The sequence below is a fragment of the Candoia aspera genome, chromosome 1, assembly GCF_035149785.1.
Source record: "Candoia aspera isolate rCanAsp1 chromosome 1, rCanAsp1.hap2, whole genome shotgun sequence".
In the NCBI taxonomy this organism is placed as follows: Eukaryota; Metazoa; Chordata; class Lepidosauria; order Squamata; family Boidae; genus Candoia; species Candoia aspera.
In genome coordinates this window covers 219860116-219931950 of record NC_086153.1, presented here as the reverse complement: position 1 = coordinate 219931950, position 71835 = coordinate 219860116, and the positions used below count along the sequence as shown (strand labels likewise).

Below are 71835 nucleotides of genomic sequence, written 5' to 3'. Positions count from 1 at the left end.
AGGTTCTGGCTTTGTCCACATATGTGACATTACCCCTCTCACTTTACATCATTGTGTTGTCTTCTGGGTGCCAGAAAGTCCAGCCCTAGCAGACATTATGAGGAGCCAACATGGTCTGTTGCAAAAACCACTCCTAGCCATAAGCAGTCAGTTGAATGTCCATCTTAAGGTGACAGGCATTCCTCTGCACTTCAATCACAGGGTTAGCCAATCATCATTACTGCAATCTTATTTGGTTGAAATGTCATTTGGCTAACCTATATCCAATGTCCAGGTGCAGGAAAATACTGAAAATACCAATCTAGTTGAAAATGAGAGACAGAGCTGTATGTCATCAGTTCATGGATGACACTGACTGTTTTGTCTTCTCACCTATGTTCTCATATCTGCATTATACTGGAGGGAAAACAAAATGGCAATCTGCAAAATATCCACCCCTCTGTCTAGAATTTTCACACTTGAAACTGAGCAGAACTATTCAAGATCAGCTCTCCAGATTCTCACATCTTCACACAGCTATTTCACTAAACCTTCTTGATCAGCCATACTAAAAAGCTGCAGAGCAATCTCATACAGAGCATAGTTTATTTATCACTACCTTCTTTTCTTCCTCTTAGTTTAGAGCTAAATAAATGGTTATTTATAATAACATTATAACGAAGAAGAGTTGAGGGCCTTACTCATGCAGAACTGAAAGCCCAACTAGAAAGTTGATATTTAATTAGTTGATTAACCATTGCCCAAAAGGTTTAGGGGTAGAAAGCCATTATATATTCCTGCAAGTATTTTGTCTGAGATGCAAAGATCTTCAATAAGTTTATACACCACTATGTGCTCACTGGTTCAAGTTTTCCAAGCAAAGCTCCCTGTAAAGGTAAAGGTAAAGGTAAAGGTTTCCCTTGACATTAAGTCCAGTCGTGTCCGACTCTAGGGGGCGGTGCTCATCTCCGTTTCAAAGCTGAAGAGCCGGTGTTTGTCCGTAGATACTTCCATGGTCATGTGGCCAGCATGACTACACGGAACGCCGTTACCTGCCCGCCGAAGGGGTACCTATTCATCTACTCACATTGGCGTGTTTTCGAACTGCTAGGCTGGCAGGAGCTGGGACTAGCAACGGGAGCTCACCCCATCACGCGGATTCGAACCGCCAACCTTCCGATCGGCAAGCTCAGCAGCTCAGCGGTTTAATCTGCAGTGCCATGGCATCCCTTAAAGCTCCTTGTACTATGCTTTTTTTTTTAATTGTATGGCATAGCAATTCAGTGTTCATGCTGCTTTTTCTTGCTGGGAAATCCTTGTGAGGTCCAACAGCCAGATGTGTAGACTATTTAGCCGTGACAAGTCACATTGCCTGGGGTGCACCAGGAGGAGGCTAGTCTACATTGCACTGAGCTGGGCTGAGAGAGAGTGACTGGCCCAAGGCCACCCAGTCAACTGTCATGCCTAAGGCAGGACTAGAACTCACAGACTCCTGGTTTCTAGCCCAGCACCTTAACCAGTAGACCAAACTGGAGGCTATACTTAAAACTCTCAAGTGTTAAGACTGGAAAGTCAGGTGATTTGGGGCACAGCCATCTGAAGTAAATGGATTCTTCCCTCCTCCCCCAAGGTCACTCTGTACCTATGCAGTTTGGGGTCCTCAGGTTATATCTGAAATTCTGATCTTACATTTTCTTTGTCTTCTGTAATGAAAATAATACTTTAAAACAAATTACGTTATCTTTCCAAGCTAACATTGGCCAGCTTCAAACATTCCTCTGCTACTACTAAGAAGATATTTTTATTTAGGTGTGTGTCCCACTCATAGCAGGCAGGATATATTTGAATCTAAAAACATTATGCATAAAACTTGAAACCAGTGAAACAATATATGTTAAAATGGTAGCAATATGCAAAACAGTGGAAAAACAGATCACAACGCCTAATTTATTTCCATATCATTTCATATTTATAAATACTGCTGCCCCAAATGCCTTGTGTTGTTTTGTATGTCATTCCAGGCCTTTTAGAATTGATTGCCTTATTCATGCTAATAGCTGTAACCACTCATTTCGCAGCCACTTAAATCCCAAAATCATCCGGCATAACCTGAATGTAGCCTGATCCAAGGAATCCTCCATTAGACATGATCATTAGAGTGGTTAGATCAACTGAAATCACAATCCTTTTTTACCTTAGCATTCTTTATGATCTATCCTTCATTTCATCATCTCATCTTTTTCTATAATCAGAATCTTCTTTCACTTCAAAGGATCTTCATTTGCATTTATCATAAGCCAACTACTCTTTAGCTGTCCTTGTCATAAAACAATGAACTTATTTTATAACATTTGAATTGTATGAGTTAATACATATTCATGTCGTGAAGATCATGAAAGACCCCCACAAGGGAACAGCACTGCCCAACTACTGGCCAATGACCTGCCTCAAAGTCCTATCAGACATCATAGCCATGAAGCTACAGGACCATATGGGCCAGTACATGAGCACAAAACACCAGTTGTTCATAGATAGATCAGTCAGCCAAGATTCAAGGTCTAGACAGACCAATCCGAGCACAGCCTGGATTGACTACAGGAAAGCCTATGACTCAATGCCACACACATGGATCTCTGAATGCCTGATGCTATACAAAGTCAACAGGACACTAAGGACCTTCCTCAAGAACTCAATGGGACTGTGGAAAACAACACTGGAAGTCAACTGAAGACAGCTTGCACAAGTGGCCATCAAGTGCAGCATATATCAAGGTGATGCACTGTCCCCGCTGCTGTTCTGCATATGTTTGAACCCCCTCAACCAGATAATCACAAAGACTGGATATGGATACAAGTTCAAGAGTGGAACTACCATCAGCCACCTCCTCTACATGGATGACATCAAGCTGTATGCTAAGAGAGAACAAGGCATCAACTCACTAATTCACTGACACAGATCTACAGTGAAAACATTGGGATGTCATTTGGATTAGAGAAGTGTGGCTGGATGGTAGTAAAGAGAGGGAAGGTAGTCAAGACTGATGGGTTGGAAGTACCAGTAGACCACATAGCAGACATACAGACCAGCTACAAGTATTTTGGTATCCTACAGTCACATGGAAACCATAATGAGGAGCTAAGCAAGACAGCACCATCCAAGTACCACTAAAGGATAAGACAGGTCCTGAAGAGCCAGCTCAGTGGGAAGAACAAGATCCATGCCATTAACATGTATACCCTGCTAGTCATCGGATACCCGGCCGGTATAGTAAGCTGGCCAAAGGAGAACATGGAGGCTGCGGATGTGAAGACCTGGAAGCTCCTCACAATGTATGGAGGTTTCCAACACACAGAGGTCCAACACCCAGAGACTGTACATCAGCCAGAAAGAGGGTGGGTGCGGTCTGGTGAGTGTCAAAGCCACTGTCCTGGATGAAATCCAGAGCATCCAGGAATACATCAGGAAGATGGCACCCAAAGATGAGCTGCTGAGAAAATGCCTGAGGCGGCAGCAGCAGACATGGAAGGAAGATCAAGTAGAAGAAGTGCTATGGCAAGACAAGACCCTGCATGGGATGTACCATTGACAGATAGCTGAGGTGGCTGACCTTGGGAAATCCTACCAGTGGCTGGAAAGGGCTGGACTAAAAGAGAGCACTGAGGCACTGATCACAGCAGCACAAGAACAAGCACTAAGCACCAGATCCATAGAAACGGGTCTACCACCCGACAGGCCCTGAGGTTGAGAAAGACACATACCACTCATAGGTTGAGAAGGATTTTTTTTTTCATCTCATGAAATATATCTCCATCTCATGTGAAGAGATCAAATATACCTAATCCTGTTTGTTTCCTGGGGGAAAAAAATACTCATTCTAAGCTTTGTTCTAATTAATACAACAGCCAAAGAAGGAAGTTTGGGACCTGAAACATGTCAGCTTTATGAACCTATTGAGATATGTTAAAATAATTGCAACCTTAGTTTTTCTTAGTCCTTTAGCCTCCTGAATAAGAGGCTAAACAAACATGCAGTTATTTAAATTATGGGTCTCCATTGTAGGAACCAGTGATACAAGGGACCCTTTTCCTTCTCATACTTGATGAGATTAATGTTCCAGATGTGTTCTGTGACTATTTGTTGCTTGAAGCACTGTGTGCAGACTGCTGCTTATTATTCCTTTTTTTTAAACATAATTTTATTAATTTTTTTAAAATACAAAGATAAAAAACTAATACAAAGAAATATAGAAAGAAAAGAAAGAAAAAAGTGAAGAGATAGAAAAAAGAAAGAGAAAAAAAGGCAGATATATAAAAGATGACTCCCCTCCCTCCAGCCAAGTATAAACAATTTCAGTAACTTAACACCATCTCTAGTATTTTGATAATTTTTTTTTAAAAACCTGTTCTTCCCATATCTCATCCCTTATCAATAATCAAATTATAAAAGCTCATATTTGAGTCCTTATCAGCAAAAGTCTACTAAGAGCTACCAGAAATAGTAATACAGTATATGTATTTTAACCTTAATCAAAAAGATCCATTTTATAATTCAACTTATCACTTTCTCTAAAACGTAAAACAAAAGAAGTCTCTCCCCAATAAACAAATCTTTAAACCCTCATCATTCAGTCCTGGTCAAAAAAGAAATCCCATTAATAGCACCACCGCTTATTATTCCTAATTTGTGTCCTTCAGGAGCTCACCACTTTGACTGCAACAAAAATAACTTAGCAGTGCTTCCAGTGGTGTGGAAAGTGTGAGGGTGTACATGGGTGACAAATTGTATCAGTTGATAAAACAGTGAAAGCCTGCAGTTTCTCTAAAATGACCCCACAGGCCAGTTTAGGTAAAGTGAGACTATCTTCTCTTGTTACAAAAATATTGGCTAGTTTGAAGTGTGTGCTTCTGGCATGCAACAGAAATGGTGAAGCTGAAATTTCTTGGTCTTTGATCTTAGGAAAATTGCGTATCAGTGCTTTAGTGAGATTCTTGTGTGATTGGTTCAATAGCTCAGATTGAAAATAAGGCATTTGCACTGGTGGAGCACTTGAAGTAAAAATAATATGGGATCTCAACAGGCTGAATTGCACACCATTTGCCTATGGATTCCTAAAAAAGCACCTATCAAAATGATAGCTGGGAAGGGGCAGTGACAGTTTACAGAGCAGTATTTTGAATGTATCTCTTCTAACATCAGTCTCCTACATGCTCATAATAGCAGAGTCTGATGATTGGGTGGAGGAACTGCCAATCAAAGTATGGTAACACTCGGCATCCCCTCCCAGTTTATATTCCAGAGAGTGAGGAACTGTGAAGTGAGGGATTTGGGAGGTTTAGGTGAAAGGAGAGGTTTGAGGAAGGCTCACAGTCCCAGCCTAGGAAACCCGCCATCTGTCAAAGAGACAGTAACAAGAATGAAGTTACTACTAGGGATGGCAAGTATTGACATACCATAGAAGCATCGTAATATTAGACCCACTATAAGGTAACAGCATTCTGTGACTGTCATGCTGCCCACATGACCGCGGAAGTAAGTGTCTTTGGACAATGCTGGCTCTCTGACCATGAAACGGAGATGAGCACTGCCCCCTAGTGTTGGACATGACTAAACAGGAACCTTTACCTTTACTTTTTATAACCTATTTAAGCCACCTACCAGAAGTTGCTAACAAAGTGACATGCTGTCCTATATCTTCCCCAACTTCCACCTAATCACCTTACCTCTGAGATATACAGAGACACAAAAGAATCTCTAAGCCAGAAAAGGGTTTGGTGGCAGCAGCAAGACAAATAGATCTTTTAGAGATCTCCCAAGTTAATGGGAAGAACAAAAAGACCATGAGAACACACAAAAGAGAAGGTATGCAATACAAGGCCAGTTCAGACACAGTTGGCCTTAGTATGCTGGGAAATGGAGTAAGAGCATCAATCTACATTGTCCCGTATGCAAGTGGCACATATCCCTATTTAGCTATATGCATTTTGGGATAAGGCTAGGCAAGAAAAGTGTGAAGGCTGAAGTTTTCCTTAATTGTGAAATGCTTCCTAATGGCTTACAAACCGCTGTGGCTAATGCACTCTATAGCTCACCCATCCCTGAAATAGCATCCTTAGAAACTTTGACATTATACCTTTCAGAATTTCCATTCAGCAGAAGCTGGTTATAATTTAAGAACACTGGGAGGAGGCAGATTGCCAAAGTCTGCCATAGTTCTTTAAAGATAAAATAATCTTGTCATCACTCTCCCAACTTTGCAATCATGATATCTCGAAAACAATACAAGTATATGCATTCCAGCAAGAATGGAATTTGCTGGAAATCTCTGCTGAAAATTTACATGTTTGAATGTTTCTCCACAGAGAACAAGTACATGCAGGAAATACACATGTAAAGGACAAGAACTTTCAGGATCAAACAATAGTAAGAAGAAATGTTATTTTTGTGACACACTGTGTTTGAATGTGCAGATTTTAAGACAAGTGTGTTGGAGAAAGCAAAGTATTCAAATAATGCAGGGGTCCCTAAACTCTCCAGCTCATCAACCCCTTCATGACGTTTCAGATTGCTTTGTTGTTGTTTATTCGTTTAGTCGCTTCTGACTCTTCGTGACTTCATGGACCAGCCCACGCCAGAGCTTCCTGTCGGTCGTCAACACCCCCAGCTCCCCCAGGGACGAGTCCGTCACCTCTAGAATATCATCCATCCATCCACCTTGCCCTTGGTCGGCCCCTCTTCCTTTTGCCCTCCACTCTCCCGAGCATCAGCATCTTCTCCAGGGTGTCCTGTCTTCTCATTATGTGGCCAAAGTATTTCAGTTTTGCCTTTAATATCATGCCCTCAAGTGAGCAGTCTGGCTTTATTTCCTGGAGGATGGACTGGTTTGATCTTCTTGCAGTCCAAGGCACTCTCAGAATTTTCCTCCAACACCACAGTTCAAAAGCATCGATCTTCCTTCTCTCAGCCTTCCTCATGGTCCAGCTCTCGCAGCCATATGTTACTACGGGGAACACCATTGCTTTAACTATGCAGACCTTTGTTGTCAGTGTGATGTCTCTGCTCTTAACTATTTTATCACAATTTGTCATTGCTCTTCTCCCAAGGATTAAGCGTCTTCTGATTTCCTGACTGCAGTCAGCATCTGCAGTAATCTTCGCACCTAGAAATACAAAGTCTTTCACTGCTTCTACATTTTCTCCCTCTATTTGCCAGTTATCAATCAAGCGGGTTGCCATAATCTTGGTTTTTTTGAGGTTTAGCTGCAAGCCAGCTTTTGCACTTTCTTCTTTCACCTTCATCATAAGGCTCCTCAGTTCCTCTTCGCTTTCAGCCATCGAAGTGGTATCATCTGCATATCTGAGATTGTTAATGTTTCTTCCAGCAATTTTAACTCCAGCTTTGGATTCCTCAAGCCCAGCATGTCGCATGATGTGTTCTGAGTACAAGTTGAATAGGTAGGGTGAGAGTATACAACCCCGCCGTACTCCTTTCTCAATCTTAAACCAGTCCGTTGTTCCATGGTCTGTTCTTACTGTTGCTACTTGGTCATTATACAGATTCTTCAGGAGGCAGACAAGATGACTTGGTATCCCCATAGCACTAAGAACTTGCCACAATTTGTTATGGTCCACACAGTCAAAGGCTTTAGAATAGTCAATAAAACAGAAATAGATGTTTTTCTGAAACTCCCTGGCTTTTTCCATTATCCAGAGGATATTGGCAATTTGGTCCCGAGTTCCTCTGCCTTTTCTAAACTCAGCTTGTATATCTGGCAATTCTCGCTCCATGAATTGCTGAAGTCTACCTTGCAGGATCTTGAGCATTACCTTACTGGCATGTGAAATGAGTGCCACTGTTTGATAGTTTGAACATTCTTTAGTGTTTCCCTTTTTTGGTATGGGGATATAAGTTGAGTTTTTGCAATCTGATGGCCATTCCTGTGTTTTCCAAATTTGCTGGCATATAGCACGCATTACCTTGACAGCATCATCTTGCAAGATTCAGATTGCTTATTGACCCCCAAACATTATTATATGACAATAATGATAATAATAACAATAATGGATAGTCCCACTGACCCCTGGGGGTTGATATTGACCACTTTGGGAGAACTCTGAAATAATGTGTCTCCTTCCTCAAGCCAAAAATAGCATAAAGGTAAAGTCTTTTTCAAATCAAGTTTGACTCTTGCTGACTACATGGATACATTTGTGCATTGTTCTTGGAAACAGCATGGAATTGTTTGCTTTTGCCTTGGGTAATGTTGGGTGGGTCAAAAAAGTCATGTGGGCAGGTATGACAATCTAATCAAAGCCCTGCCCCGTTTTAATAGGCATGCAATGTGTGTGACATATTAAAAGGAAGCGGGGCTTGATTGCACAGTCATGCCTGCCATCTTGACTTCTTTGATTTCCTCACCCCCAGGGATGCCCCAATTCCCTTTTTGCAGGATGTTTATTCCAGTCTTGCCTAGAGCCCTAATATTTCCTATGGTCTTCCATTCAAATACTGAGTAGGTCTAACCCTGATTAGCTTTGATGAGCTAAGATGAACCAGGTTTGAAGGATTCAGAAGAGAAGATGGCCTTGTATCTACATGTCTACATGCCAATTTTTTAGACAATGCTACTTCCTATTGATGGAAAATTCAGCGCTGTCCAGACTGGTATCTGCCATGTGTGTTAACGTCTTACCTAAGCTCCAGCATGTCTTGTGGAATGTGCCATAGGAGGTGTTTAATGCACACGATTAAGTGCCCTGATGAAAATACCAATATATCCGTAGTTGCTCAGATAGCCATAACTGAGGCTTCATAGAATCTATGGAGGAGTATTTCACTTCTATCACCGAAATGTCTGTGTGTGTCTTCATCATTTTGTTAATAGCAGTTCCAGATCAGAGCTACTACTGTGCCATTTGCTGAGGAAATGTTACAGTGCCTAAACAAACTGTGGAAGAGCTTAATGCTTGACCATGTAGGGCAAGCCTTTTTATTTGTCCCTGGAGGGAGACCTCCAGTCAGGTAATCAGAATTAAATTGAAATTCTGTTGAAAAGAAAATTGGTCTGAGAATCAGAAGCCATAGGAAAAAAATCTGGTTGGATCCAATAAAGTGGAGACTGGGTGAATGTGATTCACAGTGCAAAAGAGATTTGGATATAATAGCTTCTCGCACACACTCTAGTCTTCCTAACCTGCCCAAGGTCCAATAATGGAAACTATCTAACGTAGGATGCAGCCCTGTTTTCCCATGCCTTTTAAAATTCATCTCTTGTACTTTAAATTCTATACTTCTTTTATTACTTGCATTTTTAGCATTAGAAACATCGTTTTCTGCCTAATGTTCCAAGAAAAGCTAATGAACCTAAGAACCTCACTGAATTAAAGACAAATGCATTGCTAAAGATTATTGCATTATTTCTTTCTGATTTCATGATTGCACAGTTATGGCCCATTAAAAATCAGGAGCATTTTTTAAAATTTATTTTAGTCATTGCATCTCCTGAATTATGGTTTTGCTTTCCCTGAAGCACCAGCACGAAATTGAGTACTTGGTATTTTGAAGGTGCACCTCAATAAATTTCCTTCGGGTTTTGAACATACTCAGGATTCTAACTGACTTGTTAGCGATTGAGAATTTTTCTTAGACGAAGCTCCCAGTAGACTATATTTATTGAACCACTTTATGAAAAGAAGGAGAAGAAATTGTTTGGGCAGAATCTGAAGCTGCTAATTATTCAATGAATGCACAGCGCTGATTTTTTCTTCTGTTCTACAAGAGCTCTTCCTGCAGCATCAAATGTTGCTCTGTGGGATTTGCATCCTGTAATAAGTTGCAGCAGAAAGAGTTTATACCACCTTGCTCAAGTATTCAGTAGAATAAAACAGTGAAATACAAATCAAAGCAATCAATAATTTGTTGATGTTGCATCAATATTCTTTTAAAAAGAACTACAAGTGGAGAAAGATTAGTTTCCTGATTGGTTAGCAAACTGACATCAAACGAAGAGCAAGAAGTTTGGTCTTGAAAGGAAAAGGGTTCTGGCTGAAACTGGCCTGCCTCAGGGGATGATGGGCTGACAGTGCTTTACAGAAACATGAAGTAGTTACTCAGTTGTTTTGTGATAGATGATGGGATGTATAGGAGCACCTTAACAATTATTTTGCCAAATAACAAATAAAACCTGGATTTCATGTGTACAAAGCTTGCTTATAATGGGGTTACCTACAACACAGCAAATTCAAAATGCAAGGGAAATGCAGTTAATATTTCAATAGCTCATGTTTGTATTAAGAACCATTGTCTCAATTTGCATTGGGTTGGCTGGATAGAACATAATTTATTGTGTAATGCAAATAGGATTATATGGATCATATGGTGGCTGACAACAGAAAATTATATATTATGGAATGTGGCTATCCACAGATAAGTAGAGGCCTTTCCAGCACTGGAGAATAGCAAATCAGGTTTATGATGATGAAAAACAGGTCCTGTAAGGAGAACTCTACTGACACTTTGGTACCTTTAATCAAGTACTGAAAGGGGGCTTAAAAATGGAATTTCCATTATCCAGCTACTGTGCATTGCCAAAAAGGAGTTCATAATCTAGTTCAATGGTAATAATTGACAGAGGCCATTAGCATGACAATAACTGGCCTTTTGGTAAGACAGCTCTATAATTCACCAGCTATTTAGCACAGAGGCTCATTTCTTTTGAAGGAAATGCATTACGTAGGACACCTTAGAGAAGATCTTATGATGAAAGAATGCTATAACGAGGACAAGTTTGAAGATTAGAATACATAACACTGAACCTCAGTAAAGATATATAAAACAAGGGGGACTGTATGTGGAGTATCAAAAGAAAAAAAGCAGTCAGGTTTACAGCACAGCACCGGAGAGCTCAAAAAGCAGAGTGAAGTGTTAATCTGCTATACACCTTTCTCCAGTCAACTCTCAAAAAGTTTTTACATGTCCTAAAATATAATTAAAGTTGCTCTACTGTTTTAATTCATCTCAGCGATTTGCTCTGCTCCTGGAATAGAAAACTGTGCTTTATTATATTGATTTATGCAGCTACCCATCTTGCAGTTGTGACCCTGGGTGGCAAACATTGGATTAAAACCAGCAGAACGTAAGTGATGTATATTACATAAAAGAAACACTGGAAATAAGCTTGATACAATTTCAGTTAAGGGTGGTAACTATGCTGTGGTTTTCTGGATTTAAAACCTACTCCCTCTCTCTTGATGGGTGCCATTAGAAAAAATGAAGTATTTATATTCAGCAGGATACTGCAATCTTTTGGTTTTGGCCTGTTTGAGAATCTGTTATGGTGAAACCAAAGGCCAGAATCTATGTCTATAATTAAAAGTCTCGTTATTTCCAAGATCCTACCAAATTCCAATCCAGAAATGAAGTATTGAATTCTACCATCTTTAATGAAGCTAATCCACTCTTACGCTGGAAAAGTAGTTTTACAAGGGCTGTTTCTGCTTTTCTCTTTCAGACAGCATTAACGCTTGTGGTACCTTGACTGAGCGTTGGTCCTTGACAAGTGATGGTTGTGTAGTAGAGATCATGGCTCCACTACATCTTCAGGCCACTATGGGGTACTCATCCTCTATCACATGAACTCACCTCAGGGGTGGAATAGCATCTATATTGAATTTAGGGAAGTCTTGATTGCAAGATTTTTTTTGGGCCCATAGCTTTTAGGTATAACTTAGTTTACTTGGGTTTTCACTATCTCTGTTGGTATGTCCCACTTCTACACATTTGAAGTATTTGGAGGTTGGTCTGTCAGAAAGCTTGCCCTCTGGTGGTGGCAGATCACATAGTGCTTTGATGTGATATGCTGGTGGTGGATGTGGTATAGCCCTTGGTTTAACCCTGACTGGCCAGGTTCCCTCCCACCTCACAAATACCTTAGGGTGGTTGCATTGGCATGTTTCCACAATACGCAGAGGCCTGGAAACTGTTAGCTACTGAACCATCCCTCCCATTGCCTCTATTATCTTAAGTCCCTTTAGAATGAGATCACAAAAGGGGTCAGGTAGTTGGGTCATGAACTGTTTAAATCATGTGAGCCATTTAATGACCGTAATATATTGGCTCCCACATGCTTTCATCAGGTATCATAACCTTTTCACTTTGTGAGCAAGTATCTGATCTTTCACTGCAATGTCCAGAAGTTTGTTTGCTACTTTCTGGTGCCAGTCCTATCGAGGACTTCACCATGGTCTTGAAGAGTGCAAAGTTCTCCACAGCAGCCAGCTACTTCATAGGCCACTGTCAGCAGGGAACCCATTAAACCTGGTCTCAAAAACTGCATATACTAAGCTTTCCCCCACTTTGTAGGTATGAGTCTTCAAAATAGTATAGAATTAGTCTGCATCCCTACTGTCCCTGTGTTCTGGAAATTTGTACTTTTCTAACACGTCTTGGGAGTGTTGGACTGGTTGCAAAAGATACTCTACTCTTCAACCTGTTTCTAGCTAACAGGCATGTTTCTTTTATTCTTCCCCAGCTTATCTTTTAATTTTTCTCATAGCTCCATTCTTTTAAGTTTCTCCTCTTTCTTCTATTCCTTTCTATTCAAATTCCATCTTAGCTTGGACTTCTCACATCCTGAGCTCAAGCAGGTAGACAGATCCCACTGGTGTGCTTGAGATGGCTTCCTTAGCCTTTGGCACGTCTTGAAATCTGCCATCCCGCAAAACATCTTCTACTAGCTGCACAGGAAAAGGTGTGTCCCCATTTCTCAGTAGCATACAGGAGTTTTTCTGCCTCTTAACACTAACCTAACTATCCCATCAAACCTGGAAGTTACTGCTGCCACCACCTATTTTCCAGGCAGTGCCTTTTCTGGTGTCCTCCCCCTAAACTCAGTCTATGAGAAAGATAGAGGCTCTACAACTTACACTGTACTGCCTTTCTGGTGAGTAAGAGATAACATGGAAGAAGTTAAAACAATTTCTATCATATAACCTCCTGGCCTTGTAATATAAGTGTGACTAGTGGTTTCAACCTTTCCTTCCCCCTTTAGAAGATAAATCAATCTCACAACAAACTAAAAAAAAAAAAGATTTTATTTAAGTAACTCAAAGGATATATGAGCTTGATTTACAAATTCACATATGATGCTCTCAGCAAACACAATATGCTCCTGGTCGACCATAATTAGAGATCTTGGGAAAGGGATGGCTTTCAAGATACATCAGCATCCTAGACATTAGTAAGTAAATCTTGAACTCATTCTGAAATTACACAGAACGCCCTAAATGTGCAGAGAAAAAAGAAAAGGAAAAAAAACGAACAAGGTTTGTAACAGAGACAGAAGAAAATAAAACAATGCAATGTCAACTCGAGCAGTTCCTGATTCCTTAGAGATAATCTAAATCCTGCTGGGGAGTATACTATTGTCTATACTATATTCAGTAGTATTTTCCCAGCTCAGGCACAGAAACCTCTTGCCTCACATGCCTGGAATTCTGTTTTTGTCTTTTAAAAGTATGAAGCTTTTATCTGTCTACGAGAGGAGGGGTTGAGGAATCCCCAAGCACATGTGATAAAGCACATGCCCGAAAGCATATATTCAAACTCAGTTGCTGCCTGACATTTAAGCAGGCAGGAAGGCTGTAGTATTATGAATGCAGGGTGAGTATTCATAAGAAAGGCTATTTCCCAACACATATACATACACTTATGGTAATTTGGTATCTCCCTCCTTGTTCGTTCTGACCATCCAAAGCTCTAAATCCACGACATCCAATTTTAAATCTTTTTTAAAATCAAAATTGTATAATTCTTAGTGTATACAACACAATTCTTTAGATCATCTGAAATGATCTGAGCAGTCAAATTCAGACTTTCTACTCAGAGTTCAGTCTCTGGAATGTAGAATCCTATTCTCAGTTCAGTGGATAATAGCTATACATGTAACGACAAATTAAGTATCTGAATGTTAATACACTTCGGAGAAAAATGTATGGAAGAAAAAGTGGACAATTACATAGCTACGGTGTGTTTTACAATAATCATGCTTTGCTTCCACCAATGAACAAAGTCTCCAGTTCAGCAGTCAAAAGATCCACTGAGTCAGCCTCTTCTTTAAAGAAGTCTTCTTCAAGCTTCTTCCACCAGGGCCACTGTATATATTTCAACATAGCATTATGGGACTGCTTGGCTTTGGCTACCACAGGAACTGATCTGCTCATAAAGACATGTAGATCCCTCGTGGTACATTCTGAGAGACTTGGAGCACCTATGGCAAAAGTACAAGAGTTTCTTTAGAAGACTTGGTTGACCTCCTCCTCACTTGAAGCTTTTATCATCGAGGTTCCATGCCAGCATTCTACAACTGCGCAGTAGTAAATACATATAGAGGCATGGCAGCTAAAGCACACAGAAGCAAGTTCGAACAAGTAAGGAAGTTCATGCTGTATATAACTTACGAAAGCAAAGAAATAGAAGACAACAGCAAGAAGCATATAAGGGGGAGATCAGTTCAGTAGCATTGTCTGGCTCTGGCTCAGATATATACAGTATGATCTTTAATATTGGAGGCAATATATAGACAACGTATATATTTTTGGTTACTCTGTTGTTTTCCGGACCAAAATAAATATAAATCATAATGCTGTTTCTTGGCAGATTGAAATAAAGTTGAATAGTAGGAAATTTAGGATTTATTAGTGACTGGAAACCCCTTATGGACTTTTTGCTGAAAAAAGAGAAAAATTGACTTGTGATTCATGGGTTTGAAGATTAGAAAGGATATGTTATGGAAAGAAGGAAATTATGATCTAACCTGAGAGAAAGGGTAAAATATAAGTGTATTTATAACTGCTGTCAAGAAGACTGGAAGCAGCTTCTTTATAACCTTTCCCTTTTCTATTTCTTTTTCTACTTTTTCTATTTTCTTTTTTCACTATTATTTTTCTTTATTTTTTATACACACACACACACACACACACACCCCAGAACTGCTCAAACTACAAATCGAAGGCATCTGTTGTACTTACCAAAATATTCATACTAATACTTTCAGCACCTCCAAATGCATGGGTAGGACTGGGCTAATGGTCAATGTGAAGAATAGATTTTTAAGAGGAGCACAATCATAATAGTTCAGTATCAAGAGGATACATGAATTCATAATTTACACAGCAATGATGATCTCTGAAGAAAATTCAAGCTGGGAGAAGTAGTAGCATAACTCAGGTCTGATATTAATGTTGATCAGCATTCACCACATCCAAACTAACCTGGGAAGACAATCTAAGCAAGACAAAAATGAAATGGACACATACTTAACAATTGATCCACATCTGTGTGAACTTGGGCTAGCAAAGCCTCTCGATGTTGTTCTGCCTTCTGATCCTCTCTTTTTCTCAGCAAATAGTTGGCTAGTTTTTCCTGGGCTTGATGATGAAGTTCTCTGCTCATTTCTTCTGACATCTCAGAAGCCTGGAGAAAAATTATGGTGTCTGTCACTGTTAACTGTTATCAGTTTCAAACCTTTGTGAAGGTCTGCAGCACAACATTTGCATTCCTTGGATACCGGTAAATCTAATCACCATGCGTCTTCCTGTGTTTTCTCCCTGAAGCCATCGATCCATCACCAAATAAATTTAGTTTCTTAATTAGGATTCAGGAAGAAGCAGATTCCTATTATTACACTAATGGTAACAAAGAAAAGACCCAAACAACCTTACCAAATATTTCATGTTTCCCATATCAAATCAAAAGCAAGCAAGCATAGTTTCCGTTTATACAACTATAAAATTTATGCATTTCTGGCATGTTTATTAGAAAAAGAGAATAAAATTATAACAAAATATGTATATGGATTATAACTTTTCAAGAGTTGAAGGCAATGTTGTAAAGCTATTATTATCTCTGGTTCCTATCTATTTTTTTTTTCCTGTGTGAGAGCTTCTTGCCAAACAAAGAACTTAAAGTTTCTACAAAATACTGTTATTTCCCAACAGCCCAATTGGCACTTCTGCAACAAATATGCATAAGACACCTGTCAGTCAAGGGCATCTGTGACAGAATGGTTGTCCAATAACATATAAAACATCCTAAATTCTGGAGAACCTTCTTCTATTCTAAAGAATGTATGTCTTTACATATAAACTTTCATGTAGCTGTATGGTCTGCTATTTACACTTATTTTAGTTTATTTTGGGGGAAAAAATAGATTACTACTTCACTGACTTCATTTAGTATGGGATTAAAAAGCATATTTGTAGTTAGCATTAAGCATTAAGAATTTTTTTTAAAAGTTACTAAAATATCAGTGATTGAATTAAAACTACAAGTAATCCTCAAGTCACAATGGTAATTGGGACTGGAATTTCTGTTGCTATGTGATGTGGCTGTACAGCACAATGTCACATGACTGCATCACTTAGCATGGCAATCCCAGCACTCCTTGTTGCTGTCATTAACTGAATCCAACCGATTGTTAGGGGAGGACCCACCTCGATCCAAGCCACTCCCAGATTGGTCCCCCCCAGTCACGAGCCTCGGTAAGGGACTGCCCCCTCTTCAACTCTCCCCCACCTATCTTCCCCCCATCTCTGCCCTTTTGGCCGCCTTGCACTCTGCCGCCTCTGCTGGCCTTGCCGCCCTGTGCTCGCTGGCCCTGCTGGCCCCAGATGACCTTCGCCATCTTTCTCCCACTGCTGACAAGGTGGGCCCAGCTTGGCCCTATGCAAGGCAGCTGCTGGCCATGCCAGGCCTTATTCCTGAGGCTGCTTGCTATTCTCGCGATACTTTGGAAGGCTTCTGAGGCCTTCTAATACCTTGTCCGAAGGCCGCACCCACCATTCTCCAATTGTGCATACTGTTCTCACAATGCTTTGAAATGCCTCAGAAGCTTTCCAAAGGCTTTCTGAAGCACTCTGAGAATGGCGAGCAGCCTCAGGAAGAAGGCCTGGTGGGACCAGCAGCTGCCTCACATGGAGACAGGCTGGGTGCACCTGATCAGCAGTGGGAGGAAGACAGCAAAGGTCAGCTGGGGCCAGTGAGCACAGGGTGGCAAGGCTGGCAGAGTGAGCGGCACGCAGACTGACAAGGCTGGCAGGCCAGTAGGGCCAGCAGGGTGAGTGGAGTGTAGGGCAGCAAGGCCGGCAGGGTGGCAGGACAAGCAAAGGAGCAGGGTGGCAGGATGAGTGGAGCGCAGGGTGGAAGGGGCAGCTGGAGCTTTGTGCTGTGGCAGCTGGCTGAGGCACAAGGCTTGAGTTGGCACTCCTCGGCGGTGCTGGGGCTGAAGCAGAGGTTCAGGGTGGTGGTGGCTGGCTGAGACTGCTGAAGGTCTTGAGCCTCTACTTCAGCCCCAGAGCCGCTGCCAAGGAGTGTTGCTGTGCAGGGCAGCCAAAGGGCATAGATTGGGGGGGGGAGATTGGGGGGGGGAAGTTGAAGCACACTGGTGGTCATAAGTGTGGGTGGGCTGTCAAGCACCCGAGTTTTGATCCCTTGACTGCAGAGGCACTTCAGTGGCCATAACTGTGGGGACCGGGCATAACTACCACTTGTTCAGCACCACTGTAATTTTGAACAGTTGTTGAATGTATCAGCATAACTCAAGGACCTGTAGACAAAACACTGCTGTACAGCAGTTTTCTAGTAGTTTGAAACCAACTTAAATTTACAGTGGTTACTCTGGTGTAGATATTAGTAATGGCAGATTTTGTGTGTGTCAGAAGCACCTACCAAGGCGCTTCTGTATTGAAAGGATTTGCCGGTGACGTCACCGTTGCCTGGGGGATGCCTGAGGGGGCTCCTTTCATGTCCCTGTTATTTTCCCACCGAAGTGGTACCTATTCATCTACTTGCATTTGCATGCTTTCGAACTCCTAGGTTAGCAGGAGCCGGGACAAATTGAAGGGAGCTCACTCCGTCACGCGGCTTGTGCTCTCAGGTTTCGAACTGCCGAGCTGCCAACCGTAATGGTCCTCTGACTCAGCATCTTAATCACTGAGCCCCCAAGTAATGGCAGATGAGCAATGACCAATGACACAATTCCAAATTTCCTCTGTAATGTAGAACGTGATGTAATGACACTGCAAAATGACACTGGACCATTCTAACCTACACTCAGTTAATTTGGGACAACTGCAAAATGTATGGCTCTAGACATTGCTGTGTGTAAATGATATGTCTCCTAAGAATCTTTTGCAATATTCAGGAGTCTTCAACATGCTTGAAAACAAAATCCAGTGGATAGGGGTGTAATGACGACATACTGGGTGCAGTTTGATATAGTTTTCCACTTTTTGCTGCAACAATATCCTCTGTTCATCTGAAAGAGATTCAGGTGGCTTCCAGAGAGAATATGCCTTTCTTCTTTTTTTCTCCAAGAATTTAAGCACCTATTGAAACAAAATACTAGTATAAGATGTTAACTATTCACAGAGCCTTAATGTTTACATAAGACAGTACTTTGAATGCCTTCTTAGTGAGCATGGAAACCTTAGAAGAAGAAAAGTTGCATCATCTCTATCAATTCTGATGGACTGCATTTAAACAGCAACATATGTTAGAACATTTTCAGTGTATCTTCTTAAAACAATTGCCACATCTAGAGACCCAACAGTGTTCCCCATACCCTCTTCATGCACGGGAAGGCAAATGGACCCCAAAATGCTGGCCATGAGCCCTAATCCTCCATGGATGACTTTCATACATTACAACTCACTGTAGTAAGGCCTGAAATTGAACTGGTGGGCAGACATTACAGCTGCACATGCAGCTAAAGTTGAGCCTTCACACTTTTTAGGAAAGGTATTGAGAAAAGACTTATATGAACCATGAAGCAATTACAGAGATTTGTTTTAGATTTGTCACTGATTACTGGGTTGAAGAAGAAACACTAATTATATTCTTTGGGCTTTACTTCAGCCAGTAGGCCCACAAGCCTATAAGAAAAGGAATATCCTTGGTAGAAGACATCAAGAATCAATGTAACTCAGTATTTTGTTCTCTTGTGAGTTTCTACAGCATGTGATAATTACTTTTGCTGTTAAAAATTGTGACAAAAACATAGCAGTTGTTTCTCTTCTTGATCCTCTCTTCAGGCAGATACTGCTAGAACAAGGCTTACTTCAACACTGACAGTTCAAACAACTTATCAGTTCAAACAACTTATCTTGGCTCTAGACCATCACTGAGTCAAGGAATAATTTGATTAACTGGTAGGAAGGATTAGAAAAATCAGAACAGTATACAACTGTGTTACTGAAATACTATTCTAATTTAAGTCTTGCAGACCAGACTTTCTGAAACATTGCTTTTAATGAATCATTCAGGTTTTTGCAGACAGCAGTGTTCCATGTACATCCTAATTTACAAATTTAAGTTAGAAGATGTAGTGGAGGTCCTGAATTTGAAATTAAATTTTTTTTTTTTAAAATATACTGATACAAAATATTTCATCTCATGCCAACACTTGATTTGCATACTGACCGCTCTCTGAATGAGGACAGCTGCTTTATATTCCTTGAGAGATCTTTTTTGCTGATGAAAATTTCTCCTTGCTTTAAGTGCTCTCCAGTACCTTTGGATAGTTAGGGCTGCCTTCTCTTTCATTTCATGTATATGCTTATCTACCTGACCTAGGATATAAAGGGCATATATTTATTATTAGAAAATCAGAATTCACACAAGCAGATAGTATTTGAATTTCATTCTAGCTAGATGAAAGATGCAGAAAAGAAACCAGGCACTGCTTAAAACTATTCAGGGTTAGAGTTAGGCAGAACATTTTTTAAACCAAAAGCCACTGTAGATACTTTCAGGATCATTTTGTAGACCATAGGTATCTTAGTACAGCATGTTTACCGGCTATCTCAGGGGTGTACAATATGAGGTCACAGAATTGATATGGCTCTCAAATTTGTACTCCACCCAGAGATGTCAGATGGGAAATAACTGCATTCAGGATACTTAATTACTTGATAGTACATTGATTGTTATTGTGCTAGCCCTACTATGTATTTGTGCATTAGATAGATAGGATCTTACACTAAATAAAATATTTAACCATTACACTATTATTTAACTAGACATATTATTTATTTTCGTTGAACATTTCTGGCTCAGCCCCAAGCAGCACTCCTGGTCTGGGTCATTAATAGTCAAAGGAAACTTACTGAAAGAAAAGGATGAAATAAAACATGGGTTGCTATCTTTCTCCTAAGAACCGATGGCAAGGATTTTCCAGTACAAGTGAGAATGCAAGCAAACCCAAGGCCTTCTCAGACTCATTCCACAAACTGTGTTCTAGGGCAAAAATAATGCACAATATACTGTATGATTCATACACATTTAATGTAGCTACACTGAATTATACCTTTGTTAGTCAACTTTTATGAGATACAAATTACAACACATCTTTGCCCTATCTCTTGGTTGATATATCCATGATAGATTATTGGGTCATTATAGAAAAGTCCTTTAGAGCATCAATGATGCCACCTTGGGGAACAAAGTAAAGACAAAAAAGTCTACGTGGGGAAAAAAAAAGGATATCTGTCCCCAGATGGAAATAGTTCTTCATGGTTCTATAATAACGATACCTGCATGGACAATTTCCAATAGTGTTAGCTGCCGTTCATGAAACAACCTCATAGCTCTCTGTCTCTGAAGCTGCAGTTGTTGACGAAGATGCTCTTCTTCTCTCTGTCTTTTTAAACTTTGCAACTCCTGTTCTCTTTTAGCTCTATAAACAAATAAAAAAAAACTGTTTTCAGCAATGGCAATCAAGCACTTCTGAGAAGAACCACATAAAGCAAAGAGTGCACAAGAGCATTCCTACCCTGCTTATCTCCAGGTACCTAAGAATTAGTAAATCCTTCCTCCATGTATTCTTCAATTCTCTCTGTGTATATATGGGTATGTATGCATGTGAGAGTCAGTTTGGTCTAGTGGTTAATGCCCCAGGCTAGAAACTAGGACACTGTGAGTTCTAGTTCTACCTTAGGCATGAAGCCAGATGGGTGACTTTGAGCCAGTCCCTCTCTCTCAGCCCTGGGAAGCAGGCAAGGGCAAATCACTCCAGAAAATGTTGCCAAGAAAACTGCAGGGACTAGTGCAGGCAGTCACCTGGAGTCAAGAGTGACTCAAAGGTACCAAAAAAAAAGGTAAGTATGTATGTATACTGGGATCAGGTCCAGGGTTTAGCAGTGAAGCATACAATTTTGATTTTGAAAATAATCAGCAGGCTGAAACGAATGTGTGATCTGCCCTCTAGTGGATTTCTCAAACAAGTATCAATGAAGAAGTTTTTGTATTTTTTACTTACATATATACATACAGACATACAGACATACATATAAATGCACTACCTACCCCGCGGTATGGTTACCGCACAGTCCAACCACAATAAAAAATTAACAACAACAAAAAGTTGGGATCTAAAACCATTAATAATTCCAATTCAGCACCATATTTTTACCAAAATATCTGTCAAATATTGAATGTAAAGGAAGGAATTAAGCATAGTAGTATTAACAAAATACTGTATAAGCCTCAGGCAATAAAAATGGATGAATACAGAAAGTGAAAAAATTCTAATTCTACAGAAGCAAGTTACTTTTTGGAAGAACAGCACAGAGTGATTTTGCCTACTGTGACTTTACATATAGGCTTATTTCCCCAAAGCCTCCAGACAATTTCATGTTAAAAAAACAGAAAAATGTAGATTTTATTCAGCAAATACATACCCCCGTTGATGTCCCTGGCCAGATATGAGATCTGGAAAATTCTTATATTATAGCTCTATTTTCCAAGCCATTTTAACAATACAATACTCATTATTTTTGCTATGTATAGCTTTACCTAAAATTCCTTTGTAAGATAGTTACAGCTTTTGGAAGCTGCCTTAATCTTTTTCGTGTCTGAAATCCTCTCCAAGATGCCTGGATTAAGCAAGCTGCTTGATGCAGTCTCTGAAATCAACAAATTAGAGCATATTCATTTTTCTATTGCATGTGGTGATAATCATTAGACATGCTGTACATGTTAGGAAATGTAGACTAATATTCTCTGCGTGCCTATATTTGATGTGACAATTTACTAGCCTACATTCAAACCAAGGCATAATCTAACCAGAAGGAGAGCTGATCCAGGCTTGGAGATATGGCAAACTCCGTATGAAGAATTAAGCTCACAATTTCAGAATACTTCTACACTAGCTCTCCCTCACATGGCCATCTTCCAATTATGTGAATGGGTTGAAAAGGTGAAAGGTCCCCTGTGCAAGCACTGAGTCATGTCTGACCCTTTGGGGGGACGCTGCTTTTGTGACGTTTCCTTGGCAGACTATAGCGGGATGGTTTGCCATTGCCTGCCCCAGTCGTCACCTTCCCCAGCAAGCTGGGTACTCACTCTACTGCCCTCGGAAGGATGGAAGGCTGAGTCGACCTGAGCCGGCTACCCGAGAATCCAGCTTCCGCTGGGATCGAACTCAGATCGGATCATGGGGAGTGTTTCAGCTGCAATGCTGCCGCTTACCACTCTGCGCCACACGAGGCTCTGTGAATGGGTTAGAAGCTACGAAATACATTGCATTAGATTTCATCAGTGAATTCATACGTGAATGGATTAGAAGCTATGAAATACATACAAATACACGGATGAAATCTAATGCAAGCTACCTCCACCATACACAGAATTCTATAAAACATCCAGTATACCTGTGTTTCACAAGCATTGGAGTTTTCTGCATCCAGCAAGTCCAGAAATTGATTGAGATTCTTGTCAAATCCTTTGCCAGTCCACTGCTTGCTTAGAAGAGACTGTAGTCCTGAACAAATGAGATGTGCTGAGATAAATATGCTACTTTGTAAGAAAAAGTGCTTGTTTGTTCATCCTACAGATGTTGATTATAAATTAATAGTGGTACATATACCTAGATCCGTGTTAGAATTTTCCACACTAAATACACCAGTGGCAAGAAGGAGTCCAAGCTCCAAAGAAAAGCTTAAACGATTAATGGATTCATCATATAGGACATGGTAACAAAACTCATACTGCCTCCAGCTAGTTAAAGTCTTTTAGAGCATGGATTATCCATACTTGTGAATATACAAATATGACAAATTTCCACATGCACACATACAGTGTATATGGACAGGTCATAAAAATGCTGTGTTGAAACAATGTTTCACTTTTACAAATCCACTGAGATTAATTTTCCCTGCATAAATATAATGCATGCATTGGTCATGTATTGTACATGTGTGCATATAAATAAAAAAGCAACACACATAAAAAAACAACAGACATAAAAAACAACACAGTAACACATAATAAAAAAATAACACAATATACACTCAATGCCTACTTACAGTATCATGCCAGAAAACTACATACTAACTCAGATTTACTTAACTCACAAGTTTGCTACCTTGATATAATATGGAATCTTTTTGCTTTGATAAATAATATATCTGCTATTCAATTCACTCCAAGGAAATTTGAAGGGGCTACACTAAGCTTAAGAGCCAGTTTGGCGTAATGATTAAGATGCTGGGCTAGAAACCAGGAGGCTGTGAGTTCTAGGCCCCCCCTTAGGCATGAAAGCCAGCTGGGTGACACTGGGCCAGTCACTCTCTCTCAGCCCAATCCACAACTCAAAGGGTTGTTGTTGTGGGGAAAATAAGAAGCAGGAGTATTAGGTATGTTTGTGTCATGCGCTGCCTACCTCTGAATAACACTCAGACACTGGTTCGCGGATCAGGCTCTGGTTTATTTGCAGGGCAGGTACAGCGTTGGTAGAAAAAAGCTGAGAGTGACAGGAGCGCGCCGGTGCGGGGTTTAAATACCCCGCGCCGGTCAGCGCCCCCTCGCTCACGGTCACGTCACCCCCCTTTGTCCAATACGTTGCCCTGCCGGTGGGTGAGGGTTTCCGGGATCGCCCGTCATCAGGTTTCCCATTCCTCTGCTGATTGCTTTCAGCTGGGCGATCCCCGTTGTATTGCCGCTGATGGCTTGGGTGTGCTCCGTGATCCGTTTAGCTATTGTTTGTTGGCCGTTAGTCGTTGTGGGTTGATGGCTACTTATCTTGTACCCCTTCACCTATTTCCTTGCCATTGTCATGTGTGCCATTGCGCTGATGACTTTAGCTCAACGGCACTCATGACATACTGCCCCCTTTTCGAATAGTGTTCTCCCCCGGTTTTCTGGGTTTTCCCCGTGGAGCTGTCAAAACGCCACATTTTTTTTTTTTTTCAAAGTTCCCGCCGGAGTAGTTGTCGCCCCTCCCTTTGCTCCTCCCTCTACCACGTGCCTTCCCAGGGTGTGTCCATGGTGCGCATGCTCGGGTCCTGACCTGGCGTGCGCATGCTCCAGCCACACCCTGTTTATTTGGCTCAGTTCGGCGAGGAGAGAGGCGTGGCTGGTCGGGTGCTTCTCAGCTCCAGGTAGGGCCCTTCTTTTTCTTATTTAAAGTGCGTCGCCTTTGTTGTGTCTCCTGGGCGTTGCCCCCAGGTTGCCCTGTTGACTTGCTTGCCACTCCCCCGCGGCCGGGGGGCGGGGGGAGGGTGCTGGCGAACGTTTGTCACCACCCCGTGGGCCCGGGGCGGGGGGAGTGAGTCCCGGGGGGGGGGAGGTCCACCCAACTCGCGGGCTTGGGGGGGCCCTTTCCCTTGGGGCACGGGAGGTGGGGGGGGCCTGCGGGGGGGGGGGTTGGTTTTGCTGACCTTGGTTGCGGTTTGTCGGGGTATGCCCGGTGAAATGCTCTGGTCAGGTCAGGCGCGTTAACGTTGTGCGCCGCCACCCATTCCGGGTGGGGGAAATGTTTCCACCTGACCAGATAGTGTAGAGTTCCTCGTTGCTTGCGGGAGTCGAGAATGTCCCTTATCTCGAAGTGGTGTTGCCCGTCGATCATCACCGGTGCGGGCTGTGGCGTGCTTGGGTGCCATCGGGAGGTGGTTGCCGGTTTCAGGAGGCTGGTGTGGAACACCGGGTGGAGTCTCCGGAGGTTGCGTGGCAGGTCCAAGCGTATTGCTACCGGGTTCACTATTTGCGTGACTCGGAACGGCCCGATGTACTTAGGCCCCAGTTTTTTCGAGGGTTGGGTTGACTTTAGGAACTTGGTGGATAGATAGGCCATATCCCCCGCCTGGAACGTCGGTTGTTGGCGCCGGTGCTTGTCGGCCTGCTCTTTGTAGGCTGCCTGTGCATCCTTCAGCGCCGCCGTGATTACTGGCCATGCTTCCGCGATCTTCCGTCCCCAGTCACTAGCGTCCACCTGGGGTTCCGGGGGTTGAGGTAGCTCCGGTATGGGGACGAAGTCGCGCCCCGAGACTACTTCGAACGGAGTTTTCCCCGTGCTCGTGTGGACGGCGTTGTTGTATGCGACTTCGGCGAACGGGAGCAGTTCAGCCCAGTCGTCTTGGTGGTAGTTAGTATATGATCGTATGAATTGCTCTAAGGTGGCATTAAGAACCTCAGTGGCTCCGTCCGTCTGAGGGTGCCAAGCCGTAGATAGGGCCTGTTGGGTCCCCGTCAGCTTCAGGAAGGCCCGCCAGAATTTGGAGGTGAACTGTGTGCCCCTGTCGGTCACCACACGTGCGGGACATCCGTGTAGCCTGTACACGTGGATGAGGAAGAGTTTGGCTAGCTGTTGTGAGGATGGGACCGACGTGCAGGGGATGAAGTGGGCCTGCTTTGAGAAGTAGTCCTTCACCACCCAAATGGCCGTTTTCTTCTGGCTGGGTGGGAGGTCCACTATAAAATCCATAGAGATTTCCTCCCATGGGCGGGAGGGTTCTGCCACCCGTTGCAATAGCCCCGCGGGTTTGCCTGGTGCCCGTTTGGCCCTAGCGCACGTTGGGCAGGACGCCACGTAGGTTTTTACGTCTCGCCTGAGCGCGGGCCACCAGAATTGACGCCGTGTTAGGTGTAGGGTCTTGAGGAACCCAAAGTGTCCCGCTTGCTTGGCGTCGTGTGACCTATGCAAGATCGCCTGGCGTTGCGAGTCCGGGACGTAGATTCTGCCTTCCCCCCATGCCAGGTCTTGTGCCATCGTTACCTTGTCGGGGTTTGCCAGGAACCAGGGGTCGGTTTTGAGGGCGGCAGCGAGGTCCGTGCGCATTCCCCCTGGTAGTTGCGGTTGGCTTCTTTCAGTCGCCGGTTGTCCCGCCGTCGGCTGCGCCGTAGAGTCGAGCTGCCTCCGTGCGCCGCTTCGGGTGGTCACGGCCATCCCCAGTTGCGAGGCGGATAGGACCGTCCCAATGGTGTCTGGGGCGGGCTCTTCGTCTTGGGGCAGTCGGGAGAGGGCGTCGGCCAGGAAGTTCTTCTTGCCCGGCATGAACTTCAGCTGGAAATCAAAGCGGCTGAAGAATTGGGCCCATCGGACCTGTTTTGGGCTAAGGCGTCTAGGCGTTCGTAGGGCCTCGAGGTTCCGGTGGTCAGTGCAGACCTCGAATGGTTGGGTGGCTCCCTCGAGTAGGTGTCGCCATGTCTCTAGTGCCGATTTCACCGCGAAGGCTTCTTTCTCCCAGACGTGCCATCGCCTCTCTGTCTCGGAGAACTTCCTTGACAGGTAGGCGCATGGTTTCAGGAGTCCCGTGGGGTCTTTCTGTAGCAGGATGGCTCCCAGGGAGAAGTCTGAGGCGTCGGCTTGGACCACGAACGGCCGTTCTGGGTCCGGGTGCGCGAGGATTGGCTCCGTAGTGAACAGCGCTTTCAGCTTGTTGAATGCGGTCTGGCACGCGGGAGTCCAATTCAGCACTGTGCCTGGGTTCTTGGCGCGTCGGGTGTCCCCCACCCCTTTGGTTTTGAGGAGGTCCGTTAAGGGGAGGGCTATCTCAGCGAACCCCCGGGCGAATGACCTGTAGAAATTCGCGAATCCGAGGAAGCTCTGTAGTTGCCGTCTGTTGCGGGGCCGCTCCCAGTTTAGCACCGCTTCGACTTTTGCGGGGTCCATTTCGATGCCGTCCCCGGAGATTCGGTACCCCAGATAGTCTAGGCGCTCTTTGTGAAACTCGCACTTTGTAGGCTTTGCATAGAGCTGCGCCCTTCTGAGCTTGTCGAGGACTTGCCTAACTAGGGTTACATGTTCCTCGTGCGTTTTTGTGTAAATAAGGACGTCGTCGATGTAGACCAGGACCCCTTTGAACAGATGTTCATGCAGTACCTCATTGATGAGCTGCATGAACACCCCAGGGGCCCCCGCGAGTCCGAAGGGCAGTACCTTGTACTGGAAAGCGCCTAGGGGGCAGTTAAACGCCGTCTTCCATTCGTCCCCCTCCCTGATTCGGATGCGATAGTACGCCTCGCGAAGGTCCAATTTGGAAAAGACTTTGCCCGTGGACAGGTGGGCGAGCATGTCCTTCACCAGGGGTAAGGGGTATTTGTTGGACAGGGAAGCCGCGTTTAGGCCCCGGTAGTCGGTGCAGAGCCGTAGGGTCCCGTCTTTCTTCTCCCGGAATAAGACGGGGGCTCCGACCGGTGAGCATGCTGGCTCTATGAATCCCCTGTCTAGGTTTTTATCGATGAACTCCCGGAGGGTTGCCATCTCCTTCGGGGTCATCGAATAGATCTTTGGTCTAGGTAAGGGGACGTCGGGCAGTAGGTCGATCCGGCAATCCGTCTTGCGGTGGGGGGGTAGTTGGTCAGCTTCCGCCTCTCCGAAGACCTCGGAGAAGTCGGCGTATTGTTCTGGTAGGTCTGCTGTGGTAGTGGCGTTGTCTTGTGTGGTCGCCTCCGCTCGTCCTACCGTGGGGTTGCTTCTGCCCGCTGGAACTGGTGCTCGATACTCGCCGTCGCCGAATGTGAAGGTGCGGGTCTCCCAGTTGATCCGCGGGTTGTTTGTCGCGAGCCATGGCATCCCCAGGACTGCAATGGGCCGTCCGATGTGCGTGACTATGAACGATGTGCGCTCGGTGTGAGTGCCCATTTGCAGGGTGACCGGCTCGGTTTGTAGCGTGGCTGGTTTCCCTCCCGCTGTAGAGCCGTCCAGCTGGTGGAATGCCAGCGGCGTGGGGAGGGGGAAGCAGCGGAGGTCGAGTTTGGCGACTAGGTCGGGGTGGATGAGGTTTTTTGAGCACCCCGAGTCCACTAGTGCCGCGGCCGTGGTGGCTCCGTTGCCGGCAGAGAGTTGAATTGCTGCCAATATTACAGGGCTTTCGTCGTTTCGTTGAGGTGGTCCGCGTTGCTGTCCCACCGCCTGCCTCGCCACGCGTCTCAGGGCAAGCGGGGAGCATTTCCCGCCGGCTGGTCGGGGTCTGTATTGTCCTCTTCCCCCCAGTAAGCGTCCCAGCCCTCTTCTGGTGTCGCTGTGGCCACGGTCATTCGGCGGTGAGGGGGCGGCCCCGGGTTGGGTGGTTTGGGGCTAATTTTCGGAGTGGGTTTGGGCGCGCTGGTCGGCGGTCGGTTGGCGAAGCAATCCACCGTCTTGTGCCCTAATTTGCCACACCTCCCGCAGGGCTCCCGGTTGAACTTCTTTTTTGGGTATATGGGGCCGGCCATCCCCCCGTGTGGTGCGGGTACCTTTTTCCCGGCATAGTTTGTGTCTTCCGTGGTTGTCATGAGGAAGGTGCGGTGCGCATGTTCGGCTTTCCCCGCGAGGTGGATCCACCCGTGTAACGTTTCTGGGTCGTCGCGGTAGAGGGCCCATTGGAGAACGTCGCGGTTGAGCCCCCTTTTGAACATTTCCAGCAGGGTGGTCTCGGACCAGTCGCTGACCTTCCCCGCGAGGGCTTTGAACTCCAGGGCGTAGTCAGGGACCGTGCGTGTGCCCTGTTTAAGTCTTTGGAGTGCGCTTTTCGCCCTTACTTTGGCTAGGGGGTCTTCGAAGTAGTTTTTCATCTCATTGATGAAAGCAGGGAAGGTGGCGAGGGCGGGGGAGCTGGACTCGTACAGTTGGACGTACCAGTCCGCCGCCCTGTCTTGGAGTTTGATCGCCACGGCGGCGATCTTGTCGGCCTCGGAGTCATAGGAGTGTCCGTGCCTCCCCATGAACTCCCTAGCGTTGGTCACGAAAAACGAGAGTTTTGTGGGGGTCCCATCGAAGAAGATGGGGAAGTCCTTTGGGGCCCGGGCGTTTTGTGCGGCCCCGCCTCTCGCTTCCCGGGGTGTGGTGTCGGCCGCCTGTGCCGTCTGCTGACCCTCCGCTGGCCCGTGTGGGTTCGGTGCTTCGCTCGGGGTGTGGGCCTGTGCGGGGACGTCGTTGGGTGGCGCGGGGGGCATAAGCGCCTGGAGTATGGTCCGGAGTTCCGTCAGTTGAGCCCGCATGGCCGCGAGTTCAGCTCGTGCCTCCTCGTCCACAGCCCGCGCCGCCGCTGGGGCCGGTTCCGTTGGCGCGTCCTCGGGGGTGGGTTGCCGGCGGGGTTCATCGTCCCTCTGCCGCGGGTCCGCTTCCTCCGCCGTCTGATGGGTGTCTCCGTCGTCCTCCTCCGTGTTGACCGCCGTGGGGCTGTCGCTCCACGCCCGTTGCTGGGGTGCGATGTGGGGCGCGGGGTCCTCCGCTGGTTTCGGAAGTCGTGCTGCTCCCTCCCGCGGTCGGGTTGCCTCCGTCGCCATCTCCCCTTGGGGTTGGAGCTGAGGCTCGGGTCGGGTGGGGCGGGCGTCCATGGCTCCGGGAGTCCGCGGTGCCTCTGGCCTTGGTCGGTCCTCCTCTGTCTCTTGCCGCGCGGCTCGCCCTCCTTGCCCGCGCCGCTCCGGCCTCATCTTGCTGGTCTTCTCGCCGTCTACTCCTCCCGCGGCTCGTTGTCGTCCGGTGGGGCTCGGCGAGGCTGAGTTTATGACTCTCAGCTTTATGTCATGCGCTGCCTACCTCTGAATAACACTCAGACACTGGTTCGCGGATCAGGCTCTGGTTTATTTGCAGGGCAGGTACAGCGTTGGTAGAAAAAAGCTGAGAGTGACAGGAGCGCGCCGGTGCGGGGTTTAAATACCCCGCGCCGGTCAGCGCCCCCTCGCTCACGGTCACGTCACCCCCCTTTGTCCAATACGTTGCCCTGCCGGTGGGTGAGGGTTTCCGGGATCGCCCATCATCAGGTTTCCCATTCCTCTGCTGATTGCTTTCAGCTGGGCGATCCCCGTTGTATTGCCGCTGATGGCTTGGGTGTGCTCCGTGATCCGTTTAGCTATTGTTTGTTGGCCGTTAGTCGTTGTGGGTTGATGGCTACTTATCTTGTACCCCTTCACCTATTTCCTTGCCATTGTCATGTGTGCCATTGCGCTGATGACTTTAGCTCAATGGCACTCATGACAGTTTGCCACCTTGAGGTGACCAAAAATATTTTTTAAAAAGGGTGGGATAAAAATATAATAATAATAATAATAATAATAACAACAACAACAACAGCAGCAGCAGCAGCAGCAATCAGCTTACTAAGAAATAGATGCTATCCAATGTCCCCCAAATAATCTAGAATTTAACCAGGTTTAAGTAACCTGAATGATTATGGGAAACGCTATATAGTAACTCAGGAGAGTGCTAACACAAAAGAAAAAATATTTTATACCCATCAGTATTGTAATCCTGCAAGTTAGCTAGCCAATTTCAGATAGGCCTTTATCCTGAGAAAGATACTAAAGTCACTAAAGGAACAGATGAAGGCATCTTTAAAATTCCTACTTAATCATGAATAAGCAACTACTGATATATACATATGGCTCAACTGCAGGTTGATACATCTATAGCTTGGTTGGATGATTGCCCGTTGGATGCACCTTAGGACATCAGCTATATTTGGATGTCACATTGAGTACTAGTGCATGCTCTTTCACTTGGTCACAATTCAAACCAGACATTTCTGCATCTGATTAACCATTCCTGGTGGGAGAAAGACTAACAGCCTTGACATATGTTGATTAACAATTTGATCAGAATTAGAAGAGGTTTTCACTTAATATGATTCTAGCTGTTAGCACTGGACTAGACCATGCAGACATGGGTTCAAGTCCACCCTCAACCACAGAACTTCACTTTGTGACTCTGGGCCAGCTACTTACTCTTAGCTCAACCTACCTCACAGGTAGGGGAATAACTAGAAGTATTGTTTTGGGGAATAACTAGAATAACTATGTTATCCTGCACTGAACATAGATGAAAGGTACAATATAAATTCATTATGAATGAATGAATGAATGAATGAATGAACATGCCTACTATCTTTCCTACAATGTCATTATAGCATTATAAGATGTATATAAATATTATGTACATCAGTTATAAATACTTTACTATACATAGTGCTAGATTCCGTGACAGGACTTCATCCATAATATTTACTGTTTCAAAAGGTACACAGTTAATACATTTTGCAATCAATAATGTGAGTGCTAGGTTGGAGAACTGATTAAAGTAATAAACTGTCTGAATTACAGTTAACTTCTCCCTAAGGAATGTTCAGTGTCAACATTTATTATTCTAGAATTTTTCCAAAATCCAAAAAAAATTGACAAACCTTTATAGCGGGTAATCACTGTTGTGACAAGTTGGGGATCAGATTCTGTGATCAAAAGTAACAGTTTAATGGTTGCTTTTCCTCTGGCAGGATTGGTAGTAGAGGAAATCTTGTAAACAAGTTCATCCAAAAGGAAGTGTAGGGTCTTTTCATGTACTTGAACTAATGCTTTACTGAGAAAACAACAAAGAGATGAAATTAGATTGGAATAAAAATGGTGGATGGGAGATGGGCAGGATTACAAGAACTACAACCATATTTTATAAAAAAGTGCACTAAGCCAGTTTGGCCTAGTGGTGAAGGCACCAGGCTAGAAAACAGGAGACTGTGAGTTCTAGTCCCACCTTAGGCATGAAAGCTGGCTGGGTGAACAGGGAAGCACCTCTCCCAGCACTCATTTTGTGAAAGCATCCACGTTTCCAACATTCCATACATGTCCACCAGTCAAAGAAGTGGAGGACCACCTGCTTTAAACTATGACTGTAATCCTATATCTCTGTTTTAGAATGATGAATATGATATTATGAAGATGAAAAGCTAATTAACCTAAAGAAATTATTCATATTTTAAGACGAATTTCAATCTATTTTTTTTAATGTCAAAGATACAATTTAGTAAATATTTACCTATTGGTCCTTAAAATATTCTGCAAGAGTGACAGAATCATGGTTGATGTTTCAGCATCATCAGTGGTCAGCAATTGCTGGAAATGTTTATTCTGAAGCACTAGGGCAAAAACAGGAAATCTATTTCAAGCAGAAGTTAAATCTATGCTTAATTTTTTTTTCAGGGGAGAGGAGAGTGAGAACTAACAGCAACCCTCTAAATGCAGACCACAGGTGAAATATTTGATCAGAAACCACAACAACATTCATATATAATGATGAATTTCCAGGCTTTTCTTCCCTTACCATTTTCTACTAGATGAATGTGACCTCCACACAACCAACAGATGGCATCAGTTACTGTCCTGAAACAACGTAGAAATTCATTTCTTTCTTCATCCTTAAAGAAAACATAAAGGAAAACTTACAATTAAAATCCTGAAAATATGTAAATTAAACAGTGATTATACCCTCAAGCTACATTTGCTGAACAGATAATATTCTTCTAAAGCTGGGAGAGGGTGGGGGGAAGCAGGACTGGGGGAAACTTAAATTACAATGCAGGCACAGTAAGAGAAAAAGAGAATAACTTTTTCTCTTCTTGTTCTGCAACTGCTTCAACCAAGTATAATCTATTTCTTTGCAAGATCCAGCATGTCTTTTAGCGATAACTAGTGAACAAAAATGTACTCTGTATCACAATGAACTTAAACACTTGGAATACTGTGTATTTTTACTCTTACTAAATTTGGTACCCTCAATATGCTTTGGACAGCAATTTGCATGATTCCTATTAGTAATGATACTGAGATTGATGAGACATGTGATCCATATTAGGTTCAGGAAAGCTGATATATGAAATTAAATTAACAGATTTGGTTAAGTGTCAGGGGAGGAAGAAATATTAATGATAAATTAATTGGAATACTTTTATTATGCTTTGGAATTGGAAGCTACAGGACTCTGTACAGCCATAAATTAGTGCAGTGTGAGGATTTTGTGAAATCTATTATTTTGTATGTATTTTCCAGGTACTGAAATGAAGTGAATTATGCTGTTTTATTAGTTTCTGTTTGTTTTATCACAAACATGCAAATATATGGGCAGATTCAATTATCTGAAATACTGTAATTATATATCAAGTACTCATATTACTTGAAAATATAAGTACGTATACATTGCAAAAAGAATAAAAACATATAAAGAGAAAACAGCAGAACATCTGTTTCATGTGCTGCCTACTACTGAGTAAAACACAGACACTGATTCAGGGAAGAGCAGGTTCAGGTTTATTTCAGCATAGTGCATAGCTAGAAAAAGCTGAGAGTGAAGGGAGCGCGCCGGTGCGGGGTTTAAATAGCCCGCGCCGGTCAGCGCCCCCCCCCACCTTGGGTTGTGTCATCCCCTCAAGTCCTGTATGCTTCATTGCCGGTAGGTGAGGGGTCGCGGGGCCCCTGCTGGTGCCCCGGGCTTCGCTCATAATCGTTTTCTTCCTCCGGCCGGTGATTGCTGTCAGCTGGGCGATATCCGTTGCGTTCCTGCTGACAGCTTCAGGTGTGCCTCGTGATCCGCCCTGTCTTTGTCGTTCTTTCTTCCCCCTTTGTGTTCTAATGGCTGGTTCATCCGGCCGGGGTCGTTCCCTTCTCCTCGGGGTCTGTGTCTGTTGTTGTGCGTGTTTGCTTATCTTTAAATCCCTTCCTCTAGTTTCCGAGGTATTGTCATGTGTGTCGTTGTGCTGATGCATTCAGCTTAACGGTGCTCATGACATACTGCCCCCCTTTCGAATAGTAGCCCCCCCCCCGGCATTCCGGTTTTTCCCGGGAGAGCTGTCAAAAGTTTTTTTTTCTTTTTTCTTTTTGTTTTTCCCGCCGGAGTGCTTTTACCCTCGCTCCGCCCTCTACCTCGTGTCCATCTTTTGGGTGTGTTCCGAGTGCGCATGCCTCGACCACACCCTGCGAGTGCGCATGCCTCAACCACACCCTGCTTGTTCGTGCTCAGTTCGTCGTGAGAGGAGGCGTGGCTGGTCGGGTGCTTTTCAGCTCCAGGTAGGATCCTTATCTTTTTGTTTTGTTGCTTGTTTATGTTGATGTTCGTCGTGTTGTCATGTGTGCATCCTGGGTGTTTGCCCCCTGGCGATGCACTTATGACCAATCTTCTCTCCCCAGTGGGCCCGGGGAGGGCGGGGGGAGGGTGAGTCCCAGGGGGGAGGAGGTCTACTCAAGTCGCAGGCTTGGGGGGCCCCTTCCCCTGGGGGCGAGGTGGGTGGGTGGGGGAGGCCCGAGGGGGGAAGTGTGTTCTAGGGACCGGTTCGGCTGGGCGCCCCTTTGGTTTGTCGGGGTACATCGTGTGGAATGCCCGGGTCAGGTCCGGTGCCTTGACGTGTTGAGCCGCCACCCATTCTGGGTGGGGGAAGTGTTTCCATTTCACTAAGTAGTGTAGTGTGCCCCGTTGACGGCGGGAATCGAGTATTTCTTTTACGTCGAAATGTTGTTGGCCGTCGATCATCACTGGGGAGGGCAGAGGCGTGCTTGGGTGCCATCGGGAGGTGGTTGCTGGTTTCAGGACGCTGCTGTGGAATACCGGGTGGAGTCTCCTTAGATTGTGCGGCAGGTCCAGGCGTACTGCTACCGGGTTCACTATCTGTGTTACTCGAAGCGGCCCGATATACTTAGGCCCCAGTTTCTTCGAGGGTTGAAGTGATTTCATGAATTTGGTGGATAGGTAGACCATATCCCCTGCCTGGAATGTCGGTTGCTGGCGCCGGTGCTTGTCGGCCTGTTCTTTGTAGGCCGACTGTGCTTCCTTCAGCGCTGCCGTGATTATTGGCCATGATTCCGCTATCTTCCGTCCCCAGTCACTAGCACCCACTTGGGGTCCTGGGGGTTGCGGTAGCTCCGGTATGGGTACGAACTCGCGCCCGGAGACTACTTCGAACGGGGTTTTCCCTGTACTCGTGTGAACGGCGTTATTGTATGCGACTTCTGCGAACGGAAGCAGGTCGACCCAGTCGTCTTGGTGGTTATTGGTATATGAGCATATGAATTGTTCTAGGGTGGCATTGAGGATCTCTGTGGCTCCGTCCGTCTGGGGATGCCAGGCCGTGGATAGGGCTTGTTGGGTCCCAATCAGTTTTAGGAAAGCCTGCCAGAATTTCGAGGTGAATTGTGTGCCCCTGTCGGTCACCACGCGTACGGGACATCCGTGTAACCTGTACACGTGTATAAGGAAGAGTTTAGCCAGTTGCTGGGCGGACGGGACTGATAAGCAGGGGATGAAGTGTGCTTGTTTCAAAAAGTAGTCTTTCACCACCCAAATGGCTGTTTTCTTCTGGCTGGGTGGTAGATCTACTATAAAATCCATGGAGATTTCCTCCCATGGTCGGGAGGGCTCCGCCACCATTTGTAGGAGTCCCGGGGGCTTACCCGGTGCCCGTTTGGCCATAGCGCATATCGGGCAGGACGCTACGTAGGCCTTCACGTCCCGTCTCAATGCGGGCCACCAGAATTGTCGTCGTGTTAGATGCAGGGTCTTTAGAAACCCGAAGTGTCCCGCTTGTTTGCTGTCGTGTGATCTGCGCAGGATCGCCTGGCGCTGCGAGTCCGGGACATATATTCTGCCTTCACCCCATGCTAAGTCCTGTGCCACCGTCACCTTGTTGGGGTTTGCTAGTAGCCAGGGGTCGGTTTTGAGGGCGGCGGTGAGGTCCGCGCGTATTCCTCCTGGCAGTCACGGGTGGTGCCGTCTGGTTGCTGGTTGGCTTGCCGTCGGTTGAGACGTGGGGTTGAGCTGTTTCTGAGCATCGCTCCGGGTGGTCACAGCCATCCCCAGCTGGGAGGCGGATAGGACCGTCCCAATCATATCTGGGACGGGCTCTTCATCTTGGGGCAGTCGGGAGAGGGCGTCAGCCAGGAAGTTCTTTTTGCCCGGCATGAACTTCAGTTGAAAGTTAAAGCGGCTGAAGAATTGGGCCCATCTGACCTGTTTCGGGCTGAGGCGTCTGGGCGTCCGGAGGGCCTCGAGGTTCCGGTGGTCTGTCCAGACCTCGAATGGTTGGGTGGCTCCTTCCAGTAGATGCCTCCATGTTTCTAGCGCCGATTTTACCGCGAACGCTTCCTTCTCCCATACGTGCCAGCGCCTTTCCGTCTCCGAGAATTTCCTTGACAGGTAGGCGCATGGCTTCAGGATTCCTGTAGGGTCCTTTTGGAGCAGTATGGCCCCCAGGGAGAAGTCTGAGGCGTCGGCTTGGACCACGAACGGCTGTTCTGGGTCCGGATGTGCGAGGATTGGCTCCGTGGTGAACAGCGCTTTCAGCCTGTTGAACGCTGTCTGACACGCGGGAGTCCAATTTAGTACTGTCCCTGGGTTCTTGGCTCGCCATGTGTCCCCAACTCCTTTAGTTTTGAGGAGGTCTGTTAGAGGGAGGGCTATCTCCGCGATCCCCCGTGCGAATGACCTGTAGAAATTCGCGAAGCCGAGGAAGCTTTGGAGTTGGCGCCTGTTACGTGGGCGTTCCCAATTCACCACTGCCTCGACTTTTGCGGGGTCCATTTCTATGCCTTCCCCGGAGATTCGGTACCCCAGGTAGTCTAGGCGTGCTTTATGGAATTCGCACTTTGAGGGTTTGGCATAGAGTTTCGCCCTTCTTAGCTTCTCGAGGACTTGTCTGGCTAGGGTTACGTGTTCTTCGTGCGTCTGGGTGTAGATGAGGACGTCATCTATGTAGACTAGTACCCCTTTGAACAGGTGTTCATGCAGTACCTCATTGATGAGCTGCATGAACACTCCCGGGGCCCCTGCTAGTCCGAATGGCAGCACCTTGTACTGAAAGGCGCCTAGGGGGCAGTTGAACGCTGTTTTCCATTCGTCCCCCTCCCTGATTCGGATCCGGTAATACGCCTCGCGAAGGTCCAGCTTGGAGAATACTCTACCCGTGGACAGGTGGGCGAGCATGTCTTTCACGAGGGATAGGGGGTATTTATTGGATAGGGACGCCGCGTTGAGGCCCCGGTAGTCGGTGCAGAGCCGTAGGGTGCCGTCTTTTTTCTCCCGGAATAAGACGGGCGCTCTGACCGGTGAGCATGCCGGCTCTATGAAACCCCTATCCAGGTTTTTATCGATGAACTCCCGGAGGGTTGTCATCTCCTTTGGGGTCATCGAGTAAATCTTCGGCCTGGGTAAGGGGATATCAGGAAGCAGCTCAATTCTACAGTCCGTCTTGCGGTGGGGGGGTAGTTGGTCCGCCTCCTCTTCTCCGAAGACCTCTGAGAAATCAGCATATTGCTCAGGTAGGTCTTCTGGGGTTGCTGTGTTGTCCTGGGCTGCCGCCTCTGCCCGTCCCACTGTGGGGTTGATCCTGCCCGCCGGAACTGGCGCCCGGTACGCGCCGTCGTTGAATTGGAAGGTGCAGGTCTTCCAGTTAATGCGTGGGTTGTTGGTCGCGAGCCACGGTATTCCTAAGACTACGATGGGCCGCCCTATGTGGGTTACCACAAACGATGTTCGCTCGGTGTGGGTGCCCATTTGCAGGGTGACCGGCTCGGTCTGCGTCGTGGCTGGTTTCCCTCCCGCTGTTGAGCCATCCAGCTGGTGGAAAGCCAGCGGCGTGGGGAGGGGGAGGCAAGGCAGGTCGAGCTTGGCGACTATGTCGGGGTGGATCAGGTTCTTGGAGCACCCCGAGTCCACTAGCGCCGCGGCCGTGGTGGCTCTGTTGCCAACGGAAAGCCTGATTGACCCCATTATTACGGAGCTTTCGTCGCTCTGTCTATGTGTTTTGCGCCCCTGTTCCACCACCTGCCTCGCGGCGCGTTTTAAGGCAGGTGGGGAGCGTTTCCCGCCGGCCGGTCTGGGACTTCGGCGTCCTCCCCCGCCAAGTAAGCGTCCCAGTCTTCGTCCGGTGTCGCTGTGGCTCCGGTCATCTGGCGGTGGGGGGGCGGCGGTGGGTTAGTTGGTTTGAACGTCGTTTTCGGTGCGGGTTTGGGAGCGCTAGTTAGTGTTCGGTTGGAGAAGCAATCTGCCGCTTTGTGCCCCATTTTTCCGCACTTCGCGCAGGGTCCGCGAGTAAACTTCTTCTTTTGATACGTGGGACCGGCGGGCCCCAAGTGTGGCGCGGGTACCTTTGGGCTGGTGTTTGTTTTGTCCTCTGCCGTCGCCATTAAGAAAGTGCGGTGCGCGTGTTCCGCTATCTCCGCTAGGTAGATCCAGCCTTGCAGTGTCTCCGGGTCGTCCCAGTAGAGTGCCCATTGGAGTACCTCGCGGTTGAGGCCCCTTTTGAACATCTCTAGCAGGGTAGTCTCGGACCAGTCGTTAATCTTCCCTGCGAGGGCTTTAAATTCGAGGGCGTGGTCCGCGACAGTTCGTGCGCCCTGTTTGAGGGCTTGAAGTGTGCTTTTAACCCTCTCCTTGGCTAGCGGGTCCTCAAAATAGTGCTTCATCTCAGTGATGAAGGCGTGGAAGTCAGAGAGGGCGGGGGAATTGGACTCGTACATTTGGACGTACCAGTCCGCCGCCCTGTCTTGTAACTTGACCGCCACGGCTGCGATCTTGTCCGCTTCGGAGTCAAAGGAGTGTCCGTGCCGCCCCATGAACTCCCTGGCATTTGTGATGAAAAATGACAGCTTCGCGGGGTTCCCGTCGAAGAAAATGGGGAAGTCCTTTGGGGCCCTGGTGTTCGGTGGATCCCCTCTCCTCGCTTCCCGTCCCATGGCTTCGTCCACCGGGGACGCTTGCTGGTTAGCACTTGGCCTATGGGGGTGCCAAGACCCGCTCGGGGTTTGAATAGGGGTGTGTACCTGCACGGGAATGTTGCTGTGAGGCATGGGGAACATCAGCAACTGCAGCATGGTCCTGAGGTCCCTTAGTTGGGCCTCCATGGCCGTGAGTCTGGCTTGCGTTTCTCGGTCCGAGGTCCGCGCCGCAGCTGTGATCAGACCGGTTGGCGTCTCCGCATAGTTGGGCCACCGGTGGGGTTCAGGCATTTCCGTCCGCTGGTCAGCTCCCTCGACTTGGGAGCGAATCGGCTGGTTCGCGTCTCCATCCTCCACCGCGTTTGTTGCAGTTGGGCTGAAGCTCCACGCCTGTGGCTGGGGTGCGATGTGGGACGGGGAGGTCTCCGCGGGTCTCGGGAGGTATGTTGCTCCCTCCCGTGGTCGGGTCGCCTCCGCCTCCCTCCGGGGGTGGGGCTGAGGCTCGGGATGGGCCGGGAGGGTGTCCGTGGCTCCTGGGGTCCGCATTGCCTCTGGCCTCTGTCGGTCCTCCTCCGCTTCTCGCCGTGCAGCTCGCCCGTCCTGGCTGCGACGCGTCGGCTCCATTGCTCTCCGCTCGTGTTCTCGCCGTCTGTTCCTCCCGCGGCTCGTTGTTGTCCGGTGGGGCTTGGCGAGGCTGAGTTTATGACTCTCAGCTTTATGTCATGCGCTGCCTACTACTGAGTAAAACACAGACACTGATTCAGGGAAGAGCAGGTTCAGGTTTATTTCAGCATAGTGCATAGCTAGAAAAAGCTGAGAGTGAAGGGAGCGCGCCGGTGCGGGGTTTAAATAGCCCGCGCCGGTCAGCACCCCCCCCACCTTGGGTTGTGTCATCCCCTCAAGTCCTGTATGCTTCATTGCCGGTAGGTGAGGGGTCGCGGGGCCCCTGCTGGTGCCCCGGGCTTCGCTCATAATCGTTTTCTTCCTCCGGCCGGTGATTGCTGTCAGCTGGGCGATATCCGTTGCGTTCCTGCTGACAGCTTCAGGTGTGCCTCGTGATCCGCCCTGTCTTTGTCGTTCTTTCTTCCCCCTTTGTGTTCTAATGGCTGGTTCATCCGGCCGGGGTCGTTCCCTTCTCCTCGGGGTCTGTGTCTGTTGTTGTGCGTGCTTTGCTTATCTTTAAATCCCTTCCTCTAGTTTCCGAGGTATTGTCATGTGTGTCGTTGTGCTGATGCATTCAGCTCAACGGTGCTCATGACAATCTGTCTTGGCAATATTAACTGCGGCGTCAGTCTACAACCAGAGGCAGGTCTAATAATTGCTACACTTTCACGTTCTTTGTTCTATTAATCTGAATAAATGATTAATGAAGCTGTGTGCTGATGCATTCTCAAACTAGCCTAAGTTCAACATTTTCCTAGTCCCTATAATCAAGCAGAGTATTATCAAGCATTATCAGAAAGGGACAGTGCACTGTGTTGATAACAGTCTTGGGTCCTGACACCACAGAAAGTATGCAAACTCAGGGTCACTTATGCCAGAATTAGAGGAAGTGGGAATCCTCACCTGCCTAAATTAACAGTTTTGTACATTAATATGTCAAGGTATTACAAAATGGCTCAAATACCTTGATTGCCCGGATGAATCGTGCTTGCAAACGCCTTCCCAAGAAGAGGAGGCTGTCCGTAGCAGAAGGAAGCAGCTTACTGTAAAACTCCTCATGTTCTGTTTTCACCTCAAGACCTACACAACATTGACTAAGAAGAAAAATAATTGTTTTTCCCCTCTGTAGTTTGCAAGTAGAGCTATTAGAGCAGGTCAGGACTACAGCTGTGTAACCATGCTGTATTTTTACCTTAATATCTCTGCTATCTGGGCAGCAGTAGTCCAGCTTCCAGGCACTTTTGTATAATCTTGCTTAAGGACTAGTAGACAGTACTGAACTAGATCACAGTAGTATAAGTCCTGTTTAATTTTCTTCAATTCATTACTTCCAGGGGATGCACTCGTTAAAATTTCTAAGAAGAAAAAATTAAACTGCTTAGGTTTTGATCCCTCTACAAATAACAAGTACAGCAGGCTGTAAGACAGGTCAAAAGGGAGCATAGCAAAAACCACAAAATAAGGTTATAACGATTTGGAACATCAGTTACTAAAGTAGAGGTGACCAGTTGCTAGATAAATATAAAAAGCAAGCTATACAATTCACATCAAAAAGGCTTATGAATTATTTTAGAGCGAAAAGGAAGGCAGTCAAAAAGTCAAAGGGATGGTATAAAATGAATCAAGAGTCAATAGAATGCAAATAAATAACATTTAGTGTTTAGCCAAAGAGAAAATGCTTTGAACACATATGAACAGTGTCCATAAGACTGTAATAGGAGACTAATTTTGAGTTGGAATTCTGTAATCAGAGGGTAAGACTTCCTTATTCTGCACAGCTAGAATGAACCAACTTTGGCCATAACGTCCTTTACTGGAAAGCAGCCCTCTAACAACCGATAGTTTCTCTGACTGAATTGCTACTGTGGTTTATTCTTTGTCTCATTTTGTTCATACTATTTGCATAATGTGCTTAAAGGTAAAGGTTTCCCTTGACATTAAGTCCAGTCATGTCCGACTCTAGGGGGCGGTGCTCATCTCTGTTTCAAAGCCAAAGAGCTGGCATTTGTACGTAGATACTTCCGTGGTCATGTGGCCGGCATGACTACACGGAACGCCGTTACCTGCCCGCCGAAGCGGTACCTATTGATCTACTCACATTTGCATGTTTTCGAACTGCTAGGTTGGCAGGAGCTGGGACTAGCAACGGGAGCTCACCCCGTCACGTGGATTCGAACCGACCTTCCGATCGGCAAGCTCAGCAGCTCAGTGGTTTAACCCACAACGCTACCGTGTCCCTATATAATGTGCTTACCATGATTAAAATAACCCTGATTTACTTAATTCACCTGATTTTCTAGGCTTGTGTGATACTCTGAGCTATAAATTCACAACATGGACTGCGTGGGCACAGCACAGCCAAAATGTGGCTGACCAGTTTATGGATCAGTGTATCGAGCCAATATGTGTCTGATCTGCTAACAGATTGGATACTAATTCTTATCAAAAGGAGTCTGATATACTTTTTCTGAGTAAAAATTATATTAAAAGGTATAATCTTTCATGAGCTGTATTCACCTCATCAGGTACATGGAGTTGATCAAGCTTATGACTTTTAATGAAATGAAAAGGTGCTACTAAATTCCTATTTTTTCATTACCACATGGCTTTCCTTCTACATGTTGTATATGTAGCTCTCCTTCTACATAATACATATCATACAATTCTTTCTTGGAAAACTTAAAGATACAGAAACCCACTCTAATTCTTATCCTATTATTAATTTATGTATCAGTGTGTCATATGAATATTGTTATAAAATAAATCCATTCTATTGAATAAGAAACATATGGATAGCTCCTGCTTCTTCCCTTTGGTTTCCAATCTTAATGCCTGAAGCATTATTTTTTTTCCCTTTTCCTTATTTGCCTCCAGCATCTTATGCCCTGCATAACAATATTAATTTTGTAAATACACAAAACATCAAGACTGATCATGTAAATTAAAAACATATATTAAAATGAAATTAATCTAATTTAAAACAATGGGGGACAAAGAAAAAGAGAGGTTTATGTATCCATTGAGGGTTTTTATGTCAACATAACTTCTTAAAATACATTTTACAAGATCTTGAGCAATTCCATGGTCCCTGTCCAACAGTACATTCATTCCTACAGCTATTGTACTGACAAGATTCACCACAACCTCATAATTCCCATGCTGATCAAGTCTTTCTTCTCTGTAATACCAGAATCTCTTCTCTGTACGTACAAATGTCCTTTCCAGAAATCCCAGTGGAAATACCTCTACAGTAACAGAATACTGAACCCGACATTTAATCATGGCATAGCAGGCTCAGCACATACAACACCTTTACCTTATGCTGCTGTGCCTAAAGGATCTTATTCAATTCACCTTTTAACTTTAGTAGCAACACGGGAATATCCTGATCAGGGCTTTCAGTAATCTGAGCAGTCAGAGACAATATTCTAGAATCCACAGGAAGTGGCTTCATTTCATGTAACATTAACTACAGAAAGAAAGGAAAAAAGGCAGACAAGATAATTATCTTCAGTAAGTAACAACACCATAGATATTTTATGGCAAGCAACAGTTTAAGCAAGATGCAATAAATAGATTTCATCTAATAAAATCCACAGATTTTATTTATTTATTTATTTATTTATATATCAGATTTCCATGGGAGATATATTTTAACCAAAGCTAATTTTAATATCAAATTCATAGACATTACTACTTCTACTAAAATGTATCTTCCTTTGTTAACAGCAATACTGGTTTTGATATATTTTTATTTCACTAGTATAAATCAAAGGCTAGGGTTCTGTGTTCACTCTCAGGCATATATATATATTTTCTGCATTTTGCAGATCATCTCCAAATGCTATGTTAAAGAGACAGCCTTCATTACTCTGTGGAAAGATAGGAGTGTGGGGCTATATGACTAAGGGCAGCATATTTCACAGAGGGGCAGCAATTACTAAGTTAGACTACTTTGGGGCCCATCCTGTTAAATGATCAAGTAAAATGTATAGATATATCACTATCTGAAGAGAACTGTTATCCATCAGACTAAAGAAGCACAAATTAAATAGGTCTTTGCATTATCCCAAGCAAGCAGCTCCTTATATTATAATCAATCAGCAACAATTATGAAGCAACATTGCCCACTAAAACTGAAATTATCAAATGTCAAGTATATCACTTACAAATATCAATTAATTTGGTCCTAATTAGTTATGGTTGAAAATAACAGGATACAGGTAACTTTAGAGAGAGGGCAAAATATAAATGCATTTATAACTACTGTCAAAACGGTCAGAAGCTGCTTCTTTATAATCTTTTTCTTTCTTTCTCTTTTCTTCCTTACTTATTCACTATTCTTTCTTTCTTTTATTCAATTTCTATAGCTGCCCATCTCAGCAAGTGACTCTGGGCGGCATATTTTCTAATATTTGTACTGAAATTTCTTCAATAAAAATTATATTAAAAAAAGAAAACAGGATGCATGAAAGTAAATTCATTAATATTCTGAGGTGGTAGCAGGATTAATAACAATTTGTTAATAACTGGGATAGATTTTTGGAAAAAACAAGGAAGAAAATAGGAATAAGTAAGAGCTCTACAATTAAGGGCCATATTGAAAGTCATTTGGTTATTATCAATTTCATCAGTTTGGAAACTGATTTCTTATGCGATAATGCTTCTCATTGTGATATCAGAACGATGGTAGATGTTTTAATGCTAGCTTACCCCCATGTCTGTTTCAAAGAAGAAAGAAAAAATCCTAAGTATAATAAAATATTTTCCTTGAAGATCCAAACACTGAAACCAAAGAGGGGCAACCAAAGTGATAAGAACTGAAACAGTTCCCCTATAAAGCAAGATTACAATATTTGGGACTGTTCAGCTTATAAGAAAAGCAAGCAAGGGGAGACACAATAGAAGTAAACTCATACAAGGCATGGGAACAAGGCATGAACAAAGAAGTTTAACTTACGTTACAGCTTTGATAATTCATTAATGAAACTGGGAGATTCAAGACCGGCAAAAGGATATCCTTTACCCAACACATAGTTTAATTATGAAAATAGGAGCAGTAGACATGGGCATCCATTTAGGTCCACTGTTTAAAACAGTGTTAGGCAAATTCATAGAGGAGCATATTATCAATGGCTACTAGTCCTGAAGGCTGTTCACTATCTCCTGAAAAATAACAAGCTTCAACTACTAACTGTAGGAAGAAAAAGGGGAAGAGGATTAATGCTTTACAGTTGATAATTGTGACAAGCTTCTTGGATGACATCTGATAAACTTCTGTAAACAAGACAAGCACTGGGTGTGACCCAACAAAGCTTTTGTTTTTAAAACTGGTGTAATAACAGGTATCACTTCTAATACAAACTGGATTTCTGCGTTTTCCTGTTGCAAAGCTTTATTATCTTAGATGTTTGCATCAGTCTTCCCAAATTTAGTATCTTCTTTGAATTAGCTATATGCATATAATGTACTGGTCCCGGACCACAACTGGCCAGTTATATTTTAGTCCAGCATGTTGTATGACCTCAGTCCATGTGGCTAGTTTATAAGTCAGTGAATAAGCTTCTCATGCAGTCATAGCCATATTGGGACTACCACTTCTATATTCCTTCTAGAGCCAGCAAGGCAGAATACTGAGATACTGGAGAAGGAGACCCAGGTTCAAATCTCCACTGATCATGAAGTTCACTAGGAGATCTCCCATCAGTTTCTCTCAACCACGTGGTTGTTAGGGATACAGCAACCCCTATGTAAGCCACCTGGGGGGATTTAAACCCCACTACTGTACAACACTGTAAGGGAGTTGGGGCAAGGAAAGCAACTGACTCAAAGTCATCTCAAGGAGTGTCCTGCTCATAGTGGCACTACCTAGCCAATTCTGGCTGATCTCATAGAAGCTAAACAGGTTAGATTTGGTGAATACAGAGTGATGGAAGAGTTGTAGAATCGTTGAGGAAAAAAAATCAAAGAAGGTAATGCCAAATCATCCCCACGCTGACAAGAAAACCACAGATGCATCCATGGAATCATGGGAATGCCGCTCGACTCGCGGGAGACACTTTTTTTTAAGCCACCTGGAGCTCTTAAAAAAGACCGGTGGGACATAAAATGCAGAAAATAAATGAGTAACCCCGTATCAGCTTTGTAAAAGCCAGTTCATATTATTTCCCCCTCCCTCTGACCATTTCAGCAACTGTCTGCGTCATAGCGTCCTCATTGTGGGCACGACGTGGCTGCTCAACCTCACCAAAATCACTCACTGAACCTCAGCATACTGTCTCACCCTCCTTCTCTCCCGACCGGAAACGCTGTCGTGCCAACGGTTGTGAGATCACACGCGCTTCCAACCAATAGAACGGTGCTCTCCCCTCCTGAGGTTCACTTTCCCCACCTCCCATTGGCAGGCCTTTTCCCAACCGTCCTAATTAGCATAACACGTCTTTCCTCCGGGAAAGCTGAGTCCCGCAGACCGGGGCGGCTTTAACTGACGGCTACCAGCAGTGGGCGTGACCCCCTAGACCGTCGCAGCCAATAGGGAGGTAAGCCCTTCCTCTTGTGTCGCCTCTCGCTTAGGTACCCTCCCCAACCTCTCCACTTCTAAGAAAGGAAGGCGGCGCTAGGAGCATCCCATCCAGTGAGGAGAAAGCGGCGTTTGACAGAGGGCGTGGCCTCGCGCGACGGCTCTGTCCCTTCTCCCACTGGCGAGCGCGAGAGATGTACCCGGGCGGTGGACGCGGCGTGGTGGCGCGCGAGGGTGCTGGAGAGAGGCGACCGACAGAGGAAGGAAGGGGCAAGTGGGTGTCTCGGGATGAACGGGGCGGCCCGGGCGCTCTTCGGCAGCAAGGAGCGCGTCCTGCTGCTGGGCGAGAGTTTCGAGAAGCAGCCGCGCTGCGCCTTCCACACCGTGCGCTGTGAGTTGAAGCGGGAGCTTTAGCTGGAGGCCGAAGCAGGTGGGGAAGGGGCTGCGGGGTGGGGGAGAGTTGAGGCTTGCTGAAAGAATGCGCCGGTGAGAATCGCTGAGCTCTGGCTCACGAGAAGCGGGGACCCTCGGTTGTTAAAGTTAACCTTCTTCTGGGTGGGGAAGCTTTGGGGACTAAGGCGTAGCCCTCAAGATCTGTGCCACGAGTGTGCATTTTCCAGGCACATTGTTACCCATGCTGACGTTTTGAAAGCCCGGAGCCTTTCGAGGGAGAAGGGGCAGTGTTCTTTGTTGCGGGTGTTTGTTTATTTTAGATTATGAAACAGACTCAGAATGTTGCTTTTCTGCAGGAGGATTAAGGAGAAAGGGCATGCTCAAGGGATATTTAAGTGGCACGATGCCTATTTCATTTTGATATAATTGTGGGAAATCATTGTGGACAACTTTGTTGTAATAGGGGTTAAACACGCTTACATCACATGTATCAGTTTCATTCCGTGGCTTCTCAGCTAGTCAGTTTAAGGGGCCATCTGTTTTTTAAGGGAAGAGAACTTTGAAAAACAGGTAAGGAGAATCTGGTGAAGCTAGCTGGAAGGTGATCAGCAGCAGTGAAGCAAAGAAACAGCAAAGGGATTGTGGTATGGCTTGGGGTGAGAAGCTGAGTTTCCAGAGGTTGCCCAACAACCTTCACACCTTTCATATAAGACCAGTGCGGAATAATAGTTTGTGAGTGTGTGAACTTTTATAGGTGAGAGCATATTTCAATATCTTGGATGTAGAACAGTGTATTTTTAATGGGATTTTAAAATAAAATAAAGTTTCTTTACATGTGTGTTTTACTTACTTACTTCTATAGATTTCACATTTCTTCTTTGTGCTTTTAAACATTTCACATTCAGCCCGTACCGGAATAAAAACCAGTTATCACTACCCAAATCATATTTTCTAAGACAGTATAGATGGACAAGATCCAATTTTTAAGACATTTGTTTGAATGCATTTTGGGCTATGTGACGAATGATAGCATATTTTGTACAGTTCAGTGCACGTTTATTTGGAAGTAGATCCTGCCATATTTATTGCAACATTGATTATTAATGTTATAAAATTGCAACCTAAAGATTTACATTCACTTTAGAAAAGATCTGCTAAACTTCAGTTTAACTGGATTGGTTAAGTGCTTGCAATATGGAAACTGGGGATACATTTATTTAAAACTTACTTGAGCACTCTCCAGTGTCAATAATTAACAGGGCCAGTTAACAGGATCAAGGGCACACTGGACATTTTTAGGAAAAAGAAATGCAACAGTATCCTGGGGGTACACAAACTAGGTTTGTAACTTTTTAGTTGCATGAAATACCTGGTAAGAGTAAAACATTTCTTCAGCTAAATTAAGGTGCGCAATAGTATTTAGTAAAAAAATAAAGCTGACATCTAGTGGCTTGAGATCACCTTTCACAATTTAAAGCCCTGTATATGCATTGGATAGTAACTGTCATCATCCCTAATCAGTATACTTTTGGAGAGCCTCAGGTTGGATTAAAACAGTGATTAGTTCCACTGGATAGGAACACATATTACCACAATTGTAACTCCCATGTTATAGGGTCATGGGAATGTACATCTGGGATATTATTTGGATTTGTAATCTGAAATATATCTTCTTTCTCTCCTGAATCTTAGTTCTGTATTTTCTCTTGAATGTGACAATTAGTTGGAAATGGAGATCTGTTTAAAATTGAATGACATATTTTTGTAAAAGAGTGCTGCTCAGAAATGTGACCAAAAATGCTCCTCCTCTGTAGCAGTGCCTGCCCTCTGGAATAAGGTTCTGCTCCCCACCACTGGTGTTTCAAAGGGCCCTAAAGACCTGGCTCTTCGCCCAGGCCTTTGGCAAGCATGATTGAACCCCCTTTTCTTTTTTTTCTTTGTTCCCATCTGGGTTTGTTATCTCTGCCATCTTTGATCTTCTTTGTTTCATGTTGTTTCCTTGTTTTAAACATTTTCAACAATTTGTAAATAGCCCAGAGTCACTAGGAGTTGGGTGGTATATACATTTAATAAATTATTATTAATTTATAATAAGTAGTGGATTACTCCAATGGGCTCTTAAATAAAACTGAACAGGACAGTTAAACTAGTAGTACAAAAGATATCCATTGAATAATGTAGCTTTTCCATTTATCTTGTAAGTTGCTCAGTATTTAAGGGATCATAAGTATTTATGATTTTATTCAGATGACTTCAAACCTGCATCAATTGATACATCTTGTGAAGGAGACCTTGAAGTTGGTAAAGGTGAACAGGTGACAGTAATGTTGCCAAATATTGAGGTAAGATTTCTGTATTCTTTAAAAAGGCATAGCTATATCTATGTCTTAAAGCATGATTACTTTTATGTAAGTGCATGAAGAGTATAATTATCAAGGTAGTTAGACTATGCAGATGTGCTGTTATATTAAGGGGATGGATAGTTTCCTAGATGCTATTGAACTGCAATGGTGAAAAATAATGGAAGTTGCAGTCTTAAAATTTGTATTTTATGTGTTTACTATGCAGTTATTCTGTAACAGGTACTGCTACAGAATAACTGCATAGAGCAATAACATAACAACAACAAAGAAGTAGCTGCAAAAAGTGATTGAGGATGACAGGACAACAGATCTGAAGTAGACAAATGGGAAATAAATAATCCTAATAGAAAATAAATAAGGAGTCATTGTCCAGCCTCTTGCTAGTATGGGGATCCAAATTAAAGGAACGACCAATAAGAGTGCCTTTCTGATTATTTTGATTGTAAAAGTTATATATATTTTCACCAAATTTCTATTTTCGAATCTGGTCCTGAGATACAGAATCTATATTGATGTCTTAAAAACCAACTTTTTATTTATGTTGATGGTTTTTAATTTCTGATTAAATAACCTCCCCCATGGTTTGCAACTTTTGCTAATGTCAAGCACAGGCAGGATATCTTCTACTCAACAATTAATTCAGTATTTTTGGAATATTTTTTTCTTTATCTTGTCATGGTTTACTTCTCAATTTCTAGTGTATCTTTTCTCTTATTCGTTCTTTAGCCAAAACCAATACCATATACTTTATCCTTTTTTTAAAAGTCTGTCTAGAAGCTTGGTTGTCTACATTTCTCAGGTGTGCAAACCAAGCTTCTGTTTTTTTCATCACAATAAGTCAGAAACCTTCAACTTTCAAATATTCTGATTGAGCAAAGGTGCTGTTGCATACTGTGCAATTGCTCCCACTTCTTGTTCCTACCAGTCAGAACTTCTAAAAAAGCAGAGAATATTGTATTACCTAATTCTCGTGGCTTGTTCCTCTTCTAACAAGCCAGAGCCATAAGTCAAAAACAAACATTGCTTATGTTTTTGCTTGTTAAGGGTGGTTTCCTGGTTTGTTTGGCCACTCCTGATAGGAGGAGCTGAGTGGGGATGACCAGACACTGATATGATTTGTGTTTTTTGTGACATACGAAGTGGGCTGAGATTGATTTACTGAAGGACATAGAATGGTTCTTTTGATGAGAGAGGTTCTCCTTCATTCTGTTATGATTTCAAAATATTTTTAGTAAATAACTAGTAAGTTAGAAAACCCAAATAGTTATTTTTCTGTGAATAATAATGCTAGTTTGCTCCAAGGTTACATACAGCAATTTTCCAGTTCTGTTCTAACTGGAAAATTGCTGTATGTAACCTTGGAGCAAACTAGTATTATCTTCAGAAGTTGCTTGTTGCACTGCAATTTTGATAGACATTTCAGCTGTAAAAAGAGAAAGGAAAGGAAGAGAATAATTCAATTCATGGCAGTAATGGAGTTGCAGTTGCTGAAGCAAACAAACTTGCTTTTTTAACCTTCATAACTAGGGAGGTATGTTAATTAAGGAGATGAAAGAAATTCTTTGTGGTTATACAGTAAACAAAGGCAATCAATTAACTGAGCTGGGCTGAATTCAGTGTTCTCTGAAGAACTCTGAAAATGGAGATACATTTCTTTAAATGATTTCATTATGAGACATGAATCCTGCAAAATTGGCTTCCCTTTTTCATTTTACAATGAAATAGACACTCTTGAGGCTAAGTGTGAAACATAAGGGCTTTTAATTATAAAATATACAGCTCTGCCCTAATGGAAAAAAGCAGTGGTGATACTAGTAATTCTTTTCTGATTTAAAATAGGGTTCTACTCCACCAGTAACTGTTTTCAAGGGTTCCAAGAAGCCATATCAAAAAGAATGCATCTTAATAATTAACCATGACACTGGAGAATGTAGACTAGAGAAACTTAGTAGCAATATCACTGTGAAGAAAACCAGGTGGGTAGAAAAAATTAGCAAAGTTGTTCTTAAAATGTTGTAGTTGCTGTGGGAAAAAGTTCAGAGAAGCCTTGGTCTCATATGTGTTCCCTTCCCTTATCATTTTCCAGTACGAGTATCAAGTGCAGTGCAGAAGCTGTTCACTTCTGCTTCTGATTTTAATATTAACCACAGCTTGCAATTCAGATGTAAATTTAAACTATGATTAATTGAAACTGAAACAGCAGCAGCAGCAGCTTTCAGTTTATTCCTTACTGCTCTGCCAGAACAGAGGAGAAAACATGCAGGTTCAAAGCCCTTCTAGTTTTCTTTCTGTTACAGTGAACTGTGTGTTTGTCCATATCACCTGTATAGTGACTATTGAAATGTACACCTGCGTAAGGCATTTATTTTGGAAGATTTTAATGAGGCCCTGGATGGGAATCTATTTCTTCTGTGCCTGGCCTACTCTGTTCAGTCTCTGGGCAGCTCCTGCTTTCTTTAACTCCATTTCTGAGGCATGCTATATCTCTTTAAAATTATGCACTGGAATAAACTTAACTATTTTCCTGTAGATAAGCAAGTTTAGGGGTGTTTATTTTAATAAAAACTTCAGCATACTTTCATGAAATAACTAGTTGATAAACTGTATTATGGTAGGAGCTATTATATTCATACATGTCTCAAAAATACAACTATTTTATATTTTTTAAACAGTGTTGAAAAAGCAAGCTATCAGAAGAGAATATACATAGCTCAGGGTTGAACTGTGGAGTCCCTGGTGCTTTCTGAGCTTGGTGGTTTGCTTGTAGACATTTCATTACCCAACTAGGTAACATCAGTGTGAGTGAGTGTGGGGTTTACTCCCTGTTTACATACAGTAGCTTGCTCTGCCCCACACTCACACTGATGATGTTACCTAGTCGGATAATGAAACATCTGCAAGTAAACCACCCAGTTCAGAGAGCACCAAGGACTCCACGAAGCAAACTATTACATATTTTTCAAGAATGGTTGTTTTTTAATGACTTGATGCAGAGGTGAAGGAAGCAGCAAGGTGCAGTCTCGTATTGAGCAGCAGCAGCAGCAAATGAAACATGCGAATAAGATGCCAAACAACAACAAATCTTCTCCACCAAAAGAAAAATTGTCTCCACCTTCTCCCATGGATGATATTGAAAGAGGTAAATTATAGATATATTCCCTGAGACACTAATTCTGTGGAGTGTTAAACTGACTCTGTAATTTGAAGATTTTGAGGCTGAAATTCTCATTGAGAAGGTAGGTTGGTCAGGGGTACACACTTTCAGACTCTGGTGGGATTCATATGGTGACATATCCATAGCACATACTCTGCCTGCATGTAGAAAAATATATAATGTGGGAAGGTTTTTAATTCAGCTTTCCACTCAGTTTGCTGACTTGCTGTGTTTATTTGTGTGTAGAGCAGGATATTAAATAAGTATATAAATTCATACCCCTATATTGAAGTACTAGAGTCCAGATGTATTGCCTTTTAAACTGATCTTAAGTATTTTTTAAAAATGGTAAAGATTCCTTTGAGTTTAGTTCAGCTACAGATGACTGCCTAGGTTTTTCCATGTGGCCTTATGGAAATGGTTTCCCATTGACTTTTTCAGAATTTTTTTTTCTAATTTCCCAATCTAGTCTACCGTCCCAGGATTTCCTACTGAGTATCCAGGAATTAACCAGATCTGATCCTGTCTAGCTTTTTCAGGATCTGCCAAGGTCATCTAAGTGCTGCACAATATAGAACATATTCTTGTAAATAAGCCGCATAATTGGCGTTTGTTTCTGCTTTGCCAGTCCCTTTCATGAGCAAAGATTTGGCTGGTGCAACAGTTTGTAGACTTCAGAGGAGACTCCCTGTATTCTCCATCAGCCGGCTTGTTTTTCAAATGCATAGAAAAACATTTTGCCTCTAGCGTAGAAATGCAATGATGAAAACTATGGAGTTTGCCACTGCCCCATTTGATTTCCATGCTTGCTATGCATAAGAGATTTCACTCTTTTGCATCTAGTGTAGAAAAACAATGGACTAAGTAGTTCTGGCCTTCCACTGGCTCTCCTTTTTTAATAATAATAATAATAATTAATAATTCACTTCCTCTGAGCCAGCATGAAAACCAAGTAAGTTGACAGATGAGGGGAAAAAAATCTATCCCTCTTCTGCGGGACTGCTGCATTTTCATGTTGGTTGGAAAGAAAGCAGGTTCACTTTGGCAGTATTCAGTGTTGGCTGAAAAACAACAGAACAACTTACTCTTCTTCTGTCAACTTGCTTACTTACCATTATGAAATTCCACGCACCTCTGTCGGTCTATGTATCTCCCTCCATGCCTCCTCTTCAGATTAGAATTCATATAATCTCTAATTACTGTCTGTGGTTCCAGAGGTTTATGAGAGCTATAGCAGAAGTTTTTTTTATTACTGTTCCATTACTGCACTGGATGCAACATGCTGCACATCATCTTCCCTCTGATCCTTTATTCCTGCCAGCAGTAAAAAGAAGTGTGGTGTGGTATAACAATACAAAACGCCATGCTACACTACATAAATATACAACTGACTCATTGTCTGTCTGTTACCTGGATTCTACAGCCATGTCGGTCCTGCAACTGGTCATAGTTTATATATTCTCTTGGTCTCTGTCCTGATTCTTTTCTTTACTTTCTTTGATAACAGCCTCTAGTTCCTTCCTTCCATTAGATTATGGCCTTATTTTCACTAAGATTTTCCATGGATATGCATGTAGTTGCCTAGATCTCAGGTACCTTTTTCTGTGGATGCTGCTTTTCAAGTTGGGTCATACTGAATTTGAGTTTTGCTTCTTTGAATGGCTTGGAAATCATGCTATCCTTTTCCTTTCTTCTGTTAGTAACAGTGGGAATATCATATGATGTAAAGTAAGATAGGATAAGCTTCCGGCTAAAAACTGTGGCAGATAACTAGGAAGAACTTGGTTGGGCGGTGAATTAATGTTGGAAAGTAGTAGCTCGCTGTATTGATGGCTAGGGCATCCTTTTCAGGCAAAGTCCTTGAATACCCAGGGGATGGGGGGAAAGGCATACAGGCAGGTGTTTCTTTTGTGACTCAACTCTGACTGGAAAATCTTGTCATTTAGTTTCCTGAATAGCTGCTTAAAAAGTACCCCGTGCTGTAGGGGAGGGTGTTCAAGATTATATTAAAATGGAGAGTTTCTTTTCTAAGGATGATTGCTTTGTTTAAGATCCTTTTCTGAGTCATACAGTTCCAAAGAGGCTGCCCAGCATTCTGCCAACCTGACAATTACCCAGCAAGGAAGGACCTCTGATGAATGGGGTGGGGTAGACAGGAATGACACAGGGAATCATTACTGTTTTGCGTTGCCAAGTAGATGGCCAGGACTGGCCAGGACATAAGTGAAATGGGACCCGTTTGGTAAAATCAGACATGCAGAAAAGTATTTTTAATGAATTAAAAATTAAACAAGAAGGAAACCTTTTCTTAGTTTAGCCTAAACTAAGAAAAAGACTGTGTACACATTCAGAATTTAAGAGCTCTTGCTGCTAATGCTGAACTGTTTGGTGCTGATCCTGAAAGCTTTAGTGAGATTGTGATATTGATAGTCCTTGACTTATGACCATTCATTCAGTGACTGTTTGAAGCAGCACTGAACAAAGAGACTTACAACCCGTGCCCGAAGTTATGGCCATTGCAGTGCCCACACAGTCATGTGATCAAAATTCGGGAGCTTGGCAGCCTTCCTGCACTTATAACCACAGGGGCGCTTCAACTCCTCCCACCCACTCCTTTGGATCTCTGCCACCCTGTGCTCTGCCACCCCAGCTGATCTTCGCCGTCTCCTTGCTCCCGCTGCTGATGAGACGTGCCCAGCCTGGCTGGGGCTGTGAAAAAAAAAAGAAGCAAAAAGCAGCCCCAGAGCACTGGCACACCAAAAAGCCCCTTTGTGCCATGCTCCTGGGCCAGGCTGGGGCTTGCCATTCGCACTGTGGAAAGTAAAAAAAGCAAAATGCCCAGCCCCAGGCATATTGGCATGCCAGTGCTCTGGGACTGCTTTTTGTTTTCTTTTTTCACAGTGCAAATGGCAAGCCCCGGCCCAGGAGCATGGCACAAAGGAGCTAAAACAGCACCAGAGCTATAGCAGAGCACAAAGCTCAACACCAGCCAGGCCCAGCACTGAGTGGCAGAGCACAGGGTGGAAAGGTCTCAGAGCGCAGAGTGGTGAAGGTGACCGTGGCTGGGATTGGGCTGGGGCAGCTGCGGCTTCCTGGGGTGTGGCGAACAGTCTCAGAGCCGTGCGGTTCTGGGGCTGCTTGCCATCTCGCAAGGCACAGTGCAGGGTGGCCAAAAGGGCAGAGATGGGGGTGAGATAGATGGGTGGAGGGAGTTGGAGGAAGTCCCTTACCTTACTGAGGCTTGGGGCTGGGGGGACCAAGCCCTGAATGGCTTGGATTGTGGTGGGTCTTCGGCTAACAACCAGTAAAATTTGCTTAGCGATGGCAATGGGGATTGCCATCACTAAGTGATGCGGTCATGTGACATCTCACTTTATGTCTGCATCGCTCAGTGGCCAAAATTCTGATCCCAGTTGTGGTCATAAGTCGAGGACTACCTTTATATACAAGCAAATGGACATGGAGAAAGGAGTGGATGTCTCTGATCATTCTCCAACCATTTTTTGCTCTTTGGTATTAAAATAATAATCATAGGGTTATAGCTTCCTTTAACAGTGTAAGTTGGGATGGGGATTTAAACCAGCCATGCTGAAGATTTAACGCAGTTTGCCTAGAATCTGAGTGAGGTTGCATGAACAGTTGGGCAGTGCTCCTGCTTGAAGTTCATCAGCAAATCCCATACAAGATAATACTGCTGCTGTTTTGGGTTCGTTAGAACTGGCAACAGTAGCACAGCTTGGCCTGGCTTAAGAACACACCTCAAAACTGAAAATGCTGCATGGCAAATAGTGTTGCAAAAGTTGACTAGAGCCAGAGTAAGGGTTTTATAGAACTGCAGAGCTTTATTGAGGAGCTGCTGAAGTCCATTTACTGGACTTTGATACAGAAATAGTAGGTTTTTGCATTCCAAAATGAAAACCATTATACAAATAATCAGTGCAGGATTTTGATTTGAGTACAATTAATGTAAAAGGAGCATTTAAAGAAAAACAGGGTGACAACATTTCTTTAAAACCTACAGCTTACTGTCAATGATATTTGAAGGACTTAATTCATTAAAATGCTCACGTACCTGATTTTAAGCTGATGCTCTCCTCTGCTTTTGCTTTGCTTTATATAATGCTGTTTTATTATTTTATTGAATGTTACGGCATATTCTGATTCTGTTGTCTGATATCGCAAGGTGAAAGGCAGATTAAAAATGCTATTAACGAATAATGTTATAAGTGCATTCTCATAACCTTTGGAGCCTGTGACTGCCAGATTTAATTAATCAAGCCATGCTAAGCCTTAATGCGACTGAATGAACTTGGTCTATCAAGCCTGCCCAGACTGTTGCTAACCTAGAAGAGTATTTTGTTTGCTGCTGCAAAAACCTTGGAAAAACTCCTGTCAAAAGTTGACCTACAGTTACCAGATGATCAGCAGGAGGATTTGTTTGTCACAAGTCAGCTTGTCCCTTTCCAGTGCAGGTAGATCTACTAACAACAGCAGCTGCAGGGGTTACAGTCATTCGATTAAACTCTAAGACTTGTTGCCTAACGGGGTACAGGACCGACAGGAAGCTCTGGTGTGGGCTGGTCCATGAAGTCAGGAAGAGTCGGAAGCGACTGAACGAATAAACAACAAATGGGGCACAGAGGGCTGGGAGGTCTCGCTGTTCTATTTCTGCTGCTACCGCTCAAAAAACAACAACTATGAAGCAGGTTTATTCATGTGTGTTTTGTATTTGCTCCTCAGGGCTCTGCGTCCATATCAAAGATTGCTCAAAGTCTAAATAAAGAGAAGTTTGAGGAACCTTTTGCCAGGTTCTTCTCCAAGAGCATTTGTGAACAGTCAGTATCAGCTTTGTGCAAAGAGGCCAGGACTGTAATTAATTATTGAAGAATCCCCTTGAGGAAAAACTTACTGAGTTCTGTTTCAAAAAAGCTTCTTGTATATTCAGAGGTTTTCTTCCTTTTTTTAGAACTGTTACCTCCTCTTTTTACTTTTCTTTGAGTAGGGGTTTCAGCTTTGGGAGTATCTGATTCAATTTTAGCCTCTATACCACATAATTCATTATCTCCCATTAGGTTTGTGAGCGGATTATTTGTGCCTTGGTCCTAAATTCTTTTTTCCCTTTCAAATTGCATTTTTCAGAGCTAAAAGCAGAAGCTGAAGCTATAGAGCAAATGAGTAGCTCTGACAGTTCATCGGAATCGAAGGGTTCATCCTCTTCATCGAGTAGTGAAAATAGTTCTAGTGATTCCGAAGAAGCAGCAGCAGCAGCAAAGCTACCTCTTCCCTTGTCGATGCCACCCCTACAGCCACAGCTTCCTGTGAGGACAGTGTCACAACAGGCCTTCCCAGATGTGGACACGGGATATCACAGAAGTCAAGAAAGCAGGGGCCGTTTGATGAATACACTGAGTAAGTAATGAAACAAAGCATGCTATGACAGACTTAGGTCTGAGGAAACCACGTGCTGTTAGTTACAAATCTCCAGGCATAGTTTTAAGTTACATGGCAGCATGTTGGCTTAGAAGCTGGGATAAAAGCTTCATTGACCTCTCATTATGCTAAATTAAAATTATGCTGTGAACGATATGGCACAGATGATACCATCTACTTCTGATTTCAGAACATGGGGTTTCAAAACGATGTGTTCTAGAAGCATTCATAAATTTCAGAAATGATTTCTGCAACAGAGTTCACATTTCAGTGCAGTAAAATGTTTATTTTATCTCCAGGGCTGCTTTGCTGAGAACTGATCTGTACAGGATATGGCATTTTTGTCTTTTCCCTATGGCAAACAAGTTACTCCTGGTTGGTGGTCAGTCCTAGCCTTTATCCCAACCTTGGAGTCAGAGAAGGAAGTACGAATTATTATAGAATTGTAGGGCAGTTGCTGTTTTTTTATACAGTTCCCAAAATTGAACATTTTAGTTAAAACACAAAGCGTGTTGGCATGTCATATGTAAGTGATAGATTCCCACTGTATTTTCCTGTTCAAATAGAGCTAGAGAGGGAAGCAGAGGAGTTTTCCTGCTTGGTACTGGGATATAATATGAAATCAGGAACACTGAGGGGATAAATTGTAGCTTGGCTGTCAAAGCCAGGCAGAAATGATGAAACCTGATCATTTGTATGGAAGGTGAAAGGTCCCCTGTGCAAGCACCAAGTCATGTCTGACCCTTTGGGGGGATGCCGCTTTTGCGATGTTAGCCTTTACCTGCATGTACATACAGCCCATGTGTATTCAGTTACACTTCATTGTTAACTGCAGCCTTCTATAGAAAACTTTTTCTGGCTCTGTAAATCTACACCTTGGATTATACAGCAATTGATTCCAATAAGAGTTATTAATTTTTCCAGCAATTTCTGTAATATTACTGCTTCCTTGAGACTTTTTTTTAATAATAAGGAAATTTTGAAGCTTTTGTTAAATGTTTGTAACAGTTTGACAAAATTAAATTTTGGAAAGAAAACTGGCTTTCTTAAAATGTTTTTCTGTATTAACAGGGTCAGATCCATACATGTTAGTTTATCTGAATCTAGTGTGTGCCATGCATAGAAGTAAAACAGCATCACAGATCTTAATATGCACTCAGTAAGGCAAAAAACTTAACAAGGCTGTAAGGTAAAGGTAAAGGTTTCCCTTGACGTAAAGTCCAGTCGTGTCCGACTCTAGGGGGCGGTGCTCATCTCCGTTTCAAAGCCTTGGAGCCGGCGTTGTCATAGACACTTCCGGGTCATGTGGCCAGCATGACTCACGGAACGCCGTTACCTTCCCGCCGAAGTGGTACCAATTAATCTACTCACATTTGCATGTTTTCGAACTGCTTGGTGTGCAGAAGCTGGGACGAGCAACGGGAGCTCACCCCGCCGCGCGGTTTCGAACCGCCGACCTTCCGATCGACAGCTCAGCGGTTTAACCCGCAGCGCCACCGCGTCCCGTCAAGGCTGTAGGCTGCAAAATATTGTATAAGGTTAAACAAGCATATAATTGTATGGACACTTCCTGGGTCACATGGAAAACTATTCTTTAAAGCTTCCAATGATGGAATTGAAAGTTGCATACAATAGCCAATGAGAAATAGCAAGGTTTTGATTTAGGTGGGATTAACACCATGTGTTAACTTTACATCCCAAAGTGGTGAAAAATCACCAGAACAGCCCAAGAGGACTGAACATGCTTAATGGTATGATGAGTTTAATTATATAACATTCTTGTAGGAAGTTCAAGAATAGTAAACTGGCTTCATGTTGCCACAAAAGGCAATATGGGAGGAACTTGGAATTTTGGAGAGTGTGAGAGAATATGATTGAATGGCTAGAAACTTGAACAAAATCATTGCATCATTGAGCATTTTGTTTGGGCTCTTTTAACACTATAAGGTTGATGAAGTAGAATTGTTCCTATGATAACTCATAATGCAGTATATTGCCTTTTGTGGCAACATGAAGCCAGCTTACTATTCTTGAACTTCCTACAAGAATGTTATATAATTAAACATAATATGAGAAATTTCAAAGAAACTGTTAATTTTTAGTATTAACTGCCTCACATTTTTAAATTTAAATGCCTTCTTTTATTTAGACTTTAGTTTATATTTGCCTGGCTTCTAGGGCAAAGAAATGCATTAAATGTGTACATTTAATTAAAATACATTCAGTGCATTTCTTTGCCCTAGAAGCCAGGCAAATATAAACTAATTAAAGAAATTTGATTCAAATCGCTTCTGCCTCAAGTATTTATAACCCAGTATAGAAAATTGATGACCCCTCAGTCTTCTGTTGTTGATTTCATATCACAAATTGCCACTGAAACATTTCTAGAAAAAAATTCTTTTTTCTGCTTTGCATTGAAATAAATAGAAATTGCATAAGATCTCATTTATGTGCTTGGGTGGAATATATTATTTGCAAATAATGCTTCACATGTCTACACTTTACTATTTTAAAGTTTAAACATTAAAGCCACATTGAATGCAACTAATTCTGCTTCATGTTGCCTTGTTAGGAGAGGTTTGTACAGTATCATAAGATGGATACTTGAATCTGACCCAAGTTTATAGAGCTGCATAAGAGCTATAAACACCTCTGGGATATATGTTCTCTTCTGAACCTTTCCCCCCAAATATTATTGTAGTGCTCATCACTAAGTATACCTATGTGTCTGGCAGCTATCCTTTCTTTCTCAACTGATCTAAATATAAGAAGACAAACTCTAAATTGTTTTTCCCAAATGACTAATATTACCGTCTTCCAAACAGTATGACAAGGACAAGGACATTATGCCATTGCCTGTGCTGTTGCCCCTGGTGCTGTAGGCCCATTCCTCATACTTTTTATGAGGGCTAAATTGCAATCAGTTTTAACTGGTTATTTTCCCTCTTGAAAAGCTGGGCTTTACTTTAATTGGCAAGTTCAACAGGAGGGTTTAGTAATGTTGAAAGTTATTGAAAGCCTGGTGGATCTTGTGTGTTAGGAATTCTTTAAAAAAAGAAAAGCAGCTGATGGAATGGAGGGAACAGGATCCAGATTCAGATTATGGTGTTGGGTTTGATTGCTAATACCTCTTTACTATGGTATAACTTGCCTTTTTTGATTTTAGGAAATGATCTCCAGTTGAGTGACTCTGAAAGTGACAGCGACGATTGAAGACGGTTTGACGTTTTAAAGATGCATTATTTCCCTTGTTGAAGATGAAAAGACGTTTGTTTTGCACTAAGATAAAAGTAATAAAATTGAAAGCATCTTATCAGCTTTGATAATGAAGTTGACTTAATTTTTCTGACATGAAGATCAGCATTCCTTCTGCCATAACTTTATATGGCTTTTCTAAATGTCTGGATGTTGGGTATTTTAGCCAGATCCAGAGTAGCTTCTACTACCTCCTTTACTTAAAAGTTAAAACAGTTAACTATTCTGTGTAACTTAAATGTGGAGGAAATACTTGTTTATAATATACATATTTTGGATAAAACTTTTACTTGAGAACCTTGGCATACATATGTATAAGTAAAAGAAAGCAAGTAGTTAATATCTGTTACATTTTTATACTTGGGAACTAATGGTATGAAAGTACTTGCTAATCAACAATATGGCACTATCCAATTTTGTGTAACTATTGAGCAAAAATCAGCACAATCTGAATTTCCAGATCTTTTCTAGCCAGTAGTTCTACTTATATGGGTGTTACTAAATTTTTTGGTTTTGGTAATAAATTTGAATCAGTTAATAACTTTAGCATCTTGGTAACTAAAGGTGTATCATTACATAACATAAATGTCCTCTTAAAATTCTGTTAAGATCAATGAATTGCTTTTGATTGGCTCAGAAACAATAAAAATATTTATCATTTCCTTGATAACTTCTGTGCATATTGGAAGCATTTGTGACCCCTTTTGCCCTTTAAAACTGATATAATATAGGGAAATAATCTCTGACCTCATAAATACAAAGAAGTTATGAAGCATGCAGACAAGCAAAACTATACAATAAGTGTATGCAGACCACTCCAATATTTCACCACACTGAAGTGAAATATTTTCCTATGTCTGTGTCCCAACTGTTACTCTCATATATATAGCCACAAATAATTCTAAGGTAGGGGCCAGTAATTTACTATACATATTATTAGTGTGCATTCTAATACTTTGTGGAATAACATGTTTATGAATCAGCAAGAAATCTGGTTCTCAGCACTAATCTGGTCTTTTGTCAAAAAGATAATTGTTCTCAGAAACTTGTCTTGCACTAATTTAGTTTTTTGTGAGCTGAATAAGCATGTGCTTAAGAGAACAAGATATGGCAAGTGTGCTCAAGGTCTGGCTGCAGGAATATAAACATATTCTTAGATTCAAGAGACTTTCACAGTGCAAAATCACATTGTTTTGGAGCTGTTTGGCACTACAGTGTTAGAAACAGAGAAAAAAAGAAAACTGGAAATTTGATGAAGTTCTCGGCTGATCAATTATGTCTTGTTCAGAAACAGAATAGCTTCCATAATGTTATCTGTTGAATTTTTATTTCCTTTCAGCTGCATAGAAGCTACATTTTTCTTGTTATGTGAACACTTCTGGCACATAGTTTGAGGAGGTAGACAAAAAATTGGCACCAGGTGTCATTTTGCATGGGAAAGTCCCAGGTGATTTGATCTTCTCTAGCCATGTGCCTATTTCATCCATATACAACTTTTAGCCATGTAAGATCATAACCATACAAATTACTTTTCAAGTGGGGGAGAGGCTGAATAAAAAAAAATCCTTGGAAGTATAGTTTGCTTAAGGTGTTGCTTTTATTTGGCAAGTCTAGCAATAATTGCTTGACAATAACTGCTTTATGGATGTGATTGTAATATAATATATAAACAAGCTATTTCTTTACCTTACAAAGTGATGCAAATTGTATGAGTCTTGAATATTGCTTTCTATCAGTTCCTCCAGGGAGTGCCCATGTGTATATCTTTTCTCACACAATGAAGGTGGGGAATGCCTCAGATTTCTCAGTCTTGAGGTGATTATCTTAGCTGGATACTGTTGTCCCATCCACCACTCTTTTACTGAAGAGTGGTGGATGGGAAAAGGGCACAAGTCATTTATCAGCATACCACATTTTTCCATCAATGCAGTGGCAATAGACTGAGATAACATCTGATGTTGCATATTTCCTGAAATTGGCACAGAACCTTCCCATCTATCCCCAATGGACTGGCTGCAAGCATGGCAATTAAATTTTCCCAGTCCTTGAAAGAACCTTGAAAGAGATTCTGCAGTAGAGAGGAACAAACCCTGAAGCTTTTGTACTCTTTCCTGAATCCCTTTTAATATTGTTACTGAAAGAGACTGTTAAGATATATTTAGGCACAACCAAAGTCGATGAATATGGAAGCAAACTTAAAAGGAATACAGCAGTGGACATCACAATTACAAGATTTGGTTAAGGTCTCTTGGTGTAACCCATCTCTGAATGCAATTAACTGTTAGGAGTGGCAAAAGTGGGTGGATGATGTAGCATAAACTGCAGGAACAGAGATCCTTATGCATTAAGGAAAAAACAAGTGTACCTGTTTGTCCTTAATTTCATTCCTTTTTTTTTTGCTGTTTTGTTATATGTTTTGCATTTACCAGCATTGACATAAGTTAATTGAATCACTCAAAGCTGCTTAGCCATATCAAGTTGATAAAAATGGGAGCATGCCATCCTTATAATAAGCAAAATTTAGCTTTGTCTAGTATAGGACATAAAACAAATGTATTAGATGTAATATTTTTATGGGGAAAGTTAGTTACTTTAAAGCCAAGAATGGCTCATCAAGTTCCTGAAAGCTACAAGATAATTGTTACCCATTAGAAAAACATTAACTTTTGCTTTGATGCATGCAAATAACATGTTTAATACTTTGGCTCCTGCCCTAGGCCAGCCCAAGGTAACTTTCTTGTTAGTAAATAATCTTGTTCTGTAATTCAATCTGTCATGCTTTTGAATAACAGAGTACTCACAGGATATCTTTGTTTTAAAAGGAGACAGAAGAGGCTTGTGCTAAAAAAGGAAGGACGAGCTTCTGGCCCTCAAAGTTATATTGGCTCTCTAGCTTCCAAATGGCTCAAGAATGCTAGGATTTGACTTCAGCAACATCTACAGAGCAACTTAGCTAACAGGAAGTCTGCTTAGTTTTAGCTGATCGTATGCACCACATGCTATACCAAAAGCCCAGTTAATGAGTGCTTGCACATTGACAACCCAAGCATACTGTGCCTGGCGTTTAAATTAGAATTGGAGGCCTATATGTGCTGTTAAAATTGGATTTTCCAAAACTGGAATTTATACACGTAGCAAGTTTGGGTTACAAATATTGGGTTTTATTAAGCCAAAATATAGGAAATGTTGGCTGCTAGACGTTTGATTTACTTTGCCTTAAAAATCTCTTGCTGTTAGTTTTTCAAGAAAACTATAAGCCTACATTATTTCTACAGATCATAAGATTAGTTTATTTTAAAACAACATATTCCTATCTTCCTTTCTACCTTCCTGCCTTCCTTTCCAATGTGAGACATTTGCTTTTTGAATCTACTACATTCTACCAACAGCAACAGAATCTAAAAAGGTACAATTCTGAACATTTGTTTCTGGCTGCAGCCTTCTGAAACTGAAATATAATTCACAATGTCCAGATCATATGTTGCTCATTCTCATTTCTGATCCTAAATTTGTTGTGACAAGCGTTATAATTACTGTCTGAGGTGGTAATTATAATGCTTGTTCCTGTAAATATCTCATGCAGTGTTTTCATTAAAAAAAATCTTTGAGAAGGGATAGCCTTGTTTATAATATCTAGATTAAGAAATATAACATGGAAAAGAAGGTTCAGCTTGGCTGTTAGCAGAAGAGAAATACCTTCTTTCCCAGTCACAGATTTGGGAAGAGAAACAGTGAATAAGATGATGATAAGGGGAAAACCCAGTATCTACATTGTTCCCTCTTCCTTCTGCTTTTCCTGAATTTATTACCATGACTTCCTCCTGTGAAAATATGCTTGACTAGTGGTTTATACACTCTACTGACTTCAGCAAGATTAAGCATTAAGTATCGTTAATCAGCATCCTACCCACAGTGGTTGAAGTTTTGCATTGTTTTAATTAGTTTTGAAACTGAGATCTAGTCCCCATTTTTAAAGTCTCTGATGAGCTCAGCAATGCTTGAGAAGTTGTATTTGCCAAGAAAAGCTATGCCAATAAAGAGATATCTACCCTACTGAAGATTTATTTTTATTTTACATATTTCCCCTTGATTATTTGGCATAAAAAGAAAAGAAATCCCTAATGGATAATGAGAGCTAAAATGTAGCAGTGGACTAAAGATGCCAGCAGCTTTAGAGCAATTCTCCTGTATTGATATTGAACTAAAGGGTTAAAATACTATATTGGGAATATGTTTTAGTGTGCACAGGAACCACAGATTTAAACTACAGATTTAATTGTGGGGCTGTTTATGAATTAGAATCAGCTGTTATGGGGCAGAAATACACAGGAACACCCAGAGGAAAAATATAAAAGTAGATGTTAAAAAGTTCTAAACTGCAAGCACCAGGTCTGACATTTCCATGGAAAGCTCAAATGCACACAAATCAAGTATAGTTAACCTTCAGGGTGGAAACTGGGGCTAATAAAATGTTTTAGTTTATTGAGCTGACATCTTGTCCTAAGAAACGAATCAGACTCAGTTGCCACTTCTTTTGAATGCTCCCTGTCTTTAACTTGCATATATTTCATCTTCACATGGCAATATCAGGTTCAATTGTTTTTCAGTTCTATTTCATGAAACTAACTATAACCCAGCTCTCAATACCTCCATACATATTCACGACTTACATACAATCCAGTCAATTCAGACAAAATAGTTAAATCTAAACCTTGTGCTCAATAAATGTTACACTGTGTCCTCCAATAACGAGCTTCTTCTGAAAAGTAGACTTGAATTGTTCTTAACAGATGTGTGTGCTTGCTGCAAGATGTTGACCCATTGTGGATTTTGTTTGGATGGGCAGTAGGAGAAGAATAGCCCCCCCCCTTTTTTTTTGTAATACTAATAAGTTTCTCCCTTAGGTCCTTGAAACCTGGTCCCTTGTTATAAAGCAAGTATAAAGAAGGAAAGCTGGGATCCCCACTGTGATTGTCAGAGTGGCAGATCTGAGTTGAAGCCATTGGATGGTCTAATTCAGCTTCCCCTCGCCATGCATTGGTTTCTCTTTCTATTATTTGGACTGCAGAAATTCAGACTTCCTTAAGCTTTTATCATGCAATTCTCATGCTTTATTGAAATAATGAATGGAGGTGTCATTCATAAATATAAATAATGGGCTCCAATAATGTGATGTTCTGTCTGTGTTCTCCCAGTGCTTCTTCCCCCCAAAAAACATAGAAGGAAAAAATGGAATAGTTGTACAATAGTGTAATCACAGGGAGCCATCTGGGAACTCTATAAAGGGTGTCCCTCTATTAAAATAAGTTTTAATAGAGCACTTTTAGGGTACCCTCCTATACCAATCCCACAGGAGCATAGAAATTGTTATCTCAGTAAATATAGGATTGCCCTAAAAGGAGTCTGCCGGCATAGTGGGATGGATATACTTCTAGTCATAAAATTTGGGCTTTTAGACACCAGTTGCATCTTGAAAGTACAAAGTAAGTACAAATGTAGTTTCAGTTCTTAGTCAAAAGATAGACAGGTAGCAAAATGAATACTACCAAGGAGTGGCAATTGAAACTTTCACGTGGCTACATATGCCAGGAAAAATGTCTTTCATTAAGAAGAAATTATTACATCCAGCCTGCCAATTTTATTCACAACTGGGAGGCAGGCCAACCAAACTTGGACTAGATATTTAATCCAAGGGAAGGCTTCCTTTCAGCAGGCAAATTATGTGTCTTAGGAGAGTTCATAGCTGACTCACTAGGATCTGTAGGGCAGGTCTGGTGAATGCATCTGTGTGCCACCTTTTTATTTGCTTTCATTTGAACATCTGTTTCATGTTTCAACTTGTATCTGCTCCACATTTCAAGCCTCTTGTTTGGGATTTGGAAAAGGCTTTGGCATCTTTCTTTTGTTCTCATCCCAGCCGTATTGTTTTTCTTCTGCTCCTTCTTCCCCACAGAGGTCATCCAGTGAATAATGTCCCTTGCTCTTGGAGACTCCAGTTTCATATTTCTGAGCCAAGCATCTTGCTCTACCAGTTCCCAGAATTTTCTAGAAGCAGTTGCACAACTACCCTCCTGGCAATAGATAGGCACAAGCACCCTCTTTTACTTACTGCCTCAGAAAAAGGCCTAGATCAGCTGCAACAAGAAATCCTGGACGATGTCTCCTTATGGGATTTACAAAGTTGGCTGGTGAAAGCTTTGAAGAATCCTTTTAAATGCCAAAGACTGATGAAAGATCAAATCTTGTGATGCCATTGGAATGATTTAAAGATCATGATTGTGCAGAGCAAAAAGAAGGAACATAAAGTTGGACTATTTGAGCAGGGATAAACTATTTGTTTGATATTTCTGGTAACTTCTAATGGACTTTTTGCTGAACTAGGATTGAAAAGATGATGTTTTCTGGATTGCATGTAGATAAAATTTAGGCTATGGGGAGAAGAGGTTTTTTTTTTTGTAACTTTAGAAGAGGGTGAAAAGTTAGTATATTAGCTTATGCTCAGTGTTGGAAGCCACTTTTTTATTATTGTCTTTGTTGCCTTTTTCTTTTTTTTCTCTTCTACTTTTTTCTTCTACACTTTTTCTTTTTTCTTCTAATTTAGTTTGTATTAGTTTTTACTATGTTTATTAAAAATGTCATTACAATTATTAACAAGAAAAAAGCCTAGATCCTTCCTAAATGTTTCTTAGGCCAGTCAGGGGAACAATGCCTTTTTTCAACTCCAGGGGTAAATGCATGGAGGCCATAGTGAAAAAGTATATTGTTGTTGTTGTTGTTCCCACCTTTTTTATATAACTCAAGGCAGCGAACATACCTAATACTCCTATTTTTCTCACAACAACAACCCTGAGAGGTAGGTTGGGCTGAGAGAGTGACTGGCCAGTAATGGGGGACAGAAGAGCTCTCCATACTTATAGAAAAACTGAACCAAAGATCCCTTCTTTTTCTTTTTTTTTAAAGCTGCAGATCACAATCTATTTTTGCTCTTCATCAAGAATATGAGATTTTTTTTAAAAAAGAACTTTATTATTTTTCAAAGCATAGTTAAAATACAAAATAGGGTATAGAAAAGACAAAGTATAGACCTAAAGAAAAACGAAAAACTGTAAAAGTGCAAAGTTAGAAAGAGATAGAAAAGGGAAATGACTTCTGGCTTTCTCCAATACAGATATAAGTGCAATTACAAATATAATCTCTTACTAATAGTTAAACCTTAGTAACATTATTTCTATAAAATCAGATTTTTTAATCATCAAAGCCCAAGATTAAAGCTTCATTTTTTTCTGATATGAGCAAATAGCCTAAAAGTGGTTGCCAAGTAGAAACAAATCCAGAAATGGTATTTTTATTTTATTTATTTTTTATCCCACCTTTATTATCTTTGTAAATAACTCAAAGTGGTGAACATACCAAATACTCCTTCCTTCTCCTATTTTCCCCACAACAGCAACCCTGTGAAGTGAGCTGGGCTGAGAGAGAGTGACTGGCCCAAGGTCACCTAGCCGGCATCTCTTATCAATGTTGTTAACTTGGCCATTTGGGCCAATTCCATCAGTTTAATAATCAATTCCTCTACTGTAGGGATTTGTGGATCTTTCCATCTTTGTGCATATAAAAGTCTTGCTGCTAAGAATATATGAGTTTTAAAATGTTTTCATTATAGAGGGTTGGATCTGAATTGAGTTTACCTCACTGTGGACTAACTGAAATCGGTGGGATTTTGTTCAGAGACAATTAAGAATTAACATATTTCTCTGGCTTCAATCAGGCTATTTCTGAGCATGTTTCAGCCTAAATTTAATCCACATCCAGCGGTGCCCTTCTTTCAGGGCAACAGACACTGGCTGAGCAAAGCTGCTCCCCCAGGTCAAATGGATTCAGGGTGGGAGGGATTGCAGCACAAAGGATTGTGATGGGAGGAGAGGAAGGGAAAGTCTGTGTGCAAATAGTTCCACTTGTATGCAGTCTGATGGAACTGAAATGGAACACCTAAAAATGCCTGCACATTTGCACACTGCTTTCTTAAAAGACCTTTGTTATGGTTAGCCTGACCTATCCAGATAACCATCTCCACTCCACAGAATCACAGGATTTGATGGAATATGAAAAGATTTTATTTATCAAATTTGTCACCGCCCATCTCCTCCGACCGGAGAGACTCTGAGTGGTTTACAATACAGAACAATAAATATACAATTCTAATAAATATACAATAAAATTCTAATAAAATCCCACTAAAACAATTTCTTAACTACCCCAGCTCATAAATCCAGATGGCTGTGGTCTCATTCAGTCACTGAACAGGAGGGGCACTTCAAGGCACTAGCCAACCCCAAGTATGACTCTTCTCCTCCCTGCCCCAAGCCCGGTGGCAGAGCCAGGTCTTCAACTTCCTAGGAGCGATGGGGCTAATCTCACCTCCGGGGTCAAGATTACGTTCAGCTCCACCTTCAATCTATACAATAGTACTGTATGCATGCCAGATGAAAGAAGTTACTTTGGTGTTTTCTAGCTAGCAAATAAAACAACTTTAAAAGTATCACGGACCACCTACCTTTAAATAACAATTTGTAATAGTGCTAAAACAAACATTGAAGCAATCTTTGTATTTGTTGCATTTGAACACTGGTAGGGTAGGAAGATGAGGTGGGATTTAAATGCAATGAATGTTATTGGAAGTTTTTGTCACCTAGTCTCACCTTCAATTTGAGCTCAGCTCCTGGTGACTTGCATCTCCATTTAGTTTTCTTGGAAATAAGAAAACATAAAATTGGTTTGTTGTTCCCTTCTGGGATCTTATTTTTTACTTCTAGTTTAGTCTACAGCCTGAGATTTCCTGGTGGCCTCCCATCCAAACATTAAGCAGGTTTAAACTTGCTTAGCTTTCTTGAGATCAGCTAAGGTCAGCTGATATGCTGCTTTACAGAAAAGTATAATCTAGCAGATATAATGCTAAGATTGTTGGTTACAATAATTTTCTATACAGTACTATAGTACATTGCACGGTAGTACTGTTAATTCTACATATATGTATTATTGCCAAAATGTTGATATGTAACAGCAAGAACAGTCAGTGCTAATGTGGCTGAATACATTATTCTTTATCTTTTAACAACTTTGGTCATACGGAATATATTAGTCTTTCTACATCTGGTATTTTCCAACTGCCTTAGACTACAGCTTCCAGCACGTCCTTGGTCCATGTGACGAATGTGATGAGACACTTGTCTAACCCATTTGGAGGCCACCGGCTTGAGGAAGGTCAAGCCTTCCTAAAGGTCTCATGTATCTGTAGTTTACCATATTAGCCAAATGACACAGTGTTCATTCGCCCTATGTGGTGACCATAGTCCTGCTATTTCTTGGTGTCTCCATTCCATTACCAACCAGCTCCATCTTCTGTAGCTTCTCAGGATCAGCTGGATGTTACTATTTAGCTGGGCCTTTATGAATGGAGCAGAATTATTTTAAAACCTTTTTCAGCATGCCATTCAGAATTGGCCCTAGACAGCACATATTAACATTATATTATCAAGTGCCGCCTTTCAAGATTTTATTGGGGTGTTGTAAGCAATTAGGTAAATTTGTCATCTTTGGCAACAATGTCTAATTGATTTTTTCCAGAAATCAGGAAATCAACATGAAATCTTCAACAATAATTCCTACTATTGGTAGACTATTTTTCCTCTGGCTTCTAAATTGATGCAAATTCCTGTTGTTATTTATTTATAGCCTTTATGTGCTGTTTCTTATTAAAGGAACTTCTGAAGCAATTTATTTTTCCATTGTTTTCAAATGTACATCTTTGTTCCAATCAGTGATATTTTAAAATGAGGAAAATTACTTTGGCTGAAAAATGAATACAGTAGCAAAAAGCCTTGAAGACTTTGACAGTTAAAAACATGTTTATTCAAACATGATAGTTATTCTTAATAGCTTACCTTCTTCTATACAAATGTTTTTCTGGGTAAAAATATCGAACATGCATGTTTAAAATATGTATATTTTTCCTTGAAATCACATACTGTATGTCTTCTTCTGTATTATCTATGATGCATATGTGCAAGGATTTTTTTTGAGGAGGGGGTTCCTAATTGTTCTTTATTTTCCTTTTAATAACTCTGTACCATTCTATTTTTGTCTTGATGTTTTTTTCAATATGTTTTAAAAAATATTTTCAAACTTTGCAAACTGATGAATTTCCAATGAATGGCAACTATAACACTGAAGCATATCCATAGTACAATTTTTGTTCCAGAATTTTATTTCTGCAATTAATTAATTGATTATCACTTTTCTTCTCAAGAAGCCCAAAGCAATGGATCCTTCCCTTCCTTCCTTCCTTCCTTCCTTCCTTCCTTCCTTCCTTCCTTCCTTCCTTCCTTCCTTCCTTCCTTCCTTCCTTCCTTCCTTCCTTCCTTCCTTCCTTAAAATTCATTACAGTCCCCCTGTATTACAGATGATCATTTTTACATTTGAACCATTGAACTGTATGGTGATTTATCCCATTGAGCCCAAGGCTGAACAGGGATTAAAATCCAATTCTTTCAAGTACATCAATAAAAACTGACATTTAACTGGATTCTTGTTGAAATGGGCTTGTTGAATTTGCATCCCATCTTTCTTCCAAGCAACTGTTAGCTTTCCAAGAAACTATGTGAAACAGGCTTTCCCAGGCTGACATCCTTCCAGAACTCCTGCCCACCATGAGAATACTTTCTGTACACTGGGAGGGGGGCAGGTTGGGAAGGACTAGTACAAATAGCTGACTGGGTTTGAATATGCTGGGTTGTCCAAGATCAGTCTCAGTCGATACCATCTTAGGAAAATGCTGAACACACATTCTTGTTGCTGCCCTGGCTCTGGTTTTCTGGTTTTCAAATGAGCCTTGCAATGAATGCCTTCTTCTTCCTCTTCTTCTTCCTCTTCCTCTGGTTAGACTCACTGTCTCCTTGTGCCTATGCAAGGAATACAGGACTGCCTATTTGTTTGCCTGCTAATGTGGCACTAAATGCTCTCTTAGGTTGCTGCCCCATCTACAACAGAGCTGGAAATCTCATAAACACCATTCATGTTTGAGCTTGCCTACTGCAATGTACTGTGCACCCTAGAAGATATACAGATTGCTTACACCTAGATTGGAGTACAGTAACTTGCTCCACTTGGGCCTGCCTTTAAAGATGGTTTGGAAGCTTCTATTGCCTTAAAAGCTCCAACTGCTTGAGAGGGACAAAATGATCAGAGCATGTCAAATTTATTCTTTACCCGCAACAACAGTGGTAATTGGCTTTCTTAGCCCTGTTTAGAGTGCTGTGGTCACATTTAAAACTTAATCTCTAGGGCTAAATTGATTGCTGAAC

At 42.7% G+C, this 71835-nt stretch overlaps 2 protein-coding genes across 3 annotated transcripts; one reads left to right on the top strand and one right to left on the bottom strand.

Annotated features, from left to right (window-relative positions):
* Positions 1-13871: 13871 nt before the first annotated feature.
* Positions 13872-42829, bottom strand: IQCB1 (IQ motif containing B1). The gene is made up of 13 exons (XM_063288793.1): positions 42715-42829; positions 40553-40715; positions 40325-40454; positions 32321-32414; positions 32036-32135; positions 31410-31582; positions 22683-22792; positions 21826-21935; positions 20565-20707; positions 19453-19601; positions 18234-18359; positions 15291-15447; positions 13872-14242 (listed from the first exon to the last, which is right to left on the bottom strand). The coding sequence occupies exons 1-13, from the start codon at positions 42824-42826 to the stop codon at positions 14016-14018; spliced, it is 1794 nt and encodes a 597-aa protein (XP_063144863.1). The 5' UTR covers positions 42827-42829; the 3' UTR covers positions 13872-14015.
* A 3138-nt stretch (positions 42830-45967) lies between these two features.
* EAF2 (ELL associated factor 2) lies at positions 45968-61145 on the top strand. 2 transcript variants are annotated; one of them, XM_063288792.1, is made up of 6 exons: positions 45968-46271; positions 48521-48615; positions 50476-50612; positions 51630-51775; positions 56930-57199; positions 60387-61145. In XM_063288792.1, the coding sequence occupies exons 1-6, from the start codon at positions 46169-46171 to the stop codon at positions 60431-60433; spliced, it is 798 nt and encodes a 265-aa protein (XP_063144862.1). In that variant the 5' UTR covers positions 45968-46168; the 3' UTR covers positions 60434-61145. The 2 variants fall into 2 exon arrangements, with proteins under 2 accessions (XP_063144862.1, XP_063144861.1); XM_063288791.1 differs by lacking the exons at positions 45968-46271; positions 50476-50612.
* The last annotated feature ends 10690 nt before the right edge of the window (positions 61146-71835 follow it).

Coding starts and splice junctions, on each gene's coding strand:
- IQCB1 (XM_063288793.1), bottom strand. CDS start 42,826: ATGTTACATGAAATGAAGCCACTTCCTGTGGATTCTAGAATATTGTCT. Junction 32,415..40,324: donor GATTCATCCGGGCAATCAAG/GTATTTGAGCCA, acceptor GTTTTCTTTAAG/GATGAAGAAAGAAATGAATT. Junction 15,448..18,233: donor ACTATATCAAACTGCACCCA/GTATGTCGTCAT, acceptor ATTTTTCTCCAG/GCTTCTGAGATGTCAGAAGA.
- EAF2 (XM_063288792.1), top strand. CDS start 46,169: ATGAACGGGGCGGCCCGGGCGCTCTTCGGCAGCAAGGAGCGCGTCCTG. Junction 46,272..48,520: donor CGCCTTCCACACCGTGCGCT/GTGAGTTGAAGC, acceptor GATTTTATTCAG/ATGACTTCAAACCTGCATCA. Junction 57,200..60,386: donor CCGTTTGATGAATACACTGA/GTAAGTAATGAA, acceptor TTTTGATTTTAG/GAAATGATCTCCAGTTGAGT.